This window comes from Solanum stenotomum, chromosome 5 (assembly GCF_019186545.1).
Source record: "Solanum stenotomum isolate F172 chromosome 5, ASM1918654v1, whole genome shotgun sequence".
NCBI classification, from domain to species: domain Eukaryota; kingdom Viridiplantae; phylum Streptophyta; class Magnoliopsida; order Solanales; family Solanaceae; genus Solanum; species Solanum stenotomum.
Window position 1 is genome coordinate 26,883,974 of NC_064286.1, and position 72,089 is coordinate 26,956,062.

At 37.1% G+C, this 72,089-nt stretch overlaps 1 protein-coding gene and 1 pseudogene across 1 annotated transcript; both read right to left on the bottom strand.

The window, feature by feature from the left end:
- Positions 1-32,197: 32,197 nt before the first annotated feature.
- Positions 32,198-52,035, bottom strand: LOC125863826 (uncharacterized). Its single transcript, XM_049543818.1, has 11 exons — positions 51,720-52,035; positions 51,372-51,440; positions 50,577-50,636; positions 50,415-50,483; positions 36,611-36,716; positions 36,053-36,170; positions 35,434-35,640; positions 35,146-35,238; positions 34,966-35,064; positions 34,591-34,882; positions 32,198-32,351 (listed from the first exon to the last, which is right to left on the bottom strand). The coding sequence occupies exons 1-11, from the start codon at positions 51,958-51,960 to the stop codon at positions 32,329-32,331; spliced, it is 1,377 nt and encodes a 458-aa protein (XP_049399775.1). The 5' UTR covers positions 51,961-52,035; the 3' UTR covers positions 32,198-32,328.
- Positions 52,036-56,868: 4,833 nt separating this feature from the next.
- LOC125863827 (uncharacterized) lies at positions 56,869-58,192 on the bottom strand (annotated as a pseudogene).
- Between the last annotated feature and the right edge of the window lie 13,897 nt (positions 58,193-72,089).

Consider the following 72,089-nt stretch of genomic DNA (forward strand, 5'->3'; position numbering starts at 1 on the left):
ATCGCGGACTCTACTGTCTCAAATTTAATTTCTAAAAAACTTGTGGGAACACCTCCATGTCGCGAACTTGTTTCCCGATGAAATCTGCGAAAATAAAACTCAAGTTTGACTTGTTTAAAAGGTCCAACTAAGTGAGGGATAGTTTGGGTACTTTGGGGAATTATTATAAACGGTTATTCTACCTATTTTAGGGCATTTTAAGTTGGTTAAACCACAAAACCTAAAATTAGACCCCATTCTTCAAATTGACCCTTCCCTCTCAAAATAGATCCTCTCAAAAACCCCATTGAAAACCTTAATGAAGCTGAAGCTAGAAGATGGGTTTTCAACTGATTTCTTGATCAATTTCATGGGTATTCAATAATTAAGGTATGGTGACTCTTGATTCTTGAATAACCTCTCATTCAAGGAGTTCTATCAAAGATTTTCAAAAGTGATTCAAAGACCAAAATTCTCAATTTTCAATCTAAACATGGGTTCCTTGTCAAAGGATTTTCTAAATAATTCTATTGATGAATTAATGTGGAATTAATGTTTTTAAGACAATTTTCAAAGGAATTCTTAAAGAACCCATGATCCCCAAGTCCTCAAAATTGGCGTATGATGTGGGTCTTTGTGAATATGATCTCTATTGGTGAAATTATGTTTAAATTAGATTGTATTGATGTTTCCTATGATTATCTATACTTATTCATGTTGAATTATTAGTATATTGATGAGTTGAGGATTATGGCCTTAAGGGCAAAGTTATGGGTTGATCCCTTTGTTTATAGAATTGTACTTAGATTGTGTTTATGCTATTGAATTACATTGTTGATTCCTATTACTATCTATGTCAATTGATTATGAATTGTTGAGGATTGATCCATGGTGATCATGGCTTGGAGAATTGGTAAGTTGACCTAACTTCTAGTCTACAGTTTGAGAATTGATGTTGTGTGGTTTGGTCCACTTATGGTGGAGGTGTTCACTTCTTGTCTATCTATGCATGTTTAGATCGTGGCCTTGAAGGCAATATATGTGAAGTGAATTTATGATTATGATGCATATGATTATGAAGTTATGCTATGAAGGTTATGTATGAAATCCTCAATGCTAGCATGATGTTTAAAGTGTTTTGATGATGAGGAGTATAAAGTGAATGATAATGCTAAGGATAAGGTGTGGTTTACATGATTGATTATGTTAGGTACTATTGTGGAATAACCCCTACCTATATGACCCCTATATGAATGTTTGATCATATACATGTTAGGAGTACCTATTCACTGTTGAATGTGTCCTTGTCTCTTATAATGAAGTGTGGGTGTGTGGTCTAGAATCCCTAAGGGCTTTATGTGTGAATTGCTCATGAATTGGGGACATTGTGAATGTGTTTTGATCCCTTTAAGGGAAGAGCACTCAATATCAATATTGTTGCTAATATGTCACTATGAGGATTATTATGCACATACACACACTCTACATGTATAGCTATGAATATGATGTGTTATGGTGTCTATTGAAAGGTGAACTCTTAGATGCACCCTTACATCTTATTATGCATGCAAAGTGTATGATTAGCATGGTATGAATATGTGTTGTATAAGGTGTTTATGTGAAAGTCTTTCTCACATATGTACACACACATGAATGAATGAATAAGGTTATGATAATCTAGTGAAAGTGAGTCTCTTGAAATGTTTCCTCAATTGTACTCTAAACTAGACTATGTTATGAATATGGTATGACTATGTGGGAGGTCATTCTCACATAATGTAGGTTCTATGATGAAAGGTCATTCTCATCTTAGAAACCTTTGAGCTATATGATATGAATGATTAAGTCCCTAAAGCCTATTTTATGAACTAATGTTAAATAAAGGCTTAAAGATGTTTAAAAAGGGAGTTGGAGCTTAGCACCGAGTGAACATGAAAAATGAGAGTGGGGGCTTCACGTTTAGCAAGTCTGGCTTCCCACAAGAGAACCTTCATGTTTAGCAAGTCCGGGTTCCTAACATAGATGTTGTCTCATGAGATGGAAACCTCCACGCTTAGTAAATCAAGGTTTTCTAGTAGCAATCTCCTTGTTCCATAACTACGTGCCCCTGTAGGAATTTTCTTAGTGGATCCACTAGATAGCTATTATGTATGTAGGTCCTACTTTGGCAAGTAGTACCCTCTCTTTTCGATGTGGGAGTAGAACACCGGATTCCATGTAGCTCACATGGTCTATATCGGTTATGTCAATGTCTCCTGAAAGTTAAGAAATGAACTAAGATAAGAGTATGAACTCTAGTCATGATTTCTTGAAGAGTTACTTAGTGTAGGTAGGACTATGTACCCTACTTATGCATTGCACAAGTGGACTCTAAGGGAGGTTATGATTAGGCTCTTTATGTAATGAAGACTATGTTCTATGTATGTTAATATGAAAGCATGTTAAGGTTGATTTTACTTATGCCAAGACATGAAGTATGTTTATGCATGTGAATTACAATTATGACTTCTTAATGGGTTTGCTTAGTATATGTGGGGGTATGGGACTCACATTGCACAAGTGAGCTTGTGAAGGGGTTGTGAGGGTGGTTTACCTATGATATGAACTAAATGGGTTATGACTAATGATGTAGTAAAGGAATGAGTCCTTATATGATGTTATGAAGTATGTTGGTCTTATGTCTAATGTTAAATGAAGATGTTATGACTTGTTGAATATGATGTGCCTAGTCTATGGTGGCTTCCTAGGAACACTTGGTGTGAGTAGTATTATGGGATGCTACTTGCACATTGCACTAGTGTGACTTGGGGGTTGTCTTAGGTGATGGTTCCTATGTGAAGATTATGTCTTATGGTGTACTTATGACTCTATGAATATATGTGGTTGGATTGATGAAGGTTATATGTAAGTTCACCTTTGGTAACCTTAAGGCGATACATTGCACCAAGTATTCCCTAAGGGTTGCTTGAGGAAAGGAGTTAAGATAAAGAGGAAGGTAATGTATTGTATGCATTGAATGTGCCTAAAATGTTATAAGGGGTTCTATGTGATATTATGAATGGTTTCCATGTGTATGATAGTGTATGTGGTTCATATTGTGCCTAATGTACTAAATGTTCTTGAAGTTTCTCTAAAAAGGCATGATGCATGCATGGTTTCCAACTAAATGTCCTTTTAAAAGCATGTTTTGCATGGTTATCATACTTAGTGCATTGTTGTACTAACACCATTCTTCTTTATCTTTTTACACCAAGTGTAGGTGATGGTGACTAAAGGGTCTTACCTAGAAGTGATGTGCTTGGCTTAGTATTCCCAAGTTCGGGTGTGTCCTTAAAGATTCAAGGACCTTTATGTTAAAGTGTTTCCTTAAGTTCTATGTACTAGATAGTAGTTTCTTTTGTATTGTAAGGGTTGTGTCCCTCTTGTGTTGTAGTCATGTTTTAAGATGGCTACCTTGAGACGTAGTACTCCAATTTTTGTATTAAAGGTTTAATGAGGTGACTTTTATGTCCTGTGTTATATTATGAAAAAGTTTTAAATTTTCTGCTATTTTTCTATGATAAATGCTATGACGAATGCTAAGGGCTTGTATAAGACCTCCGAGAGGTCGAATACGCCGATAACGACTAGGGGGTGCTCTCGGGTCGTTACATATGCAACAATACTTAATTCCTAATAAGTTTCACAATCTGCCCACATGATTTTCTACCCATGGGTAATCACCGCTTGTCTTATCATTAGAATTTCTCATTAATCTTGATTTATCTTAGGTGAGAAAACCTTTCAATCATATGGATCATTTATGTGAGAAAAATCTTTCACAATACTACAACACACCAATGCTTCACTTTCAAAGCATCGTTAAATTATTTTCTTCACTTTCATATATATTTATCTTTCATCTTTTAAAATCCTTCATTATATGATAAATTCTAGAAATCATGGATCATGCATGGGTTCACATGAATTTAACTTTAAAACATGGAATTATCTCAATTCATGCACAAAAAGACACAAAACAATCAATTATATCATAATTGAAAAGAACCCATGAGATTGAATAAAACCCTAGCTTTAATTAGAGATTCTAACTAGTAGAACTGGAGAATTTAGGAACCCTATGGAGGAAAGGACTTTATAGGTGAATACTATCATAACTTGATGAAAAAAGCTTGCATTTAATGGTGAATTTTGAGACTTGATCTTGAAACCCTAGCCTTCTTCTTCAAGTTTCTAGAGAGAAATATTGGGGAAGAACTTGGAGGGATTTGGGGAAATTTAAAGAATCATTTAGAGTAGTTAGATTTTAGGCTTAAAAGGCTTAAATAGGGTCTAGGATTAGGACTAAAACAACATAGTATTGGATTAGGATAATTATGAAAGACCAAAAAGCCCCTCTTAAAATAAATGTCGACTCGACCTAAGGGTCAGACCTATGGTTCGTAGGATACGGACCATCCTGGTGATCCGTATGTCAAGTAATAGGACCCTAAAATCACCCAAATTTTGGCACAACCCTAGGCACGGTTCGTAGGTACACATATAGACTGTACCTATCAACAGTAGATCCCAAATTTGACCCTCAAAATTTCACTAAGTCTGGGCTCACCATCGAGACCTACCTACGACTTGTCTGAGCGCCTATAGACCATAGACACAAACACTAGCTATGACAGATTTGCATTTTTCCTCATTTTAAATCTAAATTGTTACACTATCATTGGGAAAATTCATGCAATGAAAGAAACATTAGGCTAATCAGACTTCACCTATACTCTATTCAACTAAGGAAAGTATTCAAAAAAGGTTTAATTTAACAACCACAATTAATTTTAGCAATTTTGGGCATAAAATCTACTATCTAACTTATGGGCACAGTTCAATATGATCTATTTATAATTACCCATACAAATTAAATAGTAATATACTTTAAATGACACTAAGCCCATATCAAAACAACAATTTCTAGAACAAATGATTAGATATAACTCAAAACCCATTCTCAAATACATTAGCAAGGTGCATAATTGAGGAAACTATGGTTGGGATCTATGTGCAAGCAATCCAAAACACTCCAAGTACGTGAATTCATGCAAAAGAGGCACTCAAACACTAAAAAGAGGGTATTGGGAGACTAGGAGCGAAAATGAGCGACTAACGACGCCATGCATTAAGAGAATTTCAGAAGGAGTTGAAGCTCACTGATGAGGCCATAAGGGATACTAACCTTGAAGGCTAATTCAACAAAATCGACAGATTCCACTTAGTGCACTTCATTGGATTGCCAATTGGAGCATTGATTGCCTAAGTTGACAGTACACATTTTCAATTTTTCAAGCCCACAAGGTACACATGAAGATGTTCGCTCGTTCCAATCGGTGGATCACCGCCATAGTCTTTGCATCGCCTTAATAACCTTTTGCACATTTTGAATTCTTTTCCACTTGCACTCAGAACACACATTATTGAATGCAATAAAATAAAATTGGGTTGCCTCCCAAGAAGCACCTTATTTAACGGTGTGGCACGACATAGTTCTCACTTTATCAACAATCATTCTTGGGATTTGGTATGGTGTCACTAGGTAGCGCTCTCTTTTGTGTTTGATTGAGATAAGTGGAGAGTTGACACAAATGAGTTTTGAGTTGTTTGATTGATATTGAATGAGTTAAGGTGGAGAAGTCATTTTTGAAATCCTTCAACACCTTGTAAGACCTTTCAACTTTGTTGAAGATCATTTTAAGCATTTCTTTGGTGTGGTTTACCTTTGGGACATTTGGTTCCTTTGTTCTTTGATGATCATGAAGAGGAATGAACCGATATTTGTCAGTCTCCTGGTTTCTCCAATTTCCACATCTGCAATCTTTCCAACCATTGTCTCGCTCCTTGTTCCAACCTTTGTTCCCACCTTATCGTTAGTAGTTTGGGTCAGAATCCCCCATTTGATGTCCCACATATTGTATTTTGTCATTGTATAATTCCCCAAATTTGGCATCATCTGGGCATTGTCCAACGCTAATACCAATTGTTTTCACAACCTTAAGTCCATCTCTTATGAAATTCTTAGAAATCAAATCGAGTTGGGTCATCGTTTTGTTCATATATTCATCTCACTCATGATGCTTCTCAATTTGTTATTAATTGATGCTCAGTTTTAAATTAGTCATTTGGTCCTCTCTAGTATGTCATGCTCGATTCACTTTTGTCATGTCATCTAATAACATTGTTGCTATGTCTAACGATTGTTGCATAAGCCCACTTTGAATAAGTTGATAAGCAAAGTCGTTATTGCCTGAATCAAGGTTGTAATAAAAGTACTGCAACAACAAATTATCTAGAACACCATGTGTTGGACATTGTAGAAGTAATTTTAGGAACCACAATCATGTCTTATATAGAGGTGCTCCCATTATTCTTATAAAATTTTGAATGTTGTTCCTAATCTTCATCTTTTTTGAGGGATGAAAGTGTCTCTCAAGGAAAGCTTTCGTCAACTCCTCCCAAGAAGTGATAAAATCATTTGGAAATTCAACTAACCATCTTGTAGCATCACCTATCAATAAGAACCAGAATAATATCAACCTTATAGACTGTTGTGAGATGTTCTCGAACACGAACGACCTACATATACCCAAAAAAATTTGAAGTTGTTCATGAGGATACTCATGAGCTAAACCTCCGAACACTCCTCTCATTTGGAGAAGATGTAGCATTGTCCCGTTACATAAAAAACTACCCTCCCCATTGTAGGGATAGTCAAATGGCTCCCGTGGTTTGAATGACGTTCACATGCATATCATTTAAATAACCCATATTGTCATTTTACCCATTGTGACTGTCATTACTACTACCGTGGTCACTTATAATTATACCTTCAAGTAAGCAAACGACAATACCAAGCAAAAATCCACTATAACTAAACACAATTTACAAGCAAATTTCTCAAATGTAATTCTTAGAGTTCACTCTCTGGTAGTGATACCATTTTTGATAATACTCAAACTATCCTTAAAACCCATTAAGAGAATAAGAGATAGTTGTTAATAAAAATACCCAAGTAAGAGTCGGGATTGAATCCCACAGTGAGTGATATGGTGCAACGAATTCTAGCAAAAATTTAAGGTCGTAAATAAATTCATTTACAACAAGTAAGAATAATGGGTGGATGATTCTACCAAATTTATGGAAGGGTTTTGTTATCAAGAGTTATAATTAGACTAAAACTTTAGATATTCAACCAATAAAAAAGAAATCTAGGGGTGCAGGGATTGAAATTCATGTCACATAGGAGTAATTGTGTTGCTCAATAGTGCTAAACAATCATGGATAGGCTGAGTCTTCTTCCATGAAACTAATCTTCTTTCAAACTCATAGTATAAATTCATAGAATCCTCATTCGGTCTTATCTATGTGAATTACAATTCAACCTACTACCTTACGGAATTTCTCTTTCGAACATGTTTTAGGGAAAAATAGATCCAACCGATAACTTCTCTTTCAAGTAACTTATGGACATCAAATGTAAATTGCATGTATAAGGCTAATTATCCACTTTAATCAATCTCTTTCAAGCATAAATCAAATAACTAAGCTAGAATAAAGTTTGTAACCTTAATCCATAACTAAACCTCATGCTAATTAGTCCAAATCCATGAATGAAAAACAATAAATTAGAGTAAAGCACAATATCCACTATATTCAATCAGCACCCAACCCCATAATTACACCCCTAGAGTTAGAGGTTTAGCCACCCATCATAAGAAGTAAAGAAATTATACCTATCATGTAAACAACCATGTATGTGGTGAAATTATTTAATTATGATCAACACTCACTTTGATTTAAACTTCAAATTGTCAAATTAACGAGCTAAGTTAAAACCCCAAAACTATAGATGTTCTTCACAAGGTAAAATATTTCTCACTCTAGAAAGGGAAACTCTCAAATGAATACTAACTAAAATTTCCTTACAAAAGCTAACATAAAATATATCCTTTAGGATATTTATAGTTTCCAAAAATTGGACTCAAAATTCACTACATGACCACTTCAGCAACGTTATTTGGGGTCACCAAGTTGATTCGTCAGATCGTCATTTGCTCCTTAGCTTTCCCTTCTCTTGATATGGGCTTCAGGTATTTGAACATCAGTAGGCAAGCTCGTTTGATTCTACATTTAACATTTGGTGGATCATCAAGTACAACTTTTGTATGCTTTTTAAGACTTTATATTTTATCCAAGTCCTATCACCTTCGGAGATGGTGAAGTAGTTCACCCTTTGCGTTTGGTGAGTCATTGTTTCATAATTCAGTTCACCAATCCTGCCTTGACATTTTCAACCTTTAGCACTGTCCTATAGGTGAGGTCGTGCCAGTTGGGCGATTCGCCCTTCTAGCTAGGTGATCAATAGTATTGAGTTTACACGTGGTTTCATGTTTTTGGTCTTTCTTCTAAGTATGCACATTGCCTTGTCCCTTATTCTTATTGTCAAATTAAAGAGATAGGTTAAAACCCCAAAACTATAGATGTTCTTCACAAGGTAAATATTTCACACTCTAAAAAGGTATACTGTCAGCTGAAGACTCACTAAAAATTTCCTTCCAAAAGCACTCATAAAATCACCCTCCTTTGGGGTATTTATAGTTTCTCAAAATTGGACCCGAAATTCACTGTGTGATCCATTTGGCAATGTTAGTGGGCTCGCCAAGCTTAATCGATGAATCATCATTTACTCCTTAGCTCGCCTTTCTCTTTCTTCGGGCTTCAGTTGTTTGAACCTTAGTCGACAAGCTTGTTTGAGTTTAACTTTCACATTTGGTAGATCACCGAGTACCACCTTTGTTAATCTTTTAAGCCTACATATTTTATTCAAGTCTTGTCACCTTTGGCGATGGTCATGTAGTTCGCCTTTTGCATTCAGTGAGTCATTTTTTCCTAATTCAGTTCACCAATCTTGCCTTGACATTTTCAACTTTGAGCATTATCACTTTAGGTGAGGTCATGCCAGTTGAGTTATCCGTTCTTCTGGTTTGGTGATCAACAATGTTGAGTTTACACTTCTTTCCATGTTTTTGACCTATCTTCCAAGTATTCATCCTTTCCTTGTCCCTTAGCTTTCATAGCTACAAATCATCAAAATATCACCTGGAAAAGACATAATTAATCATTATGGACACTTATTATTGAACTAAATAATCCTCAAATGAGTGTAAATCTACCACTCATCAATCTTTATCTATCATTTACAGTATTTAATTTCTGTTCAAGGACTTGAGATGTATTTCAAAATCTAAAAATGGATTAGATGTTCTCTACACTTATGCTACTAAGTTTTTGGACTTTCATCATTATTTCGTTATCAGTTGTGTCCTGACTTCCCTTTAGAAGCCTTGTATGTGTTGTTCTTTAGGATTACACCATTTTGCAGTTCTCAAGTTGCATGCCAACATGACCTTAGTTTTTGGGTCGTTACAAATTGGTAATAGAATGCTAGGTTCACTAGTTCCATAAGTGAAAGAGCAGGAAGTCTAGTAGAGTCTTGTGGATCAGTATGTAGGTGTCATATGTACTTATCATCGAGAGGTTATAAGATACATGTAAGAAAAATTTCTTTCCTTTGATTCCTTTCGTTTGAATGGTTTACATCAAGTGTTGCATACATCTAATATAATCTCTCTGTGTAGATGGAAAGGAATAGAGCCAGTACCTTAGAGGGCGAGGCTTTACTCCTGCCCGAGCCCAAGTTCGTGCACAAGGTATGGGACACAGTAAAGTTAAGGGTCCTGTCAAAGAAAAAGGGGCATCGCCTGCTCGAGAATGAGCTATGAAGGCATCACTTAGCCAGTATTTGAGTATGATGATGTTATTGAGAAACAGGCTGAGGAGAGGGGACTAGCCCGACCTCATTTGGTTCTTGATATCACTCCAATTCTTCAAGAGTTAATTGTTAGGTTATTGTCTAGATTGGATAGTGCCCCTATTATAGTTGGTGCTACACCGCTAGTTTAGGGGCCTAGTGTGGGATTTCAAAATCCTAATTCCTCTTACGTACCTTCTGTCACACCTTCAAGATTTGCAGCTCCCCTAATTTTCACTAGTTCAGCCATGTTGGTTGCCGAACATAAGAGTTTGGAGAGATTTGTCAGAATGACACCTCCCAGATTTGATGGTTAAGCTAGTGAGAAGGCTTATGACTTCATGTATAAGTTCCAATAAACATTGTTCAACATGGGTAACTTAGAGGCTCATGGGGTGTCTTAAACTTTTTATTAGTTTTCAAGAATGAGTGGTGGAGATCATCTCTTGCTCATAGTTCAGGTCCCCATGGTTGTTTTTTTTTTGAGGAATTTGGGGACAAGGAAACAAATTTACCTAGATGTGCTTCTTCTACTATCAAGTCAGGATCTTAGGCTACTCGTTCTACAGTAGAGACATCGACACGAGGTACTTCAAAGGGTTCTAGAGGTGGTGACAAGGGCACCAAGGGTGAATCTTAGGGAGTTTGAGCTAGTTCTTATTGTGTCTCTCGGAGTACTGGTGACCACAGATAGTTCTATGCTATACCGAGTAGATCCGGGGTGGAGGATTCAAATGTAGTGATTAAAGGTACCGTCCTAGTCTATCATTGTTATGCTACAACATTATTTGATCTTGAGTTGACTTACTTTTATGTTTCTACTTATTTTGTTGCGGCTATTAATCATCTGTGTGAGTCCCTTGTTGCCTATAAGTGGCACTATGATTGTAGGCGATTCCTTAGTGGTGGATCGAGTGTACCGGGGGTATGTTATGACATATCTGATAGTGAGACTTGGGTAGACCTGATTTTACTTGATATTCTTGATTTTGATGTGATATTGTAACACTCCGGAAACTAGTAGGCTAAACTAGAGCTAAACGTGAGGTTAACATCAAGAGTAAAGGACAAGGGCAAGGGAACTGGATGAGGTCCATGGCTAGGGGGCCAAGGCTGCCCAAAATGTTCCTAGCCACTGCCCACCATGACCACGAGGGTCTTCACGACCCGTGGAGGGTGAGGCACTGAGCCCCTCAAGCTGTCCAAAATGGCCTCCTCCACACGAGCAACTTCACGGCTCGTGGGAGTGGCCATAGACTTTCCTTCAAGTCTGGGGGTTTAAGGGAGGAGTAGTGTAGCTACTGGTAAAGGGACCACGGACACCACCACGGACCGTGGTGCCCTTGACAGCTCGTGAAGGGGGGTCGTGACCCCTGGACAACCCACCTTAAATGAGGGTTAAATGGGTCTTTTCCTTTTTAAGTCCTATCAATGTGAAGTTGTTTTGTATTATTTTTATACAATAAATCTTTTTAAGTCAAAATACACCCATTCACTCCATTAATTCCCCACACCCAAATTCACTCCATTAATTCCCAACACCAAAATCAAAATCATAAAGTTCATCTTCTACACAAAATTTCTCTCTCTAAAACTCAAGGAAGAAGAAGAGTAGAATTGGAACTAGGGCTTGAAGAAACAAGGCTTTTCCACTCAATTTCTTTGAAGAATCATAACTAAGGTATGGTAGTCCTTCATCCATGGATAGTTTTCATCCATGGAGCCCTTCCAAACTCAATTTCTAAACTAGTGATTTCCCCAAAAATTAGGGTTTGACTTCAATCTTATGGGTTCTTTCCAAAAATGTTTTTAATGGTTAATTCATGATGGGTTATGATTGAATTGATGATTTGTTGTTGATTTATGATGAATTCCCCCAAGAACCCATGAAACCCCATATTCCCCATTTTATGCCTTTGTGATGTGAGTGAATTGATGAAGGAAGAATACTATGAGATCATGCTTGTAGTAATTTAGTTAATTGAATCATGTTATTATCCATGTCTAATGTAGTAATTCTAGATATATTGATTGAATGTGATTTATGGTCCCTGAAGGGCAAAGCATGAAAATTAGGCATGTTTATGAGGTTTATATATATGCATTTAGATCACTTTGAGACTAAAGTGAATATGATTATGATCTAATTGTTGTGTTGATTGGATGATTATCCTCATGTACACACCTATGTATGAGTATGATATGATGTGAAAGGTTTGTCACACATAGTGATTCTAAGGTTGGAAGACTAGTCTCACCTATGAATCTATGAGCTTTAGTATGAGTTATGTTGGGTTGAATGCCAAGACATTCTTCCACAACCATGAACTTAAGTCAAGACTTAATATGAACTCAGTGAGAATTATGCTTAGCACCGAGTGGATATTGACAATGAGATGGAGGCTCCTCCATTTGTAGAAGGCGGGTTTCTAGAAGAGGTCTCATGAGTTGGAAGCTCCTCCATTAGTAGAGGGCAAGTTTCTAGTAGCAATCTCATTATCCCATAACTATGTGCCCATATAGGTCTTTAGCTAGTGGATACACCTAAGCTAAGAGTATGGTTCTACCTTAGGCAAGTAGAACAACCCCTTTTCAGTGTGGGGTAGACACTGGATTCCATGTTTGCTCAGATGGTCAATGTCGGTTAAGGATAATCTCCATTTTATGATAGTATAAACAAGAATATGAAATATGAACTATAGTTACTCAAGAAGCTTCACTTAGTATAATTGGGATTATAGGATCTTATTCATACATTGCACAAGAAGGCTTTGAGGGTACTTATGGTATGTTCCTATTATGATATGATGAGACATGATTTGTTTATGCTTATGAATTATGATTTCTTTTCACTGTCTCCAAAATTAATGTTTTAACTAGTAAATGGCATGTATTCAACTAAAATGTCCTTTTTAGCATGTTTTCAAGGATTTTGCGCATGACTATCATACTTAGTGCATTTTTGTACTAACCTATATTTTCTACATTTTTTCCAAAGTGTAGGTTCTGGTTCCTAAGGCGATTAACCTTGGTTCAAGCTTGGATTTGACTATTCTCCTTGCTTGTGGTGAGTCCTCATGATTCAAGGACGGGATTTTCACTTGGAGTTTAATTTTTAGTACTTTTATTTTTGGACTATGTTGTTTAGGGTTGTGACCCTATTTTGACTCTTGAATTGTCATAGATGGCTTATGGAGACTAGTTTAGACTTCCACTTTTATAAATATTTCATTTGGACTTGAATGCATATTTACTCTTATTTAATACCTATGTTATGATATGCTAAGGGCTTGTATGAGACCCCTTCGGGGTCAAGTACGCCATGTTACGTCTAAGGGGTACCCTTGGGTCATGACATATATTGAGTATGGATTGATTATCTTCATATAATGCTATCTTAGATTGTTATTCTAAGATAGTGGCCTTAGCGTACCCTGGATTACCTCGATTGGTTTGGAAGGGAGCTTCGAGTTTGTATCAAGAGGGAGTGATATCTTTTCTTCATGTATGTTGTATGATGGAGAAATGATTTTTTTCTTATTTGGCCCATGTTCACAATCTTACCAAAGATCCATCCCTTTTAGTGACCACGAGGGTGGTGAGAGAGTTCATTGATGTGTATCTTACAAACTTACTGGGTGCTTCTCTAGAGCGGGTACTAAGCCCATTTCCATATCTCCTTACCAGATTTGTTTGGTGGAGTTGAAGCAACTGAAAGCTCAATTGGAGGACATGTTTCAGGGTTTATTCAGCCTAGTCTATCAGCGTGGGGATCATCAGTTTTATTTGTGAACAAGGATGGTAGTATGAGGATGTGCATTGATTATCAACAGTTGAACAAGGCTAAATTAAAAAATAAGCATCCTCTTCCCCCATATTGATGATTTGTTTGATGAGCTTAAGAGTGCATCAGTATTCTCTATGATTGACTTGAGGTCTGACTATCATCAGTTGAGAGTTCAAGATTTTGATATTCTGAAGACTACTTTCAGGACTCGTTATAGGAATTATAAGTTTGCATTCAGGTCCTTTGGACTGACTAATGCCCTGACCACTTTTATGTAGCTGATGAACCAAGTATTGTAGCCTTATATGCATTTCTTTGTAATTGTATTTAATGATGATATTTTGGTTTATTGAAAGAATGAGGCCGATCATATTCGTCACATGAGGACCATACTTGAGAGATTACAAAGGAGAAGTTGTATGCAAAAAGCTCCAACTGTGAGTTTTTGCTTGGGTTCGTGGCTTTCTTGGGTCAAGTGGTAACCAAGGAAGGTATATGGTTGATCTGGCAAAGGTTGTGGCAATTCCTGATTGGGTGAGACCTACTTCCCCTACCAAGATTCAGAGTTTGATTAGGTTAACAGGCTACTATCGTTGGTTTATTCATAGTTTCTCTTCCATCGCAGCTCTGTTGACTAAGTTGACATAGAAGATTGTAGTATTTCTATTGGCCGATGAGTGTGACACGTACTTTCAATATCTCAAAAATTATTAATCTCAACGCCTATATTATCACTACACGAGGAGAGTGTGGCATTTGTGGTATTCTATGATACTTCAGGTGTTAGTCTAGGCGGAGTATTGATGAAAAAATGGAGAGTCATAGTGTATGCTTCTCGACAACTGAAGGTACATGAGACGAACTACCTTACTCATGATTTGGAGTTAGCTGCAATGTTTTTCGTCTTTAATTTATGGAGGCATTATCTCTATGTTGTGCATTGTGAGATTTTTACTGATCAACTTAGCCTTAAGTATCTCTTTTATTAGCCGAATCTAAGCATGAGGCAGTGTAGATGGTCGGAATTGCTGAAGGACTATGACATCACCATTCTTTATCATATGTACAAGGCAAACATAGTAGGAGATGCTTTGAGTCGGAAGACACCTAGTATGTGTAGCTTAGCCTTTCTTAAAGTGAAGGAGAAACCTTTAGATTTAGAGGTTCAATTGTTGGCTAGATAGTTGGGTTGACTCAATATTTCTGTACCTCACTCTATTTTAGCCTTCGTTGAGGCAAGGTCTATATTGATGCATCATATTTGTGCCCATCAATTAGAGGATGATAAGTTGAAAGTGATTTGGGAGAAGGAGTTGAAAGGTGAAGCTAAGTCGGCGTCTCTTTATCCTGAGGGAGCTTTGAGGATTTGTGGCTATATTTGTGTTCCTAGTGTTGGTGGTTGGGTGTGTATGATATTAGAAGAGGGTCATTATTCTAAATACTCTATTCACCCAAGGACAACCAAAATGTACCACGTTTGAAGCAACACTATTGGTGGTGTGGTATAAAGAGAGACATTGTGGATTTTGTGGCCAAGTGTTGGAACCGTCAACAAGTGAAGTACAAAGACTAGGTGGTACATTGCAAAGGTTACCCATCCCTTAGTGGAAGCGGGAGCGCATTTTTATGGACTTTGTGACTGGATTACCCATGTCTTTGGGTAAGTTTGCTTCAGTTTGGATTATTGTGGACCGGTTGACCATGTCGGCTAATTTCATTCTGGTGAAGACTAATATGATCACATTACACCACCCTAAAGAAGCATAAGTGATCGTTACCAAGTAAAGAACCCAACTTGTAGGTTGGGGTAGATCCCACGAGGAAAATGGTTTAGACTTAACTTTAACCAACAATTATATTCATTTAGTCAAATTACTTCGAGAAACAAGTAATTAAAGGGGGGGATTTGTGAAACAATTTGTAAGAATTCGGTAAGTACTCAGTAAAAAAAAGTCAATTTTTGTTGTTACCAAGATGAGAGAATTAACTATGGTATACGTGTTCCCCACAAGCTCATAAAGCGTAATCCTAGTAATAGCAATCCTTTCCTAGTGTACTACATGCAAAGTGATAAGCTAAGTATCTCTAAATCCTTGCTCCGGCATCTAGAGAATTTCACCCCGCACCTTGGTCCGGCTACGTGTGTATAATTTACTAACCTTTACCTTTACCTCATATTAGACATCACACCGATGTTTGGTTAGTTACTACTTCGCACCAATCGACACTAGACTATTAGATAGTATCACACTAAATCTGTGTTGATAATTCTTTTCTTGTTGATTACCAACTTGGTCAGGCAAGTAGCAACAAGGCAAGTTCTAACGTTGCGCACCGTTAAAAAGACTTTTAAACGAAAAAATTATCAATGCATGCAAAACACTATTCAAGAATTGCTTATTTACTATTCATACTTTGTTAATCGCTCATGGTTCCCACAACCCTAGATGTGGAGTTGCCGATAATCATATGAACACAATTCATTATTTTATACGAAAGAATTATGAACTTACGTAATTGAGAATAACGAACCCGGATTTCAACTTGAATTTCAAAACCAAAACCTTATATATATAAAAAAAAATGAGGTTTTCATGCCCTATATATAAAAAAAAATAAGTCCTAACTTAAAAGGAAACGAAATAAGGAAATTATGTTTGGGTACGCATCTTCTCTAAAGCAAACGATCCGTGAGTCCCTTCCGTCACCCAGGACTTAGGCAATATTTTTAGCTTCCAAAACTCAACTTCTCTAAAGCAAACGATGGACCACCAGTACGTACTGCAGATCAATCTACGGTCCGTCGATCCCTCTCCATAGCTCCACATTTAGAATCTTAAAAAATCAGGGATTGGAACCTTCGCAGTATCATTCTACGAATCAACAGTGCGGTCCGTAGATCAATCTACGGACCGTCAATGGCCACCGTGGTTCCACACTTGGTCAGATTTCCCTGATTTTCCTTCCATGCCTTACCTGTTGATCCATGATCACCATCTACGGAGTGTCAATGAACCTACGGTCCGTAGATCACCTCCGTAGATGCCCTTTTCTGCACATCTTTTAGCTATCTCTTTATTTCTGCGTCCAAACATATTTCCTGCAAAAACACATAAAAACTAATACAAAAAGGCCCTAGACACACACAACTCTTAAGTGAACTGTATTAAAAATATCGTAAATTCACGGTATATCAACTCCCTCAACTTAAATTCGTTGTTTGTCCTCAAGCGAAGCACTAAGACTCTAAACGACACTTGTATAGAAGCAAGCATTTCAAGCACAAGCAATCGCATGGCTCTCTACCCCGACTCTCTTCTCCAGTGCAAACCTTTTCTCTCATACTCAACAAGCTAACTTGTGTGGATCCAAACATGACAAAGACCAAACAACCAACACACAACATACAATGTTTTACTATCACCAAGGTACCAACTTTCCGACAATGTAACTAGTGCCCTTACTTCAAACGAAATCCCTTTTTCACACAATGAATTTGATTTTTAGTACAAGGATTCATTCAACACTCACATTCAGAAGTAACTTCAAGTACAGTTAGTGCTCAATACCATAGGCTTGCCCTTTTTTTCACTGCTTAGACTTTCCAAACTAGGTTCTAGGATCACTATAGGACTTTCTTGGCTTGTAACGTAGGCTCAGGGTCAGGTGTGGTACATTTGGGTACGTTTTAGTGACTTTCTGCCCTCCTTGACATTACATTAGGCTTTCTACCTCTTTTTACCCTATTTTTTACATCCTACCGTTTTACTTTCTTTCATTTGATTCTATTCAACCATGGATGTGACTATAGACTTTGTCGCTCTTTATTTTTCACTTTCATTTTCTTCTTTTCTTTAGCTTTCAACAAGTCACATCCTTTCCTCTCTTTTCTTTTTCTCTTTTCAACACCAAACTCTTTTCATACCCATTTTTCTTTCGGTTTCCTCTTTCATAGTCACTCTCAACTTATGGATTTTCCATTGGTTGAGGTACACAATACCTGATGTTGGGTAAAGGCCAAGATTGAGGTTACTTTTTACATTAGCCACCCTTAACTTAGGCTTTTGGCCTAAGTCGATGTGCACATGTCCAAGGAGGGACCGGGGCCAACATAGTAGATTATGAGAAGGTGAGTTAGGGGTTTAGAAAGAAATGGTCTAATTTAGGCTCAAAGCATTTGGATCAAAGGGTGCATTTATTTCATTTGGTTGGATTCTTCTTTTAGGCAATTTATGGACTTATCAGAACAACAGCCTATGATCACTTCCTAGCCTCTAGAGTAGATTGTCTTAGCAGGACTAACCAGGCAAGTTCTAGATTGGCACAAAAACTGTTTGAACAATCAACTATTCTCACACACTCTTGGCACATAGTTTTATTATTAGATTATGAGATTACCTAGTTCAAGTTTTAGCTTAAGCCATGCCATCAAGTTGATTCATTATCATGTCATACTCAGAGCCAACACATTCAACTCATTCAAGCCTACCGATTTTAACACATATCACAAAGTTTTTGGACGGGTATTATTTTTTCAATAAGCTTTTGCCATCATGCTTCATTCGTTCTCATGCTTCTACACATACAATCCTAACACATGCCAATTTAACAAAAATTAAGTTGTCTCTTGGGGAAAAAGAGCACAGGCAAAAAAAACCCAAGAGAGGATTATGAGTTTGGTTACTCAGACTTCACCCTATCACTCACAATCCATTTACCCCACCCCCAACAAAATTAGGTGCAATTGTCCCCAATGCACACAAAAAGCAGTAAAAACTAATGTATTTGGGTGAAGCAAACCTGTGGCGCTTAGCACCAAAAAACCATCAACAAGAGGGTGGGTCCGGTTTAGCTAAGGTTGGACCTACGGGACCACACTTTTGGTTTGTAGGTCGATCTATGGTCCGTAGATGGGGACCTTAGATCACCTTCACACTTTGTAAAATTTCAGACACTTACCTGGGATCTACAGACGTCATTTACGGTCTGTAGAATGGACTACGGACTGTCGATGGGGTCCGTAGACCTCTACACCAGACCATTTTCTGCAGATTTTGCCTTGCACACCTGCACATGTAGCAACCATTAGGCCATTCTTTTTACATTTTCTGGACACTTTTTAGGCACGGACCCTATGCTATATCTAGCCAACACTAACTAAGAAATTAAAGCACTTATCTAATTGAGTACAAAGACATAATTAACCAAACAAACTACTAGACACAAAACAAAACCTATAGTAGGCTAGATTGTACATCTTGGGTTGCCACCCAAGCAGCGCTTGATTTAACGTCGCAGCATAACGCAGTCCCCTTGATTACTCAGACTTCATCAAGATGTCATGCCTCTATCACTACATTTACACTCTCAGAATTTCCCATGTAGCTTTTTATCCTCCGTTGGCCGGCTTTGAACCTTGTCCCATTCCTTTTCTCGAGCTCAACCACTCTATGTGGGGACACTTGGGTCACTATGAATGGTCCAGTCCACTGGGACTTAGATCTTCCCGGAAAACAGCACAACCTTGCTTTATACAACAACACCAGATCACCAGGAGCTAGTTTGCATTTTTCGGTGTTTTGAGCATGGCGCTTCTTCTCTGTGTACAAGGCTACACCTAACTTCTCCTTACTAAACACTTTAGCACCTCTTCTGAAAGTGTGACTCACCACCGATATCGATTTAAGATCACTTGCCTGCTTTATAGACTTATAGACGTTAAAGGTCACCTCCTCCTTATTTAGTCAGAACTTCATCTACCCTCTTTCTATATTGACTAAGGCACGCCCAGTAGCAAGGAATGGTCTCCCTAAGATGATGGGGACCTCAAATTCAACCTCACAGTTAAGTATAATAAAGTCTGCCGGAGAAATGAATTGCCCCACTTTCACAAGGACATCTTGAAGCACTCCAATGGGCATTTTCACAATTCTATCAGCCATAAGTAAACGCATCGCAATTGGTTTTGGAGCTCCTAAACCCAACTTCTTATATATCGACAATAGCATCAAGTTAATGCTAGCACACAAATCACACAAAGCTTTTGCAAAGTGCATCTTACCGATGGTGCATGGAATAGTGAAAGCTCCAAGATCCTCTTTCTTTTGTACCAATAATCACGTAGAAATGGCATTACAATGCTGCAACCTCTCATCATCTTCAGAACTCACAGACCTTTTCTCAGTCACCATATCTTTCATAAACTTTGCATACCCAGGCATTTGCTCGAAATCTTCTATTAACGGAACGTTGATGGAAAGTTGCTTCAACATAGTAATAAACCTGCGATATTTACCATCTTCAGTCTTCTTCACTAACCTTTGTGGAAAAGGTGGTAGAGGTCTAGGTATGGGGACCACTTTTTGAGATATCTCCGCTTCTTTCTCTGTCGCATTCTCAGACTCTTCTCTAACCTCTATACCACATCATCTTATTTTTTAATCTCAACATCCACCACAGACGGTATAGGTGGATCAATGGTTTGCTTACCCCCTCGAGCTGCCATACAATGACCATCATTCTTTGGATTCTGGATGGTGTTGCTAGAAAGAGTGCCAGGTTGATGTGGGCTCATTGTAGTAGACAACTGAGTCATCTGCTGCTCTACATGCTTTATTGACACGCATGGGCATCAACTTTTTGACCAATACCAGATAAGTCGTTTCTCATATCCTTCACATTTTCATTAGTTGCATCAAACCTTCTCATCATCTTCTGCATCATATCTTCAATACGCGCCATATTTCCTCTAGCTTCCCTAGTACCAGATTCTCAATTTTGAGGGGGAACATAAGGTCCAACCCAATTGTTTCTATCGCCATAGTTGTTTCGGTTGTAGGTGTTGTCGCGATTGAAGTTCCCATCCTGGACATATTGACCCTCTTGGTTGTAATTGCCATAGTTTCGACCTTGGCGTCAATTGTCCGTGTTGGATCCTTGGGCGTGTGGTCGGAAACCCCTCGTCAGATCATTCACCGCATAAGCATCCTCTTCATAGTAACACTCTTCAACTGGTGGTGGAGTTCTAGTCAAGTAGTTCATATCATTTACCTTTTCCGCACCTCCGCTCACATACTTCAATACCAACCCCAACTCGGTCCTCATCTGAACCATCTCTTCATGAATCTCACCCGCAGACTAGTTGTTTGTAGCATGAACAGAAAATGTGTTTCTCCCAGTATCTGACCTCCTAGTGCTCCATCTTTTATTGTTACAAGAGATCTTCTCCAGTTTTTCTACAATCTACGTATGTTCACTCACCATATGAACCTTCAGCAATAGTATCAAGCACTGCTTTATTGTTGTCATCCTGACCTCGATAGAAATATTCATTCAGCGACTCATCATCAATACGGTGATTTGGAACACCTCTTACCAACACAGTGAATCTGTCCCAAGAGCTACTCACAGACTCTCCAGGTAAAGCCACAAAATTGTTGACCTTATCTTTGTGATTGAGCTTCTTGGACACTGGATAATATCCTGCTAAGAACACATCCTTCAGTTGGTCCCATGTATAGATTAAGTTATAAGGAATCTCAGTGAACCATACAGCAGCATCGCTTGTCAGTTATAGAGGGAACACTCGCAATTTGATGACATCCATATCCAAATCTGGTCGACCTACACAGCTCTTGCAAACCACCCTTAGCTTGGCTATGTGAGCATGTGGGTCCTCTAATGGAAACCCCGAGAACAAGCCCCTCGTTGTAAGCATCTGCATCAAGCTACTGTTCACTACATATGTGTGCCCCGGAGGCAAAGGAGGTAGGACAAGAGGTCCATTAGAGTCAAGAATATTATCGTTTCCCCTATAGTTGTCATGCAGTCGTGGAAATGGTGGACCCTGCACCCTCAATGCATCTCCCAATTGATTTTCAGCTGGAACCTGGTTGTCCCCACCAACTACCCTCGGAGGTTGCAACTCAACTTCATCACCTATATTGCCTCTGATAAGATTAACTTGAACTCCTTTATTGTTCATTCTTCACAAAGTTCGGTTCAACTTTAGATCGTAAGGAGTAAGTGGTTCACCCTGGCTCCGTGTACTTGACATACACTAGAGTCAGAACCTAAGAGAGACAAAAAGAAAAAGAAAAAGTAAAATTAGGAAATATTTGACTAAAGTTTAATAATGTAGTTAAAATAAATCTAAGATACAAATTCCTCGGCAGCGACGCTAAAATTTGATACGCTCAAATTACACCTCCCTAAAGAAGCATAAGCGATCGTTATCAAGTAAAGAACCTAACTTGGAGGTTGGGGTCGATCCCATGAGGAAAATGGTTTCGACTTAACTTTAACCAACAATTATATTCATTTAGTCAAATTACTTCCAGAAACAAGTAATTAAAGGGAGGGGGGGGGGATTTTTTAAACAACTTGTACGAATTCAGTAAGTAATCAGTAAACAAAAGTCATTTTTTTCTGTTATCAAGATGAGAGAATTAACCAGGGTGTACGTGTTCCCCACAAGCTTAAAACACAATAATCCTAGTAATAGCAATCCTTTCCTAGTGTACTACATGCAAAGTGATAAGCTAGGCATCTCTAAATCTTGGTCCAGCATCTAGAGAATTTCATCCCGCACCTTGGTCCGGCTATGTGTGTACAATTTACTAACCCTTACCTTTACCTCATATTAGACATCACATCAATGTTTGGTTAGTTATTACTTCGCACCAATCGACACTAGACTATTAGATAGTATCACACTAAATCTATGTTGATAATTCTTTTCTTGTTGATTACCTCCTTGGTCCGGCAAGTAGCAACAAGGCAAGTTCTAACATTGCGCACCGTTAAAAAGACATTTAAATGAAAGAATTATCAATGCATGCAAAACACTATTTAAGAATTACTTATTTACTATTCATACTTTGTTAATCGCTCATGGTTCCCACAACCCTAGTTGTGGAGTTACCCATAATCATATGAACACAATTCATTGTTTTCAATGAAAGAATTATGAACTTACGTAATTGAGAATAACAAACCTGAAATTTCAACTTGAATTTCAAAACCAAAACCTTTAAAACCAACTTAGGAAATCAAGAATTGCTAGGTTTGCTAAATTAAAATCCAAAGTCACAAAGTAGAACTAAAGTAATAAAGTCTAACCCCCAAAAATGAGGTTTTCATGCCCTATATATAGAAAAATAAATCCTAACTAAAAAGGAAACGAAAGAAGAAAACTATGTTTAGGTACGCATCTTCATTCCATGAGACTGACTCACGATTCGTTAGTGGATCTACGGTCTGTGAGTCCCTTTCGTCACCCAGGACTTAGGCAATATTTTCATCTTCCAAAACTCAACTTCTCTAAAGAAAACGACGGACCACCAGTACGTACTGTAGATCGATCTATGGTCTGTCGATCCTTCTCCATAGCTCCACACTTAGACTCTTCAAAAATTAGGTGCTGGAACCCTCGCAGTATCATTCTACGGATCAGCAATGCGGTCCGTAGATCAATCTACGAACCGTCAATGGCCACCGTGGTTCCACACTTGGTTAGATTTCCCTGATTTTCCTTCCATGCCTTGCCTGCTAATCTACGATCACCATCTACGGAGCGTCAATGAACCTACGGTCCGTAGATGCCCTTTTTTGCACATCTCTCAATTGTCTCTTTATTTCTGCATCCAAACATATTTCCTGCAAAAACACAACAAAAACACATAAAAACTAATACAAAAAGGCCCTAGACACACGCAACTCTTAAGTGAAATGTATTAAAAATACCGTAAATTCACCGTATATCAAAGACTAACTACAATGTAGAGTAGTTGTCTAGGATCTAAATTCATGAGATTGTTCGGTTCCATGGGGTGCCTATTTTTTTATGTCTGATAGGGGTGCGCAGTTAACATCTCATTTCTAGAGTTCTATGCATGAGCAGATGGGTACCAAACTTGAGTTAAGTACTACATTCCATCCTCAAACCTATGGTCAGTTTGTGTTGACTATTCAGGTGCTTGAGAATATGCTTCAGACTTTTGTCATGGAAATTGGTAGTCATTGGGATCAATTCCTACCTCTTGAAGAGTTTTCCTATAACAACACTTACTATTCCAGTATTCAAATGGCACTGTTTGAGGCTTTTTATAGAAGGAGGTGTAGATATGTCGTTGGTTTGTTCGATTAAGTTAAAGTACAACCTTAGGGCAGTGATTTGTTGAGAAACTCCATGGATAGGGTGAAGTTGATTCAATAATACCTTGTGACTGCATAGAGTAGGCACAAGAGGTATGCAGATAGGTGGGTCAAAGATGTGTCCTTTGCTATTGGTGAATGGGTTTTGCTTTAAGTGTCACCCACCAAAGGTGTGATGAGGTTTGGAAATGAAGGAAAGCTCAGTCTGCAGTTCAATGGACCTTTTGATATTTTGGGGAAGTGAAGAGAGGTAGCCTATTGGTAGGCCTCACAGATGAGTGGTAGATTTACACTCATTTGAAGCCTATTTAGCTCAATAATTATTGTCCTCGTTGCCTAATTACATCCTATTCATATTATATTTTCATGATTTGCATGCATGAATGCTAAAGTAAAAGGCGAGGATGAATACTCGATAGAAAAACCAAGAAAGTTGAAATTTAATGAAAACCCTAAAGCTGAAGTTCGCCAAATAAGAAAGGGCAAATCGCCAACCTAGTTGATTTTAGCAAAGTTGACGGTGTTTGAAAACAAAAGATCAAACCAAGTGGTCGAGGAGAGAAGAATTTTGTGACTCACCGAAGGAGAAATGTTGAGTTAGAGGTCATCTCCAAATGTGACAGACTGTAGAGCTAAAAATGAAGTTCTGGAAAGAATTGAATGTGGTGATTGGCAATTCGCCTAATGGGAAAAAGAGTTCTTAATCGAGATCACCAAATGATGATCAAATACATGAATCATGAGACCAAGAAAAGGCGAGCTAAAGGACCTGAATGACGACTCACTGAATGTATCACCGAACAAGTTGCGAAGGCATTCCGAATTTAATTTTAGGGAAACTATAAATAGTAAATAAGAGAGAGAAAATGTAACTTTTATGCTTTCTGACATTAACTTTGAAACTTTTCTCCATTCTCCTTAGTCTTGAGGGTTTTGGATACTTTCATAATCAATATTTAGAGGGTGAAATTCGAAGTGGATCTTGAATATTCTTGCTTATTAGCTGCAAATTAATGGATGAATTCACTTTGGATATAATCTCTAACCATCCTATTATGGGTCTGTTTCGAAAACCACCTGGTAATTGGAATTGGTGTAATTACGAGGGTAATAATTACCAGCCTAATACAGTCTAGTAATTACACTGACCTGTTTGTTTGCCTCGGTGTAATTACACATGTCCTGTTTGGATGCCACCGTGTAATTACACATGTTTTGTTTGGACTTTGGATGCACAATTGCATTCATAAAATTATATTAAATTTTAAAAATAAAAATTAATTATTTAAAATTTATACTAGACAAATAAGAAACTTTATAAATGATATTAAATTAAATATTTAAGATATATATTAATTAATAAACATATGTTCTTAACTAATATTATGAAAAAATAATTGATTTATATTTTTTCAAAGTAATATATTTCAATTGAATTGATAATAAAAACTAAAAGTATGAAGTTTCTATGAACATCGTGACATGCGTGTTTGATAAAAAGATTCATATATAAATAAGATGTCATAAATTATTAAAATGTTTAACAAAAGGATAATCTACTTTTAAAATGACTTGCAATGTGAATTCAATATTACTAAAACAAGTGAAACAGAAAATATAACATAGGTTATAAATCCAAAACAAAAAATTTAGCATGATACTCTTATCGCAAATTTTAACATAGCATACATAAATATGATTTATTTTTATTTTTTTTAAAAAAGTAAGCCTATAACCTTACTTAACAATAAATTTTATTTTAATTTAAAAATTAGAATAATAATAAAATTATGCTAATGAGAAAATAAGCATGGCATAAAGAAATAGATAATACGAAAAAATTACATAGAATCACGTGAAGGTTGATAATGAGAAGGAAATGAAATATAATAATATAAAATAAAAAAATAAACATTTAGATAGTTTTAAAATAATAAAAATTAAAAAAAAAGTTATAATAATAGAAATTAAAAAATTAAAACAAAAAAAATAATATATTAAAAAGTAATCAGCTGATAATTACACCATGTAATTAATTACCAGCAATTCACAGCCTCTCCCTGTGAATTGGAGAGTGTAATTACCCCCTGCCAATTACACTAATTACATGTTGACCAAGTAACTACATGTCAAACCAAACAGGACAGACAATGTAATTACACCAAATTACACCAAATTCAATTACTAGGGTGGCTTTCCAAACAAGCCCTATGTGTTTCCAAGACTCCAAGGTCTAGGGGTGTGATTATGAGAATGGGTGTTGACATATTGTAGATGATTTAGTGTCCTAATCTATTTTATTGATGTCTAATCATGGATTCAAGCTATTTAATATGAAATTAATTGATGGCTTAAGGTGGCCAACTTAACCCTAGGTCATATCTTCGATTGATTTCCGGATGGGATTAATAGAAGTGGTTGGATAGTTTGATACTTGCAATGTGGATTTGATTTCTATATTTCTCTTGAACAAAGAATTGTCGACTTGTCTTCATTGCTGAAACTTCTTGAATTAGAGATTTCCGTAAAGTAGTGGGTTGATATGTACATTGAAATTAGACTGAAAGGAGATTTCATTCCATGATACTTTGAGAGCGAAAGAAGATTAGTATCGATAATGATCACCCATCTTATCCATGATTGTCTAGTAATTTTAGAGCAAGTACTTTGACCCCTTTATGATATCAATGCTAACCCCACACTCCGAGATAATTTTCTTAATTAGATACTTTTGTTTTTCTAGATTTGCAGTGATAGTTAAATTACAACTATTTTGGTTAAACTTGGTGCAGTTTTCCACTTCTCTCTCAAACTACAAAATAAGTCACATTTCTAATTTCCGTTTTGAAGTCTTTGGCACTATATCACTCCCAGTGGGATTCGACCTTGACTCTAAGTTAGGTATTTTTATTGAAAATGATCTCTTATTCTCTTAATGTTTTCAAGGATAGTTTGAGAATTATCGAAAAATGGCGTCGTTGTCGGGGAATATTCGCTAAGCGTTCAATTGCGAAGTTAACTTGTGAACTCGTTTACTTGTAGTTGTTTTCTTGTTTGGTGTTTTTGTTGTGGTTAGTTACGGGAGGAAGCATGGAACTGGATGGAAGTGACTCTACTAGTCACTGTGGATAGGATGATGGTGTTAGAAATATGGGTGATGTGAATCTTAATGCCATCGGGGAAGTTAATGTAATTTGGTTACCACCCACTCCAATGAATGATACATTTGATGTAACCGAACCAATGTTGCAGCCGATTAAAATGTGAGGACTTTCTAGAGGCCTTGAGCATGAAGATCCCCATGACCACCTTCATAAGTTTGTAAATGTGTGTGGCCCTTTCACTATAGAAGGCATTTCATAAGAACCAATGAGGTTAAGGTTCCCATTTTCCTTGATGAAGACACAACTAAGTGGTTGATTGAGCTACAACCAAACTTCATCTCTTCATGTGAAGAATTTACCCAGGCTTTTCTTGAAAGGTTCTTTTCTCCTTCAAAAATTGTAAAATTAAGGGATGACATTCAAAATTTCAAACGAGTAATTGCAGAGAACATGTTCATAAAACTTGGTTGGAAAAGGTTACTTATACAATGCCCAAATCATGGTATTCCAGACAAGTTATTGCTGCAATATTTATATGTAAGCGTCGATGATTTGAACAAGGGGTTGACCGATCATATTATTTAACGAAGAATAGTGAGGCAACCATTTGTAGTAGCCTCAAGGCTACTCGATGATATGACCAAAATCAATCAAGCTTGGTATACTTGTAAAGATCATGTGCCACTTCCACAATTGGGTATGCTTAGTGAACAAGAAAAGAGGAATCAAGAGCATGATAAAAGCATAGAAAAATTGACAACTCAAGTTGAAATCTTGTCAAAACATGTCATGGGAAGTGATATGAGATCAGTCAATGAAATGGATATCAGTCATGGGATTACTACATTTGAGGGTGCATGTAATGGAAACATGATTTTGAGAGGTGGAAAAATAGATGGTTTGCAGTCAAGTTATCCAAAGCTTACCGTAAATCAAGATTGGAACGGGGGTAGTGATAGCAATTGGGAAGATATATTGATCGATGTGATAGATGGGAAAGTTTGGACGGAAGTGAGAGTCATAGAAAGGAATTGGTGTAGATTCATGATTCATTCATTTCGGGAAAGGCCCAAACCGACGTGTTGTTTGCTAAAACTCTCAACAAAGTGGAAGAGTCTGATATGATGTTGAACTAGATGAGGAGTGGATTCTCATTGTTATAGGTTTAAAAGAAATATAAGCCTATTAGAGATAAATCAATTTTAAAAGGAGTCGCCACTTAATTTTTTTAAAGAAATTAATAAAACTTAATTTTAAAGATTTCAACAGAAAAAGTCTAAAAAATTAGAGAGAAAAAAGGTTTGAGGTTCTCATTTACACTTCAAGAAGGGTTTTAAGGCATTTGAAGTGCCCGCTAACACACGGTTATCCTACAACTTGAAAAATTGACTTTTTGACGAACTTTGAAAAATAATTATGTAAAGAAAAGCTATTTTAAGTATTACTTGAAAAGGAAATGAAATTAGAACAATTTTTAGGAAATGATTTTTATTGACAAACCAGTAAGTAAATAAATAATTAAATAAGAACTTAAATACTTCAATTAACATAAAAAGAAAAAAGAAGACTATTTTTTGGGGATTTAATTAAATTTAACCAAATTGAAAACAAAGTTTACTAAAGAAATAAAGCAAAGGAGGAGATAATTCTTATTTAGGCCGTTACCCAAATCTTGTCCTAAATCTAAAATTTACTCTGCTGCAATAAAATGGGCCTCAACCGTTTCTTTCTTCCTGGACTTGCTGTTTCAAAATAAAATTGGGCTATGGCCCATTTTCGTCCCAGTAAGATTGTGTATACAATGGTTGTATACCCTTGTATATGGGTTGTATATTAGCCCGTTTTCTTGTATATCAGACTGTATACTAAGAGGTCGTTTGGTTACTGGTTAGAGTTATGCAGGTATTAGTTATGTAAGTATTAGTTATGCAGGGTTTAGCTATGCAGGTATTAGTTATGCAGGGTTTAGCTATGCAGGTATTAGTTATGCAGGGTTTAGTTATGTAGATATTAATTATGCGGGTTTAGTTACGTTGGATTTAGTTATGCGGGTATTAGTTATGTAGGTATTATTTAATTATATAAAGATTACAATATGTTATTATAGTAAATATTCTATAAATATATTTTATATATTGTTTATACAATTTTAATATACCAAATATATGAATTAGAATATGATTAGCATATGTGCCGACAAAATATGTACCACCCAAATTGTAATATTAATAAAATATTTACATTTGGAATCCAAATGTAAACAAAAAGATAAGTTGATCGTGTGTTAAAAAGAAACAGGGAAAAAAATAAGAATGCAGTACAGTCATCAGGTTAAGTTCTCAATAAAAAAAAAAAAATAGGGGTAAATATGTAATTTACTATTTTAATACATGTATAACTAATACTCGCATAACTTATTCCACTTTTTACCCTGCATAACTTATACATAGATTCCCTCATAAGTTATGTTGGTATTAAGTATGTAGGACTACAAAGAGTGCAACCAAACACTGTATAAAATTAGTACATAGAATAACTTTTATACAACTTTTAGAATCCTACCAACCAAACATGGTATAAGTTCTGTTGACTTTTCTTCCTAATAAAAACTGCTACCAAACATAGTGAAACTAATACAACTTTTAATACATGAATAAAATGGACTCTTATACCGTAACAAAACGGCCCCTAAGTGTATACAATCCGCTTTAGCAACCGAACAAATGTAAACTAATTTTCAACCTTGTATTTGTTATGTTTCAACCTGTATATCATGTATTCTAAGTGTATACCGATCACTTTTGGACTTTCCGAGACGTGTATCAGCTTCCAACCTTGTAATTATGCTTTCATTCCCTGTATATCAGTTTTTCTTTCTTCCGAATTAAAGGGATTGACTCGAATAGAGGTTTTTGAGCCTCCAAGGCTCGAAAAAAAGATGAAGGGGAGAAACTTTGAGTCCGAATGGAGTCCAGCAGTTCACATGTATCATAAAAAGAGACATGTAAGAGTCAATTTAAGCTATTGTGAAACATGGAATTTCTAATAGTTTATGCTATTGCTAATAATCAACATACACTTTAATACAGTTTAAATCATATAATCATTTAAAATCATTAAAAGAAGACATAGGGAAAGAGTTTTAGCATTCTGATAAGGAGATGACGCCAAATATGGAAGAGCAATCACTTTAATAGTTAACTTATCATGCCACCTACTCATGGTATGACTAAAATTAAACTAGCATTTTCGAACATACTGGACATTAAGCAGTGACCAAAATTAACACAAAACAAACATTTTTCTCAATTAGAATTGGAAGCAAAGGAAGAGAGGCTCGACATGATCAGGTAAGAGACTAAGAACATTTAAACAAACATGAGCCAGATTATGACATCTTAAAGATGATAATCGATTACTTCCAAACATAAAACCATGAATCACCATTTATAAAAAAAAAAAGAAATCATCACATTGGGACTAAACACAGGTATCAACTATGAAATTTAAACAAAATTCGAGTGAAACAGACAACAAGCTGCTTTTAAAGAATTAGATGAGAAACAGTTACGCAAATTACCACAAAGAGAACTTAGAAATAATATAATATTCACCTCTACTGGTATTAATCCAAATACGAGACCTTAATAAGTAAAAGTCATTACTAAGTCAGACCTTATGGCAGCAAGGCAAACAGGTACAAAGATTACACGCCACATTCATTAAGACAACATATTAATACCACATTAGCTAATTCTATGGTTCTGCACCTATTTAGAGACAATAATAATCAACAATAAATAATAGAGGGCCTGATGCTTGAAGGTAGAGTAAGGTAAAGACAGTCATAGGTTTGACAACAAGTAGTGAGTAATTTTCGACCAAAAATTAGACAGCATGAAGGCATAGAGTTGATTCAAACACAACGCACTAAGTAGTAGGACAATCATGGGATTTAAAAGAGCGAGAAAAACAAGCTACTGCATCCAATAAACAATAGTTAATATAACATACAAGCACAACATCCATATTAACTAGTTTTGAGATTTTGCCCTTACTTTGAAAAGAAAATGACATTAACAGTCGCATGCATTTTCGTTCTCAGATTGGTTGGTTTGAGTCTATAGAGCTTACAATGTGTGGTACACACTTGATTCAAGAGGCTTTGTAGTAGGTCAGGGTGATACAGGATAGACTTTAGACAGCTCATAGTATGCACATGAGTTATGGTGATCATAGGCGGCAACCATTGAGGTTTTCAGTTGGTGATAGAATTTTCCTCCTTGTGTCTCCCATGAAGGGTGTGATGAGATTTTGGAGGCAGGGAAAGCATAGCCCCAAGTAAATTGGGCCTTTTGAGATCTGTCGGACAGTTGGAAAGGTTGCTTATGAGTTAGATTTTCCTTCTATATCTCAGCTACCCATGTTTCGATGATGCGCCAGTATGCTCCTAATAAGTCACATGTGCTTAAGTATGATGCAATAGAGTTGGATGATCGTTTAACCTTTGTGGAAGAGACACGTGTCATTCTTACCATAGATGTGCGGCGGTTGTATTCGAGAGCCATTCTTATTGTTAAGGTCCATTGGAGGCATTGTCTAGTCAAGGAGTTTACCTCAAAGACCGATCATGAGATGTAGGAGAAGTTTCCTGGGTTTAAGACTTTAGGTACTTCTTGAATCACTACAAGAAAAATGACTTTTTACGAAAGGAAATCCGGTCGTTAAAAGTCTATATACAGTCGTTAAAGGTCTATAACGACTGGGCAAAAAATGGTCGTCACTGGTCGTTAAAAGCTCCTTCGTTAAAGGTTAACGACCAGATTGCATAGCCAGTCGTTAGATACTACTTAGTGACAACGATAAATCCAGTTGCTACATTTACTAACAACGACCACAAATTCCCTTCGTTGATGGTCATTTGGTCGTTAAAATGTTGAACCAGTCGTTACAAGTACTTTTAGTTGTCAGATTCTTTCATTGATTACATTACTTTTACCGACCAAGTTTAAATTCCTTTTGTTGATTTTAATAAATTTAATGACCAAGTTTGTTTCACATATTTAGTTTCAAATAATTATATATAGTTTTTATCCTCAAGCAGTTCCAGATCTTAATATCATTTCTTTTTTTTTCACAAGCCATAAAAAATTTAATATAAAATTTCATAATTGTTTTGCCATGAACGAAAACATACTGAAAAACTTACATATAATATGTGTTCAACACAATATCTAAAAAACATGCATGTTCAATATAAGATCTAAATAACATAGTTGTTCGACATAAATATTATAAAACAGACATGTTCGACATCTATCAAATCCTAAAAATTGAGAAAATGAAATAGCTGCATATATAGGTTAAAATGTCTCTAGATCTACACCAACAATAAAAATATAATCTTTCTTTTCAGCTAGCTCCACAATTCTTCAACAACACGTTCTTTAATTTTCATCACATTCTTCATCTGTTAAAAAAAAACAATTTGAGGTCAATTCATAACAGAATGCCGAATAGTTATAACTTATAACTTTTAAAGCATAAATCAATCATTTAATCACCAAATAGCCCAAATCATTAAACACAATATTATATAGACCCAAAGAAAGCTATAAAAAAAACTCAACCAAAAGGGGAAATGCATGGGATACTAATTTATAACACAAGACAAGCTTCATGGATAGTAAGAAAATGCATGGGATACTATTCATTCTCTCGTCTAGCAAGCTTGATCAGTTGATCTTAGAAAATATTATATGGCTTAAAAGCAACATAAAAAGCATTCTAAGTCTTTTTCCAGATTGCTATCATTTAGTCGAAGTGAAGAATATCATTTTTATACAAGATCCAACATGTTTGACTTGTTACAAGTTGTTTTATAAAGAAATTATATCATATCAACATCAATTATCTCTCTCATTTTTTAGAAGCAAATGTACAATGTATGTTCCATACATCATCTATATTGCTGAAAAGAGGATCCAACAGTGTCTTAGCATTTGGAGAAAGCCACCAGGCCCAACTATTGAACTAGACTACACAAAATTCATTCATGCAGTTTAATTTGAAGGACATGAATACTAAAGGTTTTGAGAAGAATGAGGCTACAATGGAAGATATAACCTGTAGAGTTGCTTGTGTTTGTTGTGTTAGAGCTATTGCACAACCAGACTTTTATTAGGTAGATGTAGCTTCTACCCAAGAAAGTGATCAAGGATATAGAACAAACTTGCACGACCTTCTTATGGACACGGACAATAACAATGTCCAGAAGCATTGGTGTCATGGGAAACAATATGCAGACCACATGCGGCAGGTTATTCAATAGCATAGAACTAAATAAAGTTATATGGCAATACTTAATTAGCAATTGCAGAATGTAGCGAGAAAGGACTGTCTATGGATCTGATGGGTACACAGTTATTTTATCAAAAGAAGGGAGATTGAAACTGTCCTCATACCTAAATCTGCATCATCATGGATAGTGAGGAATATATTGGGGTTTGGAGATGTATTGTTACAAGAACAAACTAGTTAGGGTGCTTTGATGGCTGAGTTTGCAAAGGTACATAGGGGAGGCAAGTTCTCTACTTAGAAGATGTATATATACCTATCTCATGACCATATTTCCCAGACTCGAGTAGAAGAGTATTACCTTGCAACATGGAGTGCACCCTAGGTTCAAGTTTATTATGTGGCTAGCTGTCCAAAGAAGACTAGCAAAAGTAGACATGCTTGAAAAAATTGGTATACAAGTGCCACATGACTGTGTTTTGTAGTAAAACAGGGGAAACTTTTGATCAGACTTTTATTGGGTAAACTGTGCAGCTGGTTGGGATTTCACAGGGTTATTTTTTACCATAGAATAGAATGGGCTGGGATCAGTGATATTGCAAAAAGAGTGTAGGACAAGCCAAAATTTCTACTAGTGTGTTTGTCATGCTAGTTTATGTTATATAGAGAGAAGGAACAAAATCAGATTCCAAAAGGAAAGAATGTGCCTAGACATGGTCTTGAGGGAGGTCGTGATGCATATTCATCTTCGCGGCAAGCAAAAGGCAAATTGGTTGCCTGTACTTCAAAATCTAAATTTGTGTCCCTATGCATTTTTACAGTGTAATAAACATAAATTATTCTTGCTTTGTATGTCATAATGAGTAGTAATATGGATAGGCTAGAATGATATATAGCAGTTAGGCCATCACTGTTTTGTTTGTACTAAATAGTTTGGTTATGAATGAAAACTCCCAGCTAACCAAAAAATATTATGATTACAAACATCCAACAGTATAAGAAATGTATAGATGAAAGTAGTATTATCTACTGTGAACCTTATTATGGAGATAAACTAAAATGATATAACCATCTTTCGCATTTACACAATTCAGAAAGTTCAACAAGTTTAGAGATCATTATTCTAAAACTATAACACAATAAAGATTTAACACGCAACACAAATACTAAGGTGAACATGCAGAAAAGGAACTCAGTTCAGAATAAATGAATACATCCTGATTGAGATAGAGATATGTATAATTCTATAGAAAGTAGTACAACTAAAGACAGTCTACCCTCTAAAGTCAACTTATCATAGAAAGACAGACTGCATTAGCAAAGCCCTTATCAAAGATGAGCATTTGTTAATGACATCACTAAATTCATTGAAAAATACACATCATGGAATAGCTAATGAAAAGTTTGCTAACCTGGTGGAGGTGATGAAGGTAATGGATGCTGACGAACCACTATACTTTCAAGGTGATCATATTTACTCTCTAGAATATCAATACGCTTTTGTAGTGATTCCTTTTCTTTTCGAGTTGTTTTCAGTTCTTCCAACAATGCAACCTTAGAAGTACTACCACCTTTCAACTCCTTAGTGGTTATCCCACCACCAAATCCAACTGCATGACTTTTGCATTGAGGTCCAAAGCACCATTCCACTACCTCAATATTAGTAAGAGACAGTTCAGATTGTACAAGCTCTTGAATTTCAGCCTATAAAATACAAGAATGTTTAAAATATTTCACTAAATCAATCCAGAGAGAAAATGTTAAATGAAATTTATCGATAAACATACATACTTTTCATTGGTTTCGGGTTCGACAAGCTCATTTCCCTTTTTACGAGTCTCAAAGAAGATAGTTGCCATGTTTGGTGGATTACCATCTTTGCCTCCCTTAACAATAAAAAAAGTAAGTACTATAAGATCTTTTATACAAAAAGGAGGTTTCCTTGTAGGGTTTCATGATTTATATACCAGTTCGTAAATAATCTCTCTTATAGGCTTGCTACCCGTACGATGAGGCATATACAACTTAGACATGCTGATTGTGTTTCTTGTACTTGATTCCTGCATTAACAACACAAGCTGAAATTATCACAAGCTTGTTTAATGATTCTATTTTTATTCTTAAATTAACTTTTGTAACTACTTTGCATCCTCTTGATCACAAATGAAATCATTTAATCAAAAGAACTATTCCAAAACAGTAATCATATGTGACTTGGAAATAAAATGAATTAATCAATAGCTATGCAATCATACCTTAAACTTTTTAGATAAAAAATGTTCCTTGACCAACCATTCCCAATCACTCTTGTCTACTCCTATTGGCACATCTTTTAGAACCTCGTGCAATGACTTGGATTTCATATTCTTGTGCAGCGATCCTCTCCAATTGTTCCAAAGCTTTCTCATATGTTGCAAAACATTATCTCTTTGATCATTCATGTTATCATAGTCAAACTTTTCCTGAAATAAAGAAAAATATCATCAGAATCAGAGAAAGACACCTTTGATTGCAAGTTAATGTTCTTGATTAATGGATTGAAGGGTTGATCTTACATGTCAACTATGTAAGAACTTGTATGGGGAGGTACTGCAGATCATAGAAAGACACCTTTTACTGTTTGGGATAAGGTGTGCCTCCCATTTATAATTTTTGAGGACTAAAAGTTAAGAGATGTATGAAATGGAATGAAGTTTCTGTTGACAAACAACTATATGGAAGGTTTCAGAATAACTAGACATCCTCTGGGTAACATGGACACATGCAGTGTATATGAAGTAATATGGCAATATATGAGATCACATATCACCTAAAGATTGTTGTTGCTACTGGAGAAAGTTAATGTCTCTAAACACTGTGATGGTTGATTAGTACCAAAAGAGAAAGTACAAGTTGACAAAGAGTGAAACGAATGTAATCAGCCACAGTTCCAAACCAACATTCTATCCGATTTTCGACAAGTACCCATCCACAGTTCCAAACCAAGTGACAACTACACAAAACAGGTAGAACATAGCCCATTGCAAGAGATAAGGCCTCAAGTTGCCAAAAAAAATGTGATATAGAAAGGGGCAACTAGCAGTGGAATAAATTTTGGAAAGCTTAAGATCCAAAATCAGTGACTTTTAATTTTTAGAAACTTTCATTCAGAAAATCACAATTGATGAATCAAGAATCGGTGGAGGTTAATATGGTTAGGACTAGAGAAAAAAAACATAAAGAAGCATCAGATATCAAATACATAAGAAAATAACTTTTCAGCTATTTTACTAGTAACATCAAGAAAAGAAAATATCACACGGAAGAAAATACATACTAGTTTCATTTCTCGTAGCATCTTCAGCCACTTCAATCACTTTTTTAGCCTTTTTAGACTTTAATAGACTTGCAAATTATAATATTAAAATAAAATAAAACTTCAAGCCAACTAACAACAACAAAGAATTACTCAAAAGAAAGTAATATATACTAGTATCACTTCTCTGAACATCTCGATACACTTCAGTCATTTTTTCTGCCTTATCATTTCCAACTGGACCTACAAAGTTTAAAGTAAGTCAACTATGCTCTTTGATATAAATTGATCATTAGCGCCAAATAATCAAAAGAATTTGGAGAATGATCCAGTAGTTACGTTTTAGGTGTCAAGTTCTGAAATTATTCATGTATACAATAGTCTAGTCTCTATAAGATTGTAAGACAAAATATCCAAAATACCATGCTATCGGGTCACTAAATTTCCTTTTCCTTTGAGAGGTACTGATACGCTCAAATTACACCTCCCTAAAGAAGTATAAGCAATCATTATCAAGTAAAGAACCCAACTTGTAGGTTGGGGTCGATCCCACGAGGAAAATGGTTTAGACTTTACTTTAACCAACAATTATATTCAATTAGTCAAAGTACTTCCAGAAACAAGAAATAAGAAGGGCGGGATTTGTGAAATAAATTGTAAGAATTCAGTAAGTAATCAATAAACAAAAGTCAATTTCGGTTGTTATCAAGATGAGAAAATTAACTAGGGTAGACGTGTTCCCCACAAGCTCATAATGCAATAATCCTAGTAATCGCAATCCTTTCCTAGTGTGTTACATGCAAAGTGATAAGTTAGATATCTCTAAATCCTTGATCCGGCATCTAGAGAATTTCACCCTGCACCTTGATCCAGCTGCGTGTGTATAATTTACTAACCCTTACCTTTACCTCATATTAGACATCATAATCGATATTTGGCTTAGTTACTACTTCGCAACAATCGATACTAACCTATTAGATAGTATCACACTAAATCTATGTTGATAATTCTTTTCTTGTTGATTACCTCCTTGAACCGGCAAGTAGCAACAAGGCGAGTTCTAACGCGTGCACTCGTTAAAAAGACTTTTAAACGAAAGAATTATCAATGCATGCAAAACACTTTTCAAGAATTCCTTATTTACTATTCATACTCTGTTAATCGCTCATGGTTCCCACAACCCTAGTTGTGGATTTAGTTACTCATATTAGCAAGAACACAATTCATAATATTAGATGAATAAATCATGAACTTACGTAACGAGAAAAATAAACCCAGAATTTCAACTTGAATTGCAAAGCCAAAATCTTCAAAACGAATGTAGAAAATCAATAATTGCTAGGGTTGCAACTTAATCTCCAAAGTCACAAAGTAAAAATAGAATAATAATGTCTAACCCCCAAAAACGAGGTTTACATGTCCTATTTATAGAAAACAAATCATAAATTAAAAGGGAAACAAATTAAGGAAAGTTTGTTCAGGTGCGCGTCTTTAATCCACGAGACTGACTTACGGACCGTCGAGGGATCTACGGTCAGTAAGTCCCTTCAGTCAGCCAGGACTTAGAAAATATTTCCGCTTCCAAAAAATTAGCTTCTCTGAAGCAAACGACGGACTAGCAGTACGGACCGTAGATCGATCTACGAATCCCCTCCGTAGCTCCATACTTAGAATCTTCAAAAATCAAGTGTTGGAACCCTTGCTGTGTCACTCTACGGATCAACAGCACGGTCCGTAGATCAATCTATGGACCGTAAATGGACCCCGTGGTTCCACACTTGGTCAGATTTCCCTGATTTGTCCTCAATACCATGCCTGCTGATCTACGGTCATCACTTACGAACCGTGGATGGACCTACGGTCCGTAGATCACCTCCGTGAATGCCCTGTTTCTGCATTTCTTTCAGCTATCTCTATACTTCCGCGCCTGAAATGTATTAGAAATACCGTAAACTCACGGTATATCAACACCCTCAACTTAAATTCGTTGTTTGTCCTCAAGCGACGCACTACAACTCTAAACGACACCTGTATAGAAGCAAGCATTTTCAAACCCAAGCAATCACATGGCTCTCTACCCTCCTCATTGTTCGGGTGCACATTCGTTCCCTTAGACTCGACAAGCCAATTCATGTGGATCACACCATGACACAGATTGACCAACTCACACACAACATACACCTTCTCACTATCACCAAAGTACCAACTTTTCGACAATGTAATTAGTGCCCTTACTTCAAATGAAATCTCCTTTTCCCAAGAATGAATGACATTCATGGTACAAGGATTTATTCAACACTCACGCTCAGAAGTAATTTCAAATACATTTAGTGCTCAATGCCATAAGCTTGCCCTTATTTTCACTGCTTAGACTCTCCAAAATAGACTCTAGGATCACTATAGGACTTTCTTGGCATGTAACGTAGGCTCAAGGTCAGGTGTGGTACATTTGGGTACTGCTTAGTGACTTTCTTCCCTCCTTGACATTACACTCGACTTATAACCTTTTTTTGCCCTATTTTTGTCATCCTATCATTTTACTTGCTTTCCCTTAATTTTCTTCAACCCCGAATGTGACTTCAGACCTTGTAGCTCTTTTTACTTTTATTTTATTTTTTTCCTTTTAGCTTTCAACAAGTCACATCCTTTATTTTCTCTCCTTTTTTTTTCACATCACTCTTTTCATACCCATTTTTCTTCCAGTTCCCTCTTTCATAGCCACCCTCAACTTATGGATTTTCCATTAGTTGAGGTACACAATACCCGATGTCAGGTCAGGGCCAAGATTGAAGTTACTTTTTACATTAGCCACCCTCGGCCTAAGTCGAAGTGCACGTGTCCAAGGAGGGACCGGGGCCAACATAGTAGATTATGGGAAAGTGAGTTTAAGGTTTAGAAATAAATGGTTTGATTTTAGGCTCAAATTATTTGGATCAAAGGGAGCATTATTCATTTGGTTGGATCCTTCTTTTAGGCGATTTGTGGATTTTTCAGAACAATGGCATATGATCACTTCCTAACCTCTAGATTGAATTGTCTTAGCAGGACTAACCAGGCAAGTTCTAGCTTTTCACAAAAACTGTTTGAACACTCAACGATTCTCACACACTCTTGCCATATAGTTCCATCATCAGGTTGTTAGATTACCCAGTTCAAGTTTTAGCTTAACTCATGCTATCAAGTTGGTTCATGATTATGTCATACTCAGAGCCAGCACATTCAACTAATCGTAGCCTACCAATTCTAACATACGTCCCATAATCTAGGGGGTATCATAAGCCATCATGCTTCTTTTTTGATCATGCTTCTACACATACGATCCTAAGATATGCCGGTTCAACAAAAATTAAACAGTCTCATGGGGAAAAAGAACACAGGCAAGAAAACCCCAAGAGAGGATTCATGAGTTGGGTTATTCAGATTTCACCCTATCACTCACAATCCATTTACCCCACCCCAAACAAAAATAGATGCAGTTGTCCCCAATGCATACGTAAACATTAAAAGAACATGGATTGGGTGAAGCAAACCTGTGGCGCAAAGTGCCGGCGAATCATCAACAAGCAGGGGGGTTCGGTTTCTCGGAACCCGCTGGAACAGCAGTGGGGGCGCCCTCAGTAGTGCGCACATCAGCAATCATAGCACCATCAGTAGTGCTCTCGAACAATCTCTCCGCACCATCAGTAGTGCTCACCACGTCTCTCAAAATAGGCTGAACCGCTGCAACTGGGGCAGAGCTCGATGCCCCTGCAACTCTCTCACGCACCCTCTGCTGGCGCAACTCTTCGTCTACAATCGAAGCCCTCCTAGCCTCCTTCTCCTGCCGACGTTGTCTCTTGTGAGCTTTCTCTTCCTCCGTGCAATGATAACGGTGTCGCTTGCCTTTGGCATGTGTTGGTGCAGGCCCCTCCTCGGCGGTCCCACTGAATAGAGCATCTAGCACTGTATCATCAGCCAGTGCAGTAGGAGCAGCCTGAGTCTCAACTGAAGGTGCAGCAAGAATGGCATCAACGTCAGTCCGGAGGCTGGCTATGTCAGCCTGCAAAGCAGATAGGTCTATGGCCGGAGCTAATCGCTCGAGGACTTGCAACTCAAAGGCATCAAGACGCTTATTAACAGCCTGGACCTTCCGGTCCATCATCCCCTCCATCCTGCGCTCCATCCTAGCCTCAGACTCGGCTATCGACATTTGCATCCACGGTTGGATGTGATGCAGCAGTGTGGTCATCTGCGCCTCTAACTTCTGTACTCTGGCCATCGGGACAACAGTAGTTCCTAACTGTGGTGTGGACCGGAAAGAGCTAGGAGCCATACTAGCTGCCTGAGATGGGGAGCCCGGGACAGTGTCAGTGTGGTCTGGGATCATGTAGTCACCGCCCTGTGCCTGCCCCACTGTGTCTGCAAGATCGGTACCCAAGTGAGGTACCTCAATCTGGGGCTCTCTGCGATGTGCTGTCACATTTGCCTAATCTCGAATAAGGCCAATGTCTAATGACCCTGTAGGGTGGACTAACTTGTCACAATGCCAGATCGGCACTCCAGAGTCCCTGCACAAATGAAAAATTAGACATGGGAAGGGGTAAGTAGTGAAGGTTCTGAAAGCCCTCTCGTGAATTTCTGCCAGCAGCATGCGGGCAAAGTCGATCTCCACTCCTGCTACCAATACTGCAACCAAGACCGCTCTGTCCCAAGTTACTTGATTATCATCTTTTGTAGGCGACACTCTGTTACGCACCAGCAGCCAGAAGAACTTGGCCACAAAATTTAGTGTGGCCTTCCGGATGCCCTACCGTGGAGCGGCGACCCATTCTGCATGCTCGCCATCTGCAGCAATGTACATAGCCAACCATATTAGAACAACCTCTCGCTGTTCAGCATTCCTCTGGAAAGCGCCACTCCGCAGGATGTCCCATCTGTAGTCAAACTCAGCTGTGTTGAGAGACCAAGAGTGACCCGTAGTAGGACCATAGAGAAAGCGTCTGATCGTGGTAGGTGATATGTCCACCGGACACCCTCGAACCAAAGTGGAAGTGAGCGTATCCTGCGCTAGTGGCTTTGACCGCTTGGAAATGGAACCGTGGAGAGTGGTAGCATAGGAAGCATAGAACTCCCGCACAATCTCCTCGTTGTACGTCCGTGGGTCTCGAGCCATCCAGTCACACTTGTGAAGGTTGAACAGCCGGTGAATGTCTGGAACAGTATGAGGCTCCCCGTGAGGACTCTGTGCTCCTTTGTAATTAGTCGGGCCATGTTTTGTTTGTCGTTGACCATCTTAGCATCCCGATAAATTTGCCATTGACCCTCTACACACCACATATTTAGCTCGCCTTCTATAGGAGTGGGGTCATCATTCCGTGGTGCAGGTATGGACTCTGAGCTATTTACCTCATCAGACGAGGCTGCTTGGTCATTCTCTCCAGACCCTTTGGATGATTTGGCATTGGACCCTGTAGCATGGGCAGACTCGGATCGTGAAGAGTGGGCAGACTCGGAGCCTGAAGCATGGGCAGACTCGGATCGTAAAGAGTGGGCAGACCCGGACATAGACCCCTCTGAACTGGAAGCAGTCCCAGTTGGTGACCCGATCAATGTGTGCTCCTCATCAGACTGGGGGTGCCTCTGGGTGCAGCGCGAGAATTCCTAGGGTTGAGAGGCACATATGTTGGATCAATGTCGGTGTCTGTGTCCTCATCAATTAACCGGAAACTAGGGGTAACAGATTTTGACTTGCCCCTCTTTGAGTAGGTGACCATCTTCTTGGGTGCCATTGTACATGCGGGAGAGATATTAGTGCCCAAGACTAACCTAAACTATACTAAGACAAAGTAGCAAGACTATAAACGAATAGCACAAAATCCCAAAAATTTTCAGATAGATGCTACAGTGGTCATCCACGGAGGAGACCTACGGTCCGTAGACTGATCTACGGTCGATGGATCTCTTCTGTGGATCAGGGGGCCTGTCATATAGGTCGCAGATGGAAACCACAGAAGTGCAGAACGGTCCGTAGATGGATCTACGGACCGTAGTCCACCTCCGTGGTTTCACACTTGGTGAAATTTTTCATGTGCATCCATTTACGAACCCCATCTACGGTCCGTAGATGGATCTACGTTCCGTAGACGGGATATCGTGGATGCCATCTGTGCTAGGTATCATACATTTTTGGCCTTAGTTTTCCACATTAACACAATCTCATCATGCATTTACAACATTAAATTAAGCTAGTTCTTCATTCTTAAGATTCCGACCGATTATTTTACCAAACAATTTAGACTAGTTATGGAACCCTAAGTCGAAACTAGCATATAGTTTTTACGATCACATACAATAATGCTACACAATCACTATCTATCGTTCCAAGGGTATTGTAATTTTCAAGTTTATCATGCAATTTCATCTAACAATTACCCAAAGTCAAGACCCAACTCCCGACTTTTTATATTCAATCTATGAATCGAAATTCAAAGTGAAGGGAAAGTCTATTACCTCACAGGAAATAAGGAGTGGGGTGATTGCGTGATGATACTAAGCTTAGCAAGACCAATGAGTCACCTCTTCGTTACTGACCAAACACCGGACCCTTTTTGTTAGATTATGGGATGGGTTGTATTTGAAATGGAAGGGAAGTTGGGGAATTATGGAAGGGATGATATCATGGAGGAGTTATGGGGTGATTTGGGAGTAATGGAGGGAAGGGGAATGGTTTAAAATAAATGGGGGTTTTTAAATGGAGGGATCCGGGTCGGGTCAGACAGCCTAAGGGTATGGACTCACGAGACCCTGTCTACGGTCCGTGAGTCGATCTACGGTCCGTAGATCAGGACCGTAGATCACTCATACACTTGAGACTTTAGAAACTTACTTGGGATCTACGAGCACTATTTACGGTCCGTTGATGAATCAACGGACCGTCGATTGTGTCCGTAGACTTCTGCACCAGACCATTTTCTGCAGAATTTTTGTGGTGTACCTGCACATGTAGCAACCAATAGGCTATTCTTTTTACATTTTCTGGACACTTTTTAGACACGGACCCTATTCTAATTCTAGCCAACACTAGTACCAAACTAAAACAACTATCAAATTTGATTCATGGAATAAATCGAACAATGCAAACTACTAGAGAAAAAAGAAAACTATATCCTATCGTTGGCTAGATTGTACATCTTGGGTTGTCTCCCAAGCAGCGCTTGATTTAACGTCGTGCCACGACGTAGGCCTCTTGATTACTCAGACTTTATCAAGATTGTAGGCCTCAATCACTTCTTGCACGGTTTCAGCATTTCCCAAATAGATCTTGATACCTTGCCCGTTTACCATGAACCTTGTTCCATCCTTTTTTTCCAGCTCAACCGCCCCATGGGGGAACAATTTTGTGAGCAAAAATGGTCCGGTCCATTTGGACTTGAGTTTGCCTGGAAACAAGCGCAACCTAGAGTTGAATAGAAGCACAAGATCACCAACCACAAATTCTCACTTTTCAATTCTTTGATCATGATACCTCTTCATCTTCTCTTTGTACAAGGCTGAACTTTCATAAGCTTTTAGGCGAAACTCATCAACTGCATTCAAGTCAGCCATTCTTTGATTAGATGTGGCGCCCCAATCCAAATTTAATTTCTTCATTGCCCACATCGCCTTATGCTCTAGTTCTACTGGTAAATGACAAGACTTCCCATATACAAGTTGGTAGGGAGACATACCTATGGGGGTCTTGTATGTAGTGCGGTATGCCCATAGAGCATCATCAAGCTTCTTTGACCAATCTGTTCTATTGGCATTCACAGTCTTCGCCAATATCTGTTTGATCTCTCTGTTGGATACTTCAACTTGACCACTAGTCTGTGGATGGTAAGGGGTGGCTACATTGTGGCGGACAACATATTTCTCAAGTAGTACCTTGAACAACTTATTGCAAAAGTGAGAAGCTCCATCGCTAATCATAGCCCTCGGTGTACCAAATCTGGAGAAGATGTTCATTTTCAAGAAATCGGTGACACTTTTACCTTCAGCTCTCCAAATGCTCTAAGACAAGCATCATCAAAATAGAACTTACTCTCCTTCTCGAGCAGTTTGCACAAAGGATGTGCAATTTTTGAGAAATCTTTGATGAATCTCCTATAAAAACCTACATGTCCAAGAAAACTTCTAACACCTTTTATTGAAATGGGTGGCAGAAGTTTTTCTATTACCTCAACTTTAGCTCTATCAACCTCAATACCTTTCTCTGAAATTCGATGTCCCAACACTATACCTTCTTTAACCATGAAGTGACACTTTTCCCAATTAAGCACCAAGTTACAGTCTTCACACCGTTTAAGCACCTCGGCCAAATGATCTAGACACCGATCAAAAGAGTCACCTACAACTGAAAAATCATCCATGAACACTTCAATAGTGTCCTCCACCATATAAAAAATATCGACATCATACACCGCTGGAAGGTAGCTGGGGCATTGCATAACCCAAATGGCATATGTTTGAAAGCAAAAGTCCCATATAGGTAAGTGAAGGTGGTCTTCTCTTGGTCTTCTGGAGCTATAGAGATTTGATTGTAGCCCGAATACCCATCAAGAAAACAATACCAACCCTTTCCTGCAAGTCTATCCAACATCTGGTCCATGAATGGCATAGGAAAGTGGTCCTTTTCTGTCCACGCATTCAACTTCCGGTAATCCATACAAACTCTCCATCCAGTAACAGGCCCTATTGGAATAAGCTCATTTCTTTCTTTTGGAACCACAGTCATACCACCTTTTTAGGCACACACTGCACAGGACATACCCAACTACTATCTGAAATGGGATAAATAACTCCTGCATCCAGCCACTTAATGATCTCCTTTTTGACTACTTCTTGCATAAGTGGATTTAGTCTTCTCTGGTGCTCGATACTGGGCTTATGATCTGGAATGAGTTGGATTTTGTGAGAGCAAATACCTGGAGGAATCCTAATGATATCTGCTATAGTCCACCCAATAGCTCTCTTGAACCTTTTCAACACAGTCACCAAGCACTCTACTTGTCCTGCATTCAAATCTACCGCAATGATGACCGGCAAAGTATTCCCTTTGCCCAAGTATACATACCTCAAATGCGGTGGTAGATCCTTAAGCTCCAATTTCGGTGCCTCCACATTAGATGGTCTTGCGGGTGGGGACTCGCGATTCTTCATGTCTAATTCATACTTCTTTGGTTTGGGCCAGTATTCACACCTATCGAGTGCGGCTACCAACTCATCATACTCTTCAATGCCATCACTATCGAAGTTCATAATAACTGCTGCTAGTGCCTCAACACCTAGTCGCTCTTCAATTTGCACTTCTGTCCCAGTCTCCACTCTGTAAGTTATGGCAGATACTGTTTGGAGCTCACCTCTCTGCTTCATGGACCTACAAATATTGAAAGTTGCTTCTTCATTATTCAGTCTGAATTTCATCTGTCCCTTTTCCATATCAACCAACACACGCCCTGTGGCAAGAAATGATCTCCCCAGGATGATGGGAACCTCAAAATCAACCTCACAGTCAAGAATCACAAAATCTGCCAGAAAAATGAAAGACTCCATTTTCACTAGTACATCATGGAGTACACCAATGGGCCTTTTCACAGTTTGATCGGCCATTAGTAACCACATTGCAGTGGGCTTTGGGTCCCCCAAACCCAACTTCTTGTAAATAGACAAGGGCATGAGGTTGATGCTAGCACCGAGATCACACAATGCCTTAGCAAAGTGTAACAACCCTATAGTACATGGGATCGTGAAAGCACCAGGGTCTTCCTTCTTCTGCACAAGAGATCTTGTAGCAATAGCGCTACAATGCTGCAATCTATCATCATCTTCAAAACTCACAAACCTTTTCTTTGTCACCATATCTTTCATAAACTTCGCATACCCAGTCATTTGCTCCAAGGCTTCTATCAAAGGAACATTGATAGAGAGTTGTTTCAGCATAGTAATAAACCTACGATATTTACCATCCTTAGTCTTCTTCACTAACCTCTGTGGAAACTGTGGTAGAGGTCTAGGTATGGGAACCGCTTTCTAAGATATCTCCACCTCTTGCTCTGTTGCTTTATTAGACTCTGGTCTAACCTCTATCACATCATCTTCTTTTCTAATCTCACTTTCCACCATAGACGGCCTAGGTGGATCTATGGTTTGCTTACCCCTTCAAGTAGTAACTTCCATACAATGACCATCATTCTTTGGATTCTGGATGGTGTTGCTAGGAAGAGTGCCAGGTTGACGTGGGTTCACTGCAGTAGACAACTGAGTCATTTGCTGCTCTAGATGCTTTATTGACACTGTATGGGCGTCAACCTTTTGTCCAATACCAGACAAGTCGTTTCTCATCTCCTTCACATTCTCATCAGTTGCATCAAACATTCTAATCATCTTCTGCATCATATCTTCAATACGCGCCATATTGCCTCTAGTTTCCCTAGCACCAGATTCTCGATTTTGAGGGGAAACATAAGGTCCAACCCGATCATTTCTGTTGCCATAGTTGTTCCTGTTGTAGTTGTTGTCGCGATTGAAATTCCCATCCCGAACATAGTGACCCTCTCGGTTGTAATTTCCATAGTTCCAACCTTGGTTTCCTTGACCTTGGCGCCAATTTTCCGTGTTGGATCCTTGGGCATTTGGTAGGAAACCCCCCGTCTGATCATTCACAGCATAAGCATCCTCTTCATAGTAACACTCTTCCACTAGTGGTGGAGTTCTAGTTAAATAATTCATAGCATTTACCTTTTCTGGTCCTCCGCTCATATGCTACAATACCAATCCCAACTCGGTCCTCATCTGGGCCATCTCTTCACGAATATCATCTGCAGAGTAGTTATTTCTACTATGAACGACAAATGTGTTTCTCCCAGTATCTGACCTCCGAGTGCTCCATGCTTTATTGTTGCGAGAGATCCTCTCCAGTTTTTCAGCAATCTGTGCATATGTACAATCACCATATGAACCTCCGGCAATAGTGTCAAGTACTGCTTTATTGTTATCATCCTGTCCTAGATAGAAATACTCCTTCAGTGACTCATCATCAAAATGGTGGTTTAGGACACTTCTTACGAAGACAGTGAATCTGTCCCACGAGCTACTCATAGACTCTCCAGGTAATGCCACAAAATTGTTGACCCTATCTTTGTGATTGAGCTTCTTAGACACTGGATAGTACTTTGCTCGGAACACTTCTACCAGTTGGTCCCATGTGAATATTGAGTTATACGGAAGCTCAGTGAACCATACTGCAGCATCGCCTGTTAGTGACAGAGGAAACACTCGTAATCCAATGACATTCATATCCAAGTCTGGTCTACCTACACAACTTTTGCAAACCACCCTTAGCTTGGCCAAGTGAGCATGTGGATCCTCCGATGGCGATCCTGAAAATAAGCCTCTTGCTGTAAGCATCTGCATCAAACTACTAGTCACCACAAATGTGTGCCCTGGAGGTAGAGGATGTAGGACAATGGGTCCATCAGAGTCTGCTATATCGATGTTTCCCCGATAGTTGTCATGTTGTTGTGGGCCTGGTGGACCATGCACTCTCACTGCATCTCCCAATTGATTTTCAGCTAGACCCCGATTTTCCCCACCAACTACTCTTGGCAATTGTAACTCAGCTGCTTCATCTAGATTTCCTCCGATAGGATTAACTGGAAGATCTTGATTGTTCATTCTTCGGAAAGTTTTGTTCAACTCTGGATCGTACGGAGTAAGTGGTTCGCCTTGGCTCCGTGTACTCGGCATACACTAGAGTCGGAACCTGAGAGAGGCAAAAACAAAGGGAAAAAGTAAAATTAGGAAATATTTGACTAACGTTCAATAATGTAGTTAAAAATAAATCTAAAAGCCAGATTCCCCGACAGCGGCACCAAAATTTGATACGCTCAAATTACACCTCTTTAATGAAGTATAAGCGATCGTTATCAAGTAAAGAACCCAACTTGTAGGTTGGGGTCGATCCCACGAGGAAAATGGTTTAGACTTTACTTTAACCAACAATTATATTCAATTAGCCAAAGTACTTCCAGAAACAAGCAATAAAAAGGGGGGGGGGGGGGGTTGTGAAATAAATTGTAAGAATTCAGTAAGTAATCAATAAACAAAAGTCAATTTCGGTTGTTATCAAGATGAGAAAATTAACTAGGGTAGACGTGTTCCCCACAAGCTCATAACGCAGTAATCCTAGTAATCGCAATCCTTTCCTAGTGTGTTACATACAAAGTGATAAGTTAGGTATCTCTAAATCCTTGATCCGGCATCTAGAGAATTTCACCCCGCACCTTGATCCAGCTACGTGTGTATAATTTACTAACCTTTACCTTTACCTCATATTAGACATCATAATCGATGTTTGGCTTAGTTACTACTTCACACCAATCGATACTAGCCTATTAGATAGTATCACACTAAATCTATGTTGATAATTCTTTTCTTGTTGATTACCTCCTTGATCCGGCAAGTAGCAACAAGGCGAGTTCTAACGCGTGCACTTATTAAAAAGACTTTTAAACGAAAGAATTATCAATGCATGCAAAACACTATTCAAGAATTACTTATTTACTATTCATACTTTGTTTAACGCTCATGGTTCCCACAACCCTAGTTGTGGATTTAGTTACTCATATTAGCAAGAACACAATTCATAATATTAGATGAATAAATCATGAACTTACGTAACGAGAAAAATAAACCCAGAATTTCAACTTGAATTGCAAAGCCAAAATCTTCAAAACGAATGTAGACAATCAATAATTGCTAGGGTTGCAACTTAATCTCCAAAGTCACAAAGTAAAAATAGAATAATAATGTCTAACCCCCAAAAACGAGGTTTACATGTCCTATTTATAGAAAACAAATCCTAAATTAAAAGGGAAATAAATTAAGGAACGTTTGTTCAGGTATGCGTCTTTAATCCACGAGACTGACTTACGGACCATCGATGGATCTACGGTCCATAAGTCCCTTCCGTCAGCCAGGACTTAGAAAATATTTTCGCTTCCAAAAAATCAGCTTCTCTGAAGCAAACGACGGACTAGCAGTACGGACCGTAGATCGATCTACGGTCCGTCAATCCCCTCCGTAGCTCCATACTTAGAATCTTCAAAAATCAGGTACTAGAACCCTCGCATTATCACTCTACGAATCAACAGCAAGGTCCGTAGATCAATCTACGTACCGTAAATGGACCCCGTGGTTCCACACTTGGTCAGATTTCCCTGATTTGTCCTCAATACCATGCCTGCTCATCTACGGTCATCACTTACGGACCGTGGATGGACCTACGGTCCGTAGATCACCTCCGTGAATTCCCTGTTTCTGCATTTCTTTCAGCTGTCTCTATACTTCCGCGCCTGAACATCTTTCCTGCAAAACATTATAAAAACACATAAAAAACCAATATAAAAAGGCCTTAGACACACACAACTTGTAAGTGAAATGTATTAGAAACACCGTAAACTCATGGTATATCAGGTACCAATCCACAGTTCCAAACAAAGAGACAACTAGACAAAGCATGCAGAACAAATGTGAGAATCCCCACAACTAGATTTCTTTTATCCATGTGATTCCACAGCACAATTCCAAGCCAAGTCACAACTAGACAAAACAGGCAGAACATTGCCCATTGCAAGAGATAAGACCTCAAGTTGCCAAAAATATTGTGATACAGAAAGGGGCAACTAGCAGTGGAATATATATTGGAAAGCCTCGGATCCCAAATCAGTGACTTTCAATTTTTAGAAACTTTCATTCAGAAATCACAATTGATGAATCAAGAATCGGTGGAGGTTAATATGGTTAGGACTAGTGAAAAAAAATATAATGAACCATCAGATGTCAAATACATAGGAAAAATAACTTTTCGGCTATTTTACCAGTAACATCAAGAAAAGACAATATCATACTGAAGAAAATATATACTAGTTTCATTTCTCATAGCATCTTCAGCCACTTCAATCACTTTTTTAGCCTTTTTAGACTTTAATAGACCTGCAAATTATAATATTAAAACAACATAAAACTTCAAGCCAACTAACAACAACAAAGAATTACACAAAAGAAAGTAATATATATTAGTGTCACTTCTCTGAACATCTCGATACACTTCAGTCACTTTTTCTGGCTTATCATATCCAACTGGACCTGCAAATTTTAAAGTAGTCAACTATGCGCTTTGATATAAATTGATCATTAGCGCTAAATAATCAAAAGAATCCGGAGAATGATCCAGTAGTTATGTTTTAGATGTCAAGTTCTGAAATTATTATTGTATACAATGGTCTGGTCTTTTTAGATCTATAAGACCAACTATGCAAAATAACATTTTATCTGGTTTTCGACAAGTACCCATCCACAGTTCCAAACCAAGTGACAGCTACTTGCTTATGTATGTTGTGTTAGAGCTAAATAATCGAAAGAATCCAGAGAATGATCCAGTAGTTACGTTTTAGGTGTCAAGTTCTAAAATTATTAATGTATAAAATGGTTTGGTCTCTATAAGATTGTAAGACAGAATATCCAAAATACCATGCTATCGGATTACTAAATTTCCTTTGCCTTTGAGAGGTACCAATCCACAGTTCCAAACCAAGGGACAACTAGACAAAGCAGGCAGAACAAATGTGAGAATCCCCATAAAAAACGAAATGTGATACAGAAAGGGGAATGGACACAATCTAAGAAAGATGTTGCTGAAGCAGGATTGCAATTCTTCCAAAATAGAGAGTTACTGAGACAAATAACTACTAATATTGCACTTATCTCGAAGGTCCTTGTTCCTGAAAATGCTAGTCATATACTAACATATCTATTTCCTGGGGAAGCGAGTCATAGATAATTTGTTTGCTGCTCTATAGGTAACAACAAGAACATACTTACTATTTTGATTTCCCTTGGAACCTTGAGCCACTCCAACCACTTCTTTTGCTTTTCTAGATTCAAACAGACCTGCAAATTTAAGTGCAATTAAAAAAAAATCAAGACTTCAACTCAACTAACAAAAAGAAATTGCACAAATAAAATAAAATAGTAGTATCACTTCTTTGGGCAACTAGAGGCACTTCAATCACTTTTTTGGACTTATCGAATTCAAATGTACCTGCAAATTTTGATGGAAGTCAACCAAAATAAGAAATTTATTCCCATTAGTAACAAAAAGAATACAAAGGAGATTAAGTAGAGAAAGCTAAGTAGAATTTCTTGATCAAACAGATTAACCAAACTAACTCTTTTGCAAATGATCACTTCTTTGAGTATCTCGAGTCACTTCCGTTTTTAGAAAGAGGGTGTCATTGTCTTCCATTGGATTAAAATCAGGAGGCACAGGGATACTTTTCTTTGCTGGCTTATTTTGACTAGAAGTTGTTGTAGCATTTCTATTTTCGCCAATCATAGTCCTTTTTTCAGCATTAATCCTTAAGCTTTGTGCCTGACCCTTTGCATCACTGGTCAAAGTGTATTGAATCATTTCAGCTTCTTGATGGAGGGGAGCATTGTCTTCCTTTTCCTCAAAACAAGGATGCACATGGAAACTATTATTTTCTAGCTTATTCAACTTAGAAGTTGCTGTATAGTAATTAAATTTTTGGCAATCGGAGTCCTTCGTTCAGCATTAACTCTGATAGTGCTCATAGACTTCAAACTTTGACCTAGTCCTTTTGCTAAGGCTCCTGGCTGAATGAGTTCATGCTTGGGAATTTTTGAAGCTTGTCCTTTTTCATACTTCAGAGTTTTTGAGGGATTCATGTCAACCTAGTTAATACAAAAAAAAAAGAGCAAAGTCTTCCAAACAAAATTTCAAATAGGTTAGGAAGTTTTTCATAAGAATAAATGTGAATTGAAAACGCATTCAAAAAAGAGACAGATGTACATGTAACATAGATTCCTAACATGAACCATTACTACTATAGTAAGATCAAGATAACATTAAAGACCAAGTGCATCAAACAAATTTTCATAGAAATACTATAAAGAATCATTACCATAAAAAAATTAATAAGGTAAAGGAAAGCATGACAAAGCTCCAAACCTTAATGAATTCTTTTTCTTTTCACTTGTGTAGAGTTATCTAACTCTTCTAAGTCATCATCCTTTTTTTCCAAATCATCAAAAGAATCAAGAGGTTGAACCTTTTACACTATGTGACAACCTTTATTGGAATGATCGATAGCATAAAATACTTGTGATGCTTGGCTAGCTAATACAAATGGCTCATTTATTTTCAAATATCGCCGACGGTTAACACTTACAAATCCATATTCGTCCATTTTAACTCCCCTCTTTTGATCATACACATCAAACCATATACATTGGAATAAAATCACTCTTCTTCCCCCAACAAATTGTAATTCAAGAACCTGGTTAACTCGCCATAGTAATCCAAATGGTTTTGCTCTTCACCGGTCTCACCTACTACAACCACTCCACAATTTTGAGTTTTCAAATATTAATCATACTCTTTCACATGAAACCTATAGCCATTAACAATATGGCCTTTGAATCTTGTGACATATGGCATAGGGCCACGTGATAAAGATAGCAAATCTTCCATTCTCTTACTTTCATCATGTTTGTATAATCCTACAACCTAACAACATCAAATAGCTTTTTAGAAAACAATATTTACATACTTGATTTAAGAAAACTGATTAATTTCTACTCACCTTTTTTTGTAACCAACTAATGAATTTTCTATTCCACTCCACATCTGAACTTTGTTGAGACGTCTCACTATATATTTGTGAAAATTCTCTAACAAAGAATTGAAGTTTCACATGTTCTTTTAAATTAAACATATAGATGAGGTATAAATAAATTATTAGATTAAATCAATACTTACTCGAGAAATGGTTGAATTTCATCACAGTTCTTCAAAATATAAAAATGTGTGTTCTCCATATCGTTTGAATCAAGCTTGTTTGGTGTGCTACCCTTTAAACTCTTTCCAGGTTCACAAAATATTGTCAAACCACCCTCAGATTCAATTACACCACCATCATAATTTCTCTCTGGATAATTAAACTTTGTTTTTATTGTATTTAAATACCTTGAACATAAAGTTATACATTCAACTACTATATATCCCTCTGCAATCGAACCTTCAGGGTAAGCCATATTACCAATAAAACATTTCAAAAAGTGTAGGTATCTCTCTATTGGATACATCCATCAATATTGAATTGGTCCGGCAATCTTGGCTTCATCAGGTAGATGAATAGACAAGTGCACCATGACATCAAAAAATGCAGGAGGGAACACCTTTTCTAACTTGCACAATGTTATTGGTATTTGAGCTTTTATTTGTTCCAATTCCTCTACGCTCAAACATTTTTCTCCAAGCATTTTGAAAAAAATAGACAACTCAATAATGGTTCAGACACGGATTTGCAAACCAAACCACGCTTGGCAAAAGGGAGTAAATGTCGTAGAATTATATGACAATCATGACTTTTTAATCTTGAAAATTTTTTATCCTTAAGGTTGACACATTTAGAAATATTTGAGGAAAATCCATTGGGACCTTTAAATTCTTCAAAAATTTGAAAAACTTCTGCTTATCTTCATCAGATAATGTGTAAGATGCTACTGGCAACTCATCTTTATCTCCATTTTGTATTGGATGCAATTACTTTCGTATTTTCATTTGTTCTAAATTCAATCGAGTATTCAAGGTGTCTTTTGTTTTCCCTTTGACATCTAAGATTGTCCCCAAAATGCTGTCACATATATTTTTATCAATGTGCATCACATCAAGATTATGTCGCAACAATAAGGTTTTCCAATATGGAAGATCAAAGAATATACTTTTCTTATTCCAATTATCACTCCTTTTCTTGTGTGATATTTTAATCTTCTTTTGTGGTCCTTTGTTAATGGCAGCCCATTTAAATCAACAACCTGATCAAGTATATCATCACCGAACAACATTTCAGGCGGTAGCGTGTGCTCAATAGTGTTATCAAATGACTCTTTATCATTTCTCCATTTGTGACTAAGAGGAAGAAAGCATCTATGGCCCATATAACACTGCTTTTGGCCATTATTTAGCCTTGTATAGTGTGTTTTTTTATTGCAACATGGGCAAGTCAATTTTCCTTTTGTACTCCATCCAGACAAATTTCCATATGCTGGAAAGTCATTAATGGTCAACAACAAAGATGCATTTAACATAAAATTCTTTCTAGTTGATGCATCGAATGTCTCGACTCCACTTTCCCATAATTCATTCAACTCCTCTATCAAAGGTTGCAGATAGACATCAATTGCATCACCAGGACTCTCTGGGCCAGGTATAAGCATTGACAAAATAAAGTTCTCTTGCTTCATGCAAAGCCAAGATGGCAAATTATAGGGAATAAGTATCACGGGCCAAATGTTGTGCGGAGTTTTTGACATTCCAAATGGTTGGAAACCATCACTAGCAAGTCCAAGTCGTACATTACGAGGCTCAGCAGCAAAAGATGGGTGAAGCTCATCAAATTTTTTCCATGCCATTGAATCAGCTGGATGCCTCATTACTCCATCATCAACTCTTTTGTGATGATCCCATGACATCAAATGAGATGTCTTTGAGCACATAAATAGTCTTTGAAGCCTTGGCTTTAGAGGAAAATAAAATAAAATCTTGCATGGTATCTTTTTTCCTTTTTTCAATTTTGTTTCCCCACTATGTTTACCATCCTTCCATCTAGATACACCACACACTTTGCAAGATTGAAGACAAATATTATCCTTCCAATATAACATGCAATCATTCTTACATGCATCAATCTTCTTATAAGAAAGCCCAAGATCTCAAATTACCTTCTTTGCCTCATTATATGAATCCGGCAAGTTTGTTCCATCCAACAATAAATCATCTTTCAAAAACTTCAACAACATCGTAAATGACTCATTACTCCAATGACCAATACTTTTAAGGTGAAGCAATTTAACCAAAGTAGAAAGCTTAGAAACTTTTGCACTTTCATATAATGGTCGATCAAGATCTTTCAATAGCCTATAAAATCTTTTTACTTCATCATTTGGTTCCTCCTCCAGCAAATCACCAGCACTATTATTCATATTATCTCCATTAAAATTGGGGTACAAATCTCTCAGCAAACCATCTATTTCATCCTCACCATCATCCTCTTCAATGTCATTATCATCTATTTTTTCAAAATTTGATTGTTCTTCACTTGACATCTCCCCATGGTGATACCAAAGAGTATAACTTGGTATTATCCCATGTACTATTAAATGTGACCTAACTACAACACGTGTTCAAGAAGTTGCATTACCACATTTAATACATGGACAACGTATCAACTGTGGTTCTCCTAATTTTGTAAAAGCATAATCCAAGAAAGTCTCCACCCCATCTATATAAGCACTAGCAAGTCTGTCTTTAATGAGTTCCATCCATTGTTTATTAGGCACCATTTTCTCCATGCATGTAAATAGATATAATAATACATTAGTATAACAACAAAGTAGTACTAATTAGATATTTACTTTTAGAGTTATAGATTCATACACGATAGATGCATATAGTTATATATGTATTATATTTCAAAATAATAATTTTTGCATGTATATTCTAATTAAACATCAATAGTAAAAGACCAAATAGTTTCTACGTTTATGGTTATGAACTGGATATACAAAGCAGGCTCATAACAAATTTATAAAATTATCAACAAAGTTTAGAGAAGTTCTACAATCTAATATAATTATATTTATACAAGAGTATGTAAAGACTAAAGAAAAAAATGTGAAATATTTTATATTTTTTAATTTGTAGCATTTAAATTTTGTTATGGTTGTGCATTTTGTTATTACCTATATTGAACACATCAAAGTTTTGATAGTGCGTGATAGTTCAACATTTCACGATGCTCATACCATTGTTCAAAAACCGATGGAACACAATANAAGTGTAGCATACAAGAAATATAGTCATCACAGGGGTGGAATTTGACTTTCTGGAGGCTACTTAATGATTGGGAAATAACATGGGTAACAGAACTGCTGAATCCGTTAGGTGAATTCCCTCGTACTAACATGGAAGAAGATAAAATTGATATGGGGTATAACATGTTGTGAATGGGATCATGGAGATTTGAAAACTTCAATGCTCATTTGTTACATATCAGAGAAGGTTTATGGGTGACTAAAATGACACAGAGAGGCAGTGAGTTTGGAGCTTCAGGAAAAACAAACCACTGGATTGTCAAAGAAGATGATACATAGGGAAAGAACATGTATTCACGGTCAGAACTCCACATGAAAAACTTCTTTAAACATAGGTATTGATTTAGTGCTATGTGATATATTATATACAACACTTTTACCACATCTGAAATTATATTAAACAGAGATATGAATTTTTTAATCAGGCTATGCATTTTGAACAGTAAACAGAAGAGTTTAATCCTGCTTATAATACCACATACTATTAAATTTTGAAACTTGACGCAGCCAAAGCCATGGACCGCCAAAAGCTGTCACCCGAGCCAATAGTTGATTCTTAGGAAATGATAATGTTGGAAGAGGAATAAAAAATCAAAGTGAGCAATTGGATAAACGAGAATTGTATTTAATGGAGATGCTAGCGGAGAGTGATTTATGGATACTGACAGATTTGGCTTATTCATCAACTAAAACTTATTTGGAAGGGTAAGGCAACAACTACACTAAATCAGGTATCAAATAAAGGAAAAAAAGAGAGTTGAAGATGTTGGCCAGAAAGGAAAGGGGAATTCCAGCTAATGATTACAATGATAATAATCTTTATAGACTAGTAAAAGTATAGAAAAGGAGGTTTTGATATAGCAACATTAAGATGTTGCTATCACTCATTATCAGAACATAAGTTATTTATTGCTTAACAAAAAAATGGTTGAATACATTTCTAGGACACCATTCCTACAAATACAAGCAAAAAACTTATCTGCACCAGAAAAACCACAAGATCCACTACTATCCTCACAGTTCTTGCAAGACTCATCAACATAATATGAATCATTATACATCAAAGAAATCCAAAACTCCCATTTCATAGGATCCAAAACCATATATCAATGAATACGAAGAACACTGAAGCCTAGCCAAGTTCAAACCATAACCTGAACCAATAGGAACTGGTGGATCATAAACACAACATGTTGAAATTGGATCATTTGCTTCTAATCCAATCCAGTCACCCCTTTACAAGAATACATTCCCTTGTACACATTTGAACCTGAACCGCTATCAGACAAGTCCTGTTTTGGATCAAACACAACAGTTGTTGAACACCCTAGTAAAACAAACATGTTTTGTTTCATAATACTAAAGGGAGTTGAATCATCATGATCCAACATAAAATTGGCTGAATTTTGCATTGAGGAACATGTTGACATAAAAGGGTCACTTAAAAAAAATGTGTTGGTTGAGTAGTCTAGTGAGGATATAGTGTAAATGCCAGAGGTAGTGGAAAATTGAAGAACTCCAGAAGTAGTGGAAAAGTAAGGAAATCCAGAAGTAGTGCATTTTATGAATCTTGAAAATGGAGGATGTCCACAACCAAAACCAGAACCAAATGGATATTTTAGGACAATGTTTCCACATTTATCAGTATATGAACCATTTAGTGTGATGATACTAGGAACAGATTCAAGCGGATGAATTAGAAGAAATGAAAGAAACAATAGAAAGATTTTGTTAGAACATGACATAATGAAAGGTATGGAAAGAGAGTGATTTGAGTTACTAAGGAATGTGGAAAGTGTACCTATTAGGTGTGCCAGACGAAACTCTCTGGTTTTGAATTGATATAGAGCTTAAGAAAGAAAACACAAAACTTTTGAATATTATGGTCTTAAACCAAAAGATACGTAGAACGTGTTAAGATATCCTTTATTTCTGTGATCATAGACATGTCACGTGGATACTTGAAACTAAAGAGTTGCTAAAAAAGAAAGACTAAAGAGACGTTATTGTTGAAACGAACTCAAAAGAAAAGTAAGAAAAATAAAATTTGAGTAAGTGGGGTATGCTCTGTTTGGTGGAGGAGTAATATTTTCAAATCTCCTTTAAAGAAGAGCCAGATTTTTATAATGCAGCTAAGCTGAAACAAGGCTTCCAGCAAATGAATATTGTATTCTGCCAAGTTTTCAAAGTTTGCACAATGAAAATTCAGCCATTTGTTATTCCATACCCTGATGGGAAAATTCAAGATGTATCCCTGCTCTTGTAGATGATACAAAATAATCATAAAGTAATAAAGCAACACAGATACAACAAAACCAATAAGACTAGGGTCAAATTTCTTACATTACACTTAGGTGTAACAAAACTAATATTTTTTTGTAAGTTAAGAATTAAAGTTACCATAGATAAGCAAAAAGATTATATAGAATTCCTCCTTGCTACATTTTTTTGCAAAGATTATAAAGTGTCTTATGTACATAGAAGGTCAGGTCCTCAGCCACTCTTTTGGTTATTGAAAAAATAGTATTTTGAATTCATATTTGTTGTACAACTTTACATTGTTGAGACTAGAGCAATAACAAATATAATGAAAACAGGAATAAGAAAACCTAATCTTTGTTGTTTACATCAAAATTTATAATGGAAATTTTGTCCTAGAAATTATGTGACTGACAAATTTATTCAATAATTTCATTATTGCGACTTCTTTTGATTGTCAATCGAGGCTACCAACAGTACACACATCAATACCTACAAACATATGCCTGTAATAATTACCAGTATACATAATTTAAGAGCCTGTGCACCAAAAACCTACTGAAAAAACTAATGAATCATAAAGCATAAACACAAAAATGGTCAAAATCAGAATTTCCACATAACAATTCATAGTCAAAACAACCTAAACTTACTTTGAAGAAAAGGAAAGTCCAAGAATATGTCAAGTTACTATTACACGTAGCAAAGACCAGCAAAACCCAGGTGAAATTTGAAGTAAAAAGAAAAAGCCAACGTCTGCAATTAGAAAAAATAGACATTGATTTCCTTTATAAAGAGCTTCAATAGAGAGCTATAGCTTAATTTTCACAAATAAACCTGGATTTTAGGAACGGTACCACCATTATTGTGGTCTGTTTTGCTGACTTTTCTCTAACAAATCAGTTTTGATGTGGAACTGAAGAGTCACTCTGATTAAGGATTTGAGTTATTCACTCCCTTAGGTATCTCTATTTTTAACGAAGAAGATGGAAGACACGTTCTGGAGAAACATATGCATCCTTTCAGAGGGGTGGGGGAGTGGGTGTGCGTGAGCTTCTGCGGAAAAATTGAGATGTGTTCTTACGGAGTGGTGGGGTAGTGTGAGACCAGAAGTAGGGTGTGGGGGTAATGAGAGACCAGCAGTAGGGGTGGGCGTGGGGGTGGGGGGTAAGGGGAGTATAATAAGTCTTTTGTGAAATATATAAAAGGGGAAAGTAAAAATAAACATGTCAAATATTTATTATTAACGTTTGGCTATAAAATCAAATTGAGGTTTGAATTAGAGCCGTCAATATGGGCTAGGCCTGTTGGGCCGGCCTGGCCTAACCCGGAATTTAATAGGGCTGGGCTAAAATTTTTAGAGCCTATTTAAGAAAATGGCTTTTTAGCCCGACCTGAATAAGCCTGCTGATTTGTGGGACTTGAGAAATATAGATATGGGCCGACCCGTGGGCCAATAAAAATTAATTAAAAAATATAATATAATATTAAAATTTAAAATTAAGAGATCCAAACTCAAAATCTATTTAAAGGTTTTTAGGAAATCACTAAGTATAGAAGTTGCATCCATCATGAAAATGTCCAAACACTTGTTGCTACTCGAAACTGGTTTCATGGTTTTTCTCAAACTGGTAATATTTTTTTGTGTAGATTTAAATATTATAATTCTCAATTTAGTTATTTTTTAATATTTAACTAACTGAAACCGCATATAAATTGCAGATGAAAATGAAGATGTTAAGACAACCTTCCCACAAGTTGATTCAGATATGCATGATGAAGATGATCATGAAGTGTTAGATACGCCATAGGTTTCGTGAAGTGTTAGATACGCCATAGGTTTCATGATTTTTTAAGGAGTTTATTTTTTACTTTTTTATGGTTGTAATATTGTTACTCCCTCCGTTTCACAAAGAATGACCTGGTTTGACTTGGCACGGAGTTTAAGTAAATAAAGAAGACTTTTGAATCTTGTGGTCCTAAAGTAAAGTTATGTCAAATGTACAAAATTGCCCTTAATCTTGTGGTCTTAAACATGCCACGTGGAAAGCAAAAAGTAAAATGTTACCAAAAAAGGAAAGAAGTCATTCTTTTTTAAACCGACTAAAAAGGAAAGGAGGTCATTCTTTGTGAAACGGAGGGAGTATATTTTTTGTGTTTTATTGTGATCATTGCAAAACAATTAGGTTAGTATTTCTATTTAGATATTTATAATTTTACTTGAAAAAAAACTTAATAAATATTATAAAGATAATTTTATTTGTGGATTTGATTAACAAGTAGTAACATTAACACCATGTAATATTGTTTTGTCGATATTTATGATAATATTTTTAAATTATAATTTATAATTTAATTTAATAATTATAAAAAAATATATAACTTTTTAAAAAGTGGGCTGGCCCGGCAAGCCTATAGCCCACGTACTTGTGGGTTGGGCCGACCATTTTCTGGCCTATACCAAAAATGGGCTAGCCTGGCCCGGCCCGTAAAATGTCAAAGCCTGTATGGGTTAGCCCGGATGGGATGGGCTAGCCCATATTGACAGCTCTAGTTTGAATATTGTTGCCTTACTTATACTACATTAAAATAGTCATTTAACGACTGGAAAAAAATTTGACATTTTAAATATACTTATAACGACCGGAATAATATTCTTTCGTTAAAATTTGGATGTTAAAAATCTATTTATAGCTTTGAGTATTGTATTCGTGACTACACAGTGTAAAATTCCTTACTATAGTTATATCAGTTGCTCCTTTTGGCCCGCGATTTTTCCATTATTTAGAAGGGTTTTCACGTAAAATTCCTAGTGTCATTATTTTCCCATTTTGTTTCTATCATTTGACCATATATATTTTTGTGTTAGTCCGCATTTTTCCCAACAAATTGGTATTAGAGCCAAGGTTTTATCTGAGTATGCTCTGTGGTTGCAGCACAGTCTGAACTTCCACATCAGAAAAGATTTACTTTGGTTTGCAATAACTATATTTTTTTGTGGGAAATGATAGAAGTCAACACAAGTAGAATGGTTACTTTAAATGGTGTTAATTATGCCATTTGGAAGGGAAAAATGGAAGATTTGTTTTATGTCAAGAATTTTTATCAACCTGTCTTTACCACTGTAAAGCCTGATAATAAAACAGATGAAAAGTGGAATATGTTGCATAGACAAGTTTGTGGATTCATTAGGCAATGGGTTGACGATAATGTGTTGAACCATATTTCTGGGAAGACACATGCTCGAATCCTATGGGAGAATCTTGAAAGTTTGTATGCTCGAAAAACAGGCAACAATAAATTGTTCTTAATAAAGTAAATGTTGAGTTTAAAGTATCATGATGCTTCTCCGATGACATACCATCTGAATAATATTCAGGGGATATGAACTAGTTATCTGCTATGGGCATTAAATTTGATGAAGAAATTCAAGGCTTGCTTCTACTTGGTTCCCTACCAGACTCTTGGGAAACATTTAGAACTTCATTGTCAAATTCTGCTCTGGATGGTGTGATCTCAATGGATTCTGCCAAGAGTAGTGTCTTGAACGAAGAGATGAGAAGAAAATCTCAAGGTTCTTCTTCGTCGGATGCCTTGATAACTGGCTCTAGGGGGAGAAACAAAACTCGTGGTTTTCAGAATAGAGAATAAAATAGGAGCAAATCCAGAGGCAAACTTAATGATATTGAGTGTTATCGTTGTGGCATGAAAGGGCACACAAAGAAGTTCTGCAGAAAGTTGAAGAGGGAGAACAAAAATAAAGAGGAAACTAAAGAAGATGGCAATGAAAATTGCCTAGCCATCGTCACCACCGAAGATCTTATTACCATTCTTGATGCGGATATGATAAATATTGCTTGTGATGAGTCAAGTTGGGTTGTGGACACTGGTGCCGCATCTCACGTGACATCAAGAAAGGATTTTTTCTCGTCCTATACTCCTGGTGATTTTGGAACCTTGAGTATGGATAATGAGACTGTTTCTAGGGTGGTTGGTATTGGTACAATTTGTTTGGAAACTAGTGTTGGAACTAAACTATTTTTAAACAATGTGAAACATACTCCTGTTGTTTGTCTGCTCCTAATTTATGTTGGTGTTTTGGATGATGAAGGATATGTTAGTACCAACGGTGATGGAAAATGGAAACTCATTAAGGGTTCCTTGGTTGTGGCTCGTGGTAACAAATTTCGTGGTCTATAGTGGACTATGGCCTCTGCTTGTGTTGATATGGTAAATGCGGTTGAGATCGATAACTCTTCAACGTTATAGCACAAGAGACTTAGCCACATCAGCGAGAAATGACTTAATGTTCTAGCTAAGAAGAAATTATTATCAAATTTCAAAAATGCTAAATTAGAAACAAAATAGAGTTTCCTTTAAGTCATACCCTCCTTCAAGAAAGACAAAGTTGCTTGAATTGGTGCACTCTGATTTATGTGGTCTAATGAAGACAAGAACATTGGGTAGTGCAATCTACTTTGTCACTTTTATTGACGACTGCTCGAGAAAACTTTGGGTCTATGTCTTGAAGACTAAAGACCAAGTGTTAGGTGTCTTCAAGCAGTTTCAGGCTTCAGTTGAAAGAGAAACTGGAAAGAAACTGAAATGTATTCGTACTGATAATGGTGGTGAATATTGTGGATCATTTGACGAATACTGCAAGCATCAAGGTATTAGACACCAGAAGACTCCTCCTAAGACTCCTCAGCTTAATGGTTTGGCTGAGAGGATGAACACGACCTTGATGGAAAGAGTTAGATGTTTGCTTTCTGAAGCAAAATTGCCGAACTCATTTTAGGGTGAGGTTTTATTGACCGTTGCACATGTTATTAATATATCTCCTCATGTTGCCTTGCAAAGTGATGTTCCAAATAGAGTTTGGTATGGAAAGGATGTTTCCTATGACCATTTGAGAGTCTTTGGTTGCAAAGCTTTTGTACATGTGCCGAAAGATGAGAGGTCAAAGTTGGATGCCTAGACAAGGCAGTGCATCTTCATTGGATATGGCTATATGATCCAATTGAGAAAAAACTCGTGAAAAGCTGTGATATTATTTTCGTGGAGAATCAAACAGTTGAAGATATTGACAAAGTGGAAAAGCTAGAATCTTCAAGTTTTGATGGTATAGTTCATTTAGATGAAGTTCCTCACACAAGTGTGCATGATGTTGTTGGGCTTGATAATCATGGTGACGCCCAGAATTATGTATCGAATCAACATGTTGATGTTGATAATAACAATGATATTGTTATTGATGATCCTCATGCTCATGAAGTTGTGGACGAATCAAATATTTCGCTTAGGAGGTCCACAAGACAGCGGGTTCCTTCCTCTCATTATGCACCCAATGAGTATGTGTTACTCACTGACTGGGGAGAACCTGAATGTTATGAAGAGGCCATTGAAGATGAGCGCAAGGATCAATGGATTGACGCCATGCAAGATGAAATGAAGTCTCTGCAAGAGAACCACACTTATAAGTTGGTAAAATTGCCCAAGGGCATGAGAGCTTTGAAGAACAAATGGTTGTTCAAAGTTAAAGTTGAAGAACACAACTTGAAGCCCAAGTACAAAGCTAGATTGGTTGTTAAGGGATTTGGTCAAAGGAAGGGTATTGACTTTGACAAAATATTTTCTCTTGTTGTGAAAATGTCCTCGATTCGTACAGTTCTGGGTTTGGCTGCTAGTCTTAATTTAGAGATTGAGCAAATGGATGTGAAGACAACTTTCCTTCACGGTGACCTAGAAGAAGAGATTTATATGGAACAACCTGAGGGCTTCAAAGTATATGGTAAAGAAAATTTTGTGTGCAAACTCAGAAAGAGTCTATATGGCCTAAATCAAGCTCGTAGACAGTGGTACAAGAAGTTTGAATTTTTTATGGGGGAGCAAGGCTATAAGAAGACTTCATCAAATCATTGTGTATTTGTACAAAAATTTTGTGACGATGATTTTATCATCCTTTTATTGTATGTGGATGATATGTTAATTGTGGGCAAGAATACTTCCAAGATTGACTAGTTGAAGAAAGAGTTGTGTAAGTCTTTTTCTATGAAAGACTTGGGTCATGCCAAGCATATTTTAGGCATGAGAATTACTTGTCTCAGAAATGAAAGGAAGATTTATTTGTCACAGAATAAGTACATTGAACGTGTACTAGAGTGCTTCAATATGAAGAATGCTAAACATGTTAGTACACCTCTTGCTGGTCATATGAAGTTGAGCAAAAAGATGTGTCCTACAGTTAGGGAGGAAAAAGAGAGCATGGCCAAAGTGCCATATTCCTCCATCGTCGAAAATCTAATGTATGCAATGGTATGCACTAGACCTGATATTGCTCACGCAGTTGGTGTTGTCAGCAGATTTCTCGACAATCCGGGAAAAGAGCATTAAGAAGTTGTGAAATGGATACTCCAGTAACTTAGAGGAAGCTCAGATGAATGTTTGTGTTTTAGAGCATCAGATCCAATCTTGAAGAGTTATACAGATGCTGATATGACAGGTGACCTTGATAACAGAAAATCCACTACTGGATATTTGTTTACTTTTTCAGAGGGAGCTATATCATGGCAGTCGAAGTTGCAGAAGTGTGTTGCACTATCTACAACTGAAGCTAAGTATATTGCGGCTACTGAAGCCGGCAAGGAGATGATATGGCTAAAGCGATTTCTTCAAGAGCTTGGATTTCAACAGATGGAGTATGTTGTCTATTGTGACAGTCAAAGTGCAATAGACTTAAGCAAGAACTCCATGTACTATGAAAGAACAAAACACATTGACATCAGATATCATTGGATTCGTGAGAAAGTGGAGAGTGAATCATTTCACGTAAAAATGATCCACACAAGTGAAAATCCTGCACATATGCTGACCAAGACGATACCGAAAGACAAGTTTGAGTTATGCAAAGAACTTGTGGGTATGAGCTATCTTTAAAGAATATAAAGATACCTCATTCCAGTGAATGAGACTGGAAGGGGAGATTTTTGGGGTCCAACCCCAATATTCCATCATTGACTTCAACAATTGCTGCATGCGATTGTCAATGGTTGGCAAATTGCTATAGCAACAAATGTTGAAAAACACAACCTTTACAAACTTTCGGTGGCACAACTTTGACATATTATGTATGGTGTTGAAATTTGAAGTTGCAAATTTCTTCTATAAAAGGAGCTCATTAGCTCATTTGTGAGATACACCAATTCACAAGAGTGTTATTCCTTTTGAGTGTGTAGTATTTACTTTGAGTATTGTATTCGTGACTACACGGTGTAAAATTTCTTACTATAGTGATATCAGTTGCTCCTCTTGGCCCGTGGTTTTCCCTTATTTAAAAGGGTTTCCACGTAAAATTCTTGATGTCATTATTTTTCCATTTTATTTCTATCATTTGACCATATATATTTTTTATGTTAGTTCGCGTTTTCCCAACAGTCATTTGCTTTGTCTACTTCACGATGTATGAAATGATGTTTGTTGCACTCACTCCAAACTACCACATTGCTCAAGTGTCATGGACACCACTTGTTATTTGTTGCAACGAAGATCCAATTGACTTGTAATACAAATTTATGATTAGTTTTGATAGTTTTTAAAACTTATGGATATAAATCATATTTTTATAAAGAAGTGAAATATGTTTCTCAAATACTATGGCCAAACACATGGTGAAATTTCACCCAAAGTTTCACCCAAATAATATTTGGAAATCTATGACCAAACGCTAGCTGGAAATCGCACTCATACACCTTCAACAATCGACAATATCATGGGGTGAGGAAATCATATGGATCTGTTCGAACAAAGAGAAAATAAAATGGTAGGTTTTAGACTTTTACCATATAATTTTCTAGGTAAACAAATTTTAATAACGTGGAAATTATCATGTACTTGTTTGTAATCACGCACCACTGATCTGTTCAAAAAGGGTTTAAAATATTCTGTTATAATGATCTTAAGAGTTCAGTTGATAAAGCAATGAGTAGAAAGGTCCAACAGACAAACAAAGTCAAGTACAAAGATCTCCACGTCATTCAACCTATTTTTCTTCAATCCATATTTGTCCAATTATGTCTCTCACTATGTACCTTTCAATTTTTTTTGTTGTTTGGAGTTTACGAATTAATAGTTTGTTTTCAGTATTTACTCTCTCTTGGTTCAGTTTTACTTGTTCAGATTTTATACCCTTATTAAAAAACAACGATTAATATGAGTATTTTATCACAAAAATATTATTTGACTTATAAATCCAATTTGAATGTAAATTTGTGAAGTACAATGAACGGACACCAGCAGAGAATTGCTTAGATACCCAATTTTTACCATATGGTACCCTTGAAGAGCCACTCACATCCATGACTTTTGGTCCCAAATTTTTGGCTTACAAGCTCTACTAGTTAAGCCCTCCTGAGGTAATCTTTACTCTTTTATTATATACCTCTTTTTTTTTCCGTCGAAATAGAAGTAATCTTACATTTAAATGATAATGTGGTATGATCTTGCATTAGGATTATCATTGGTGAGAACAAGTTCTCTGTTTCTGGAAGATTTGTCGAAGACGAAGTATTTCACAGATGAAGGATATGGATCAGTGAAGAGAGTTTATATAGTGTGTACAGAGGATAAAGGCATATCAAAAGAATTCCAACAATGGCAAATTGACAACATTGGTGTCACTGAAGCAAAGGAAATTAAAGGTGTTGATCATATGGCAATGCTAAGTATGCCAAAAAAACATTGTGACACTCTATTGAGTTAAACGAAAACTGATGGAGAATATTGATTCTCCATTGATGCTGATCTGAAGCTTTGAGAAGAAATGAAGAATACTCTGATTTGGGGAAATGAAAAACTGAACTTCATTTCATGAAGATGTAGTGTATTTATACAGACTCAACAATAAGAAAGTTCTAGAATCTAACTAACTAACAACAAAATAACTAACTCATCAACAAGAATAAAATGAATAACAAACTTAACCGACTTAGTTCATCACAATTATTACACTAATTGCCCTTGAATAAACTTTATCTTAACACCCCCCCTCAAGTTAGAAGTGAGTAATTCACAACCAGCTTGTATATAATATTGGAATGTTTAGCACTCAGCAGTGCCTTAGTCAGTACATAAGTTAGCTGATCATTTGTTGAGATGTGATGGAGTGTGATGAGTCCATCTTGTATTTTTTCTCGAACAAAATGACAGTCCACCTCTATATGCTTTGTTCTCTCATGAAACACAGGGTTCGTTGATATGTGAATAGTTGCGTGACTGTCACAAAACACAGATATGGGCAGTTTACATGGTAAATTCAGCTCAATCAGTAATCTTTCTAGCCACACCAATTCTCCAACAACCTTCCTAACATCTCTATACTCTGCCTCTGCTGAGGATAAAGATATGGTCGTTTGCTTCTTAGACTTCCAGCTCACAAGACTGTCCCCATGAGCACAACATAACCACTCACTGACTTTCTTGTATCAGGGCAGGCTGCCTAGTCTGAGTCACAATATGCAGTGATTGAGCAGTCTGCATTATTGGACAAGTGTATCCCTAAACAAGGGTCATTCTTGAGGTATCTCAGAACATGATAAGCAACCTTGAGATGTGGTTCTCTGGGATTTTGAAGGAATTGACTGAGATGCTGGACACTAAAAGCTATGTCCATCCTTGTGTTGGTCAAAAAATTCGGCTTACCTACTAATTTCCTGTAGTATGTGGGATCTGTAAGCAATACACCTTCACCTGCCTTAAGTTTAACTGTGGACTCAAGAGGTGATGACACAGGTATGCAATTTGAACAATCAACTCATGCAGTAGGTCAATAGTAAACTTTCTTTGAGAGATTATAACCCCTGAATCTTTGTACAAAATTTCCAAACCTAGGAAGTATTGCAGTCTCCCTAAATCCTTAATCTTGAACTCATTATGGAGAGAATTCTTCAAAGAAGTAATCTCTATAATATCAGTACCAGTCATAATGACATCATCCACATAGACATCAACAAAGACTAAAGAACTTCCAATTTTTCTATAGAATAAGGAGTAATCACTGGCAGAATGAGAATAGCCTCTTGAGTATAAAAATTGTGCTAACTTGTCATACCATTGTCTACTTGCTTGCTTCAGCCCATACAAGGACTTCGTGAGCTTACAAACCATTCTTGTATCAGTCACCATGAGTCCAGGAGATATGTCCATATAAACTTCCTCATGGAGATCTCCGTGAAGGAATGCATTATTCACATCTAGTTGGTACATTTCCCAACCTTCTTGACAGCCAGACTGATTAAAATCCTGATTGTAGTCATTTTAACTACTGGTGAAAAAGTCTCATTGTAATCAATGCCAGCTTGTTGAGTGTATCCCTTCACAACCAGTCTAGCTTTCAATCTCTCTATTGTGCCATCAACCTTGTGTTTAACTTTTAAACCCACCTGCATCCAATTGCCTTCTTTCCCATGGGTAGTGTAACAAGATCCCATGTCTCATTAGCATACAGTGCCTCAAATTCTGATGTCATAGCTGTCTGCCAAGCAGGGTCAAGTGCTTCCTCTTCATATGAGCATGGTTCAGTTTCATGAGAATGACCTTTAACACTGTGTTGACTATCTTGGTTAAGACTTGTAAGAGAATAATAATGAGTGGTAGGTGTAAAGTTAGAGGATGGGGTTGAAAAAGGCTAAGTATGCAAAGAAGGTAAGGAATAACTGTATTCTTTCAAGTAAGTGGGGATGATATGGGGCCTACTGGACCTTCTAAGGTTTAGTGTTTGGGTTTGATGTTGTTCAGTGGTGTCAGGTAAGGCATGTCCAGTTGAGCTAGGTTATCTATTTGTTGAAGGTGAATGAAAGTCTAATGATTGTTCAAAAGCTGATGGTGGAGATGTTTGTGAAAGTATAGATGCAGGCAAGTCAGTATTAGTGACATTAAAATTAGTGTCATCATCATCCAAAACAACAGTTTTGTTAAAAGTATCATAAGTAGAGTTTGACATGTTTGAATTGGTATTCAAAGTTCTTAATATTGTGGAAAACCTAGGATCAATTTCAGACTTAGACCAGGCAAAAGGAAAAACATTCTCATGAAAAATTACATCCCTAGAAACATGTATCCTTTTGGTACTTAGATCTAGGACTTTATTGCCTTTTGTATTGAAAGGATATCCAATGAAAATGTGAGGTGTGGATCTTGGATCAAATTTGTCCTTATGAGTCTTTATGGTAGGGAAACATAAACACCCAAAGGACCTAAGGTGAGAATAGGTGGGAGGTTGGTGGTACAATATTTCAAAGGGTGTTTTGTTGTGGAGAATTGTATTAGGAAGTCTATTGATTAAGTAAGTAGCTGTTAAAATGCATTCTCCCCAATATGTGATGGGAAGTTTGGATTGGTACAGAAGTGCTCTAGCAACCTCCAGAAGGTGTTTGTGTTTCTATTCCACTACACCATTTTGTTGTGGTGTGTAGGGACAAGTATTTTGGTGTATTATTCCTTTTTCTTGGAAATACATAAAGGTTTCATTATTGGTGAATTATGTACCATTGTCAGTTCTTATTGACTTGACAGTGGTTTTGAACTGATTTTCAACAAGTGATATGAATGATTTTATGGTTTGAAGGGCGTTGGTTTTGCAACTAAGGAGGTGAGTCCATGTTGATCTACTAAAGTCATCAATTATGGTTAAAAAATACTTGTAATAGTTGTGGGTTGAGGCATGGTATGGCCCCCATAAATCCATGTGAAGAAGATCAAAGGTATTGGTGCTAGAGACAGTGGTCTTGGTTGGAAAAGGAAGTCTGGTTTGTCTGGCCATAGGGCACACAGTGCACATGAAGGGTTGTTTTGGTGAGAAGGTTATGGGAATGGTAGGAATACCTTTTATTTTTACAAAAGGAACATGTCCTAGTCTATTATGCCACAAGTGATCAACATTGTTTCCATTAGACAAGCATGTTACAGTATCAGAAACACAGGCAAGAAACACATTATCATTGCCTAAACAAGTGGATCTTACATCTGTAGTATTACAAGTGGTTATACCAGAAGTGTTATGCAAGGCAATACGGGAAATACTATTGGAACAAACAGTAGTAAAATCAAAAAAACAAGGTAAAGAACTGGAAATAGGTGCAGCAGAAGAAGTAGAAACTGATGCAGAAATGGGAGTAGAACATGCAATGTGACACCTTGAGCACAGATAGTATAGTCCATTTTGTGCTCTACCAATCTCCAGAGGGCTCTTCATTGAAGGGCCCTGCTTGAAACAAGAAAAATTATTGAAACTGACATTTCCTTTCAAGTGAGAAACCAAACAATGAACTGATATCAAGTTGAATTTAAAACTAGGCACATATAATACTTTATACAAAGTGAGTGAAGGATTCAGATGTATATCACCAATTTCTGTCACCTTTACTTTATAGCCATTTGGAAGGGTAATTAGGAAAGGACTGGGTAAAGGTCTGAGGTTTGGGAGTAATGATTTTGTGAAGGTCATATGGTGTGTGGCCCTTGAGTCTATAATCCAAGAGTCAACAGAGAGTTTTAGGCATTTACATGACAAATTTCCAATGTCATTAATTGAAGAGTAGCATGCTAAGATACCTTCAAAGTTAACAGCTCCACCATTCAAGTTGTTCCCAGATTCCTTTGCAGTGTTACTTCCTCCTGGAATCTGGATGTGCTCCAGTAGATTTACGAGCTGATGAATTTGTTGTTGAGTTAGACTTTGTTCATGCATTTTCCCTTTTCCTTTTCCTACTTCATGATTCTTGTCACATGTATCTTCCAGAAACTCCTCAGAAAAACCATTTGCAGTAGCTGCTGATCCTGCATTCTTTCCCTTAGTAAACTTGAAATCAGGAGGAAAGCCATATAGCTTGTAACACTTTTCTTTGATATGATCAGTCTTCTTACAATGGTCACAAAAGATATTGGACCTGTTAGGAGTCCTATTGTTGCCCCCATTGTTTCTATTAGAAGCATAGTTAGTCCTGAAATTTGTGCTAGTTCTGGCAGCATTCACATGAAAAGAAGTGGAGTCCAAATTGAACCTGTTCTGAGGCTTCACCTCTCTTTGTTTCTCCTCTTGGACAAGAATAGAAAAGGTTTGAGACATAGTGGGTAATGGATTCATCATCAAAATGTTGCCTCTCACAATGGTGTAGACTTCATTCAATCCCATCAAGAATTGAATAAGTCTCCTATCCAACTCATCTTTATGCATTTTCAATTTACCAGTACATGTGCACAGGCATGTGCATTTTGAATTTGTGTCGAATGTGTTAAGATCCTCCCATAACTTCTTAATTCTGGTGTAGTACCTAGTAATGTCCAAGTTCCCCTGACTGAGGTCATTGATTTCGCGCTGAAGTTGATACA

Coding starts and splice junctions, on each gene's coding strand:
- LOC125863826 (XM_049543818.1), bottom strand. CDS start 51,960: ATGATTCAATACACTTTGACCAGTGATGCAAAGGGTCAGGCACAAAGC. Junction 36,171..36,610: donor TTGAGTAATTCTTTGTTGTT/GTTAGTTGGCTT, acceptor TGTTTTGTGTAG/TTGTCACTTGGTTTGGAACT. Junction 34,883..34,965: donor CCGAAACCAATGAAAAGTAT/GTATGTTTATCG, acceptor TGTATTTTATAG/GCTGAAATTCAAGAGCTTGT.